The 72,089-nt window shown below is 43.3% G+C and overlaps 1 protein-coding gene and 1 non-coding gene across 2 annotated transcripts; both read right to left on the reverse strand.

Annotated features, from left to right (window-relative positions):
* Window positions 1-1,223: 1,223 nt before the first annotated feature.
* LOC126990138 (uncharacterized) lies at window positions 1,224-1,980 on the reverse strand. Its single transcript, XM_050848695.1, has one exon. The coding sequence runs from the start codon at window positions 1,941-1,943 to the stop codon at window positions 1,224-1,226; it is 720 nt and encodes a 239-aa protein (XP_050704652.1). The 5' UTR covers window positions 1,944-1,980.
* Window positions 1,981-41,066: 39,086 nt separating this feature from the next.
* Trnam-cau (transfer RNA methionine (anticodon CAU)) lies at window positions 41,067-41,138 on the reverse strand. The gene has a single exon. It is a non-coding gene; the product is annotated as a tRNA-Met (tRNA).
* Window positions 41,139-72,089: the final 30,951 nt, after the last annotated feature.

A 72,089-nucleotide genomic window follows, 5' to 3' on the forward strand; every position in this document is an offset into this window, starting at 1 on the left:
CAGCTTCTGCGAAAGCCTTGCTAAGTGTGTGTTTGGCCGCCGAAATGTTTGGCGAAACAGGATCACCTTTCTCGCGTCGCGCGTAAGCACTGGGGCTCGAATCTCCTCACCTCGGTTCTTTACATCCCCGTGTTGATGAGGTTCTCGCCACAAATATTTATTATGTAGCAACGACGCGCAGGAAAACACGTGAAAGATAACAATCCAATAATTCATCGTTGAAAAGAAAATAATACAACGATACATTAGAAAAGTACACGAGACTTACCTTAGGTCAGTTGAGGTGTACTTATAATTTTGCGAAGCAAATCGCCTCGGCTGGTTGGAAGCCTTCACATGAGAAAGCTTCACGCGCCGCCGCCAGATCAGACTTTGACATGTACGAACGCCCACATGAAATAAAGGGTATCTGGTCGTGTGATTAGTAGCGTAATTAGTAGTGTAATTAGTAGCGAAGGGTGGGAGAGGAGGGCATGTGAAGGCTTCCAACCAGCCGAGGCGATTTGCTTCGCAAAATTATAAGTACACCTCAACTGACCTAAGGTAAGTCTCGTGTACTTTTCTAATTTTACTTCATCAAATCGCCGTTCGGCTGGAGGAATCCTCCACATGAGGCTTTGAAGCCATGTGGGTGTCGTACCTTATGTGTATCGTGAATTTTGGGTAATAATAACCTTATTGGAAACAGATAACATCATATTGACCTTGCAAATACATGTATGAGCATGTACATATAACAAAATGACAACTTGACCTGTTGAAGACTATGCAATTGGAACAATTTGTAGTAATCCATCATCCCCAAATAAAACCTTAAAAATATTAATCCGCTGTCACTTATGACTCCCAGTAGTCTCTGTAACCCGGGCTCACCAGTACCTTGTGTAAACATAACATATTTATTAATGTATGTACATAAAGATTTGCATGTAACATGTAAACATAATCATAACCTAACTTTGAGGCCCACAAAAGCAGCTGCATTAGAGTCAAACATGGGCATCCAAGCTGCTGTCCGCTGATGTACTTATTCCAACACTGCCTCCTGAAATGCATCTGTCCCTGTGACAATGTGCTTGTCATAATAAGTTGCAAAGGTGGTTTCCCTTGACCATCCTGCTTTTGCCATTATGCATTCAATTGGTACAGCCATAGCTTTGGCTTTTGATGCGGCTGGCCTCACACTACCTGCTGTGAAAGTGTTGGTGTTTACCCCAGACATATTAAGCATAGTTCTGCCAACGTGCAATAGTGTCTTTAGACACTGCTTTATGTGGTTTGATGAAACTTATGAATAATTTAATGTCATTGAGTTGAGTGATTTGTCGGTGTTCTTGTGTGGCTTTAATGTAGCATTTCAAAGTTTCACACACGCATAAACTGGCGTCCTGTGGATAAGCCTGAAACTTAATTCTACGAATGTTGTAGCTAGGCCTACCCTGCTTAAGAATTCCCCCCAAAGGCACAGAAATGAAGTCATCTCCTATAGTAATGCCATTTAATACCAGCAAGTGTAACGTCTGTACTCTGGCAGCTTGTGTCAGTGCCATCAACATCACGAGTTTTAATGTGACTTCTTTAAGTGACAGGTTTTTCAGTGGGTACATCGTTCTCAGTTTCTGCAAAACGGGCTTAACATCCCAAGTTTCTGTGTACCTGGGTTTGGTTGGTCTCAAATTGAACACCCCTCTCATAAAGCGGATCACCAGAGGGTGGACCCCTGCCCTACAGCCATTGACTACAATGCCCAATGAAGATAGAGCACCTCTTGCTGTGTTGATACTGTCATAGCCCACGTTCCGGTGGAATGTTTCCGTTAAAAAGTTTATTATTTCTGGTGCAGTGGGATTAACGGGATCGATATCCCGTCTATGACAAAACTGGGCCCACCTTCTGATGTGTGGCCTGTACTGCTTCTCTGTGCCAGGTTTCCAGGATGCCATAATGATTTCTGCGCCCTCTGCAGATACGCCCTGTTCTCGTAGGGGATTCCCTGATAGAAGGCACGCCATGAGACTCGTGTGTTTCAATAGCGGGTGAGGTTCTGCCGTAGATGGGTGCGTCAGCACATCCTTCCCCATGATCAGACGAGGGTGATCGACCAGCAACTGGAGGAGAGTGCCCATCCAAGGCTGCGAAGTCCATAGTGGCACCACCATCCACCCTTTCGCTACCTCTGCTTTTAGCTTTTGCAGGCACCTAGTAATTAATGAAAACGGAGGAAAGATGTAACAAAGTTGAAACTGTGTCCATTTAAATGAGAACGCATCAAAATATTTTGCCTCTGGGTCTGGTTTCCACGAACAGAACGTGCTTACTTGCTTATTAATTCTAGAGGCAAACAGATCAATGGAAGGAGTACCAAACACTTGAGATAACTCCCTGAAGATGTTTTCACCCAGTTTCCATTCGTGTCTGTCATTAATTTTACGAGAAGCTATGTCTGCAATAACGTTGTCTTTGCCTGGTATGTGCGAACAGATGATCCACGAGTTGTTTCCCACACCAGTCCCAAATTTCAATAGATATGTTGTTGCAAGTTTGTGATTTAGAACCCCCCATTTCGTTGACATACGAAATGGCAGTGGTGTTGTCACAGAAAACCTTTATGTGCCTGTCTCTGAGTTCAAGTGTGAATGTTTGCAGTGTCAGGAGAATGGCTTTGAGCTCGAGCGCATTTATGTGTAAATGTTTTTCCTCCCTTGACCAATTACCACTCACTGTCTGTTGGTCTAGGTGACCACCCCAGCCTGAGCGAGATGCATCCGTGTACAATTCAATATCTGGTCCTGTTCTGAAAATTTGTCTGTCCTGAATTGAAACGTTATTTATCCACCAATTCAAATCTTCTCTCATGTCATTAGTGATAGTCATTTTCCTGTTAAAGTCACCTTTCTCTTCCTTTAAGGCAGCAATCTTTGCTGCTTCTAATTTCCTGTAATGAAGCTTACCGAGTTCCACTGCTGGGGTGGCAGCTACAAGCATGCCTATCACTCTAGCTACCCCTCTGATGGTGTGTCGTTCCTTGCTCAGAAGGGCCGTACAACCTTGTGTTACTTTATCCAGCCTGCGTTCAGGTAAGTAAATTTTCATACTCTCCGTGTCAATAACATTACCCAAGTACTCTATGCACTTCGTAGGAATCAGGACAGATTTCTCTTCATTAATGTAGAACCCCAAACTCCTCAACAAAGTGATTGTATCATTTATGCTTTCAAGACAACCTGACCTTGTACTGTGAATGATAAGCGTGTCATCAATAAAACTGGTGATCCTGTAACCCTTCTTTCTTAAGGTAGCAAAGACAGGTTTCATTAATTTGGTGAACAGTCTTGGCCCCTCTGAAATTCCATTTGGCAAACATGTAAATTTGTAAACAGTACCGTGCCAGGTGAAACAAAGAAATTTGTGTTGTTCCTCTGCAACCTTCACCGAGTAATAAGCATGCCTAAGGTCCACTGAAGCCAAATAGTCACCCGCATGAATAAGTTGGATTGCCTGCTCAAAATTCTCCATTTTGAAATGTTTGTATGGGATGTGTAAGTTTAATTCTTTCAAATTAAGCACAAGTCTGTATTCACCATTTGGCTTCTTCCTTAAGAATATGGGGGAAATAATTTGATCGTCAGTCCTTTGAGTAACCTGAATGACCTTGAGTTGCAAGAGCTTGCTAATTTCCTTAGAAATGCATTGTTGCTGTGCCTTATTAAATGGGTATTCAACCTCTTTAAAGTAAAGATGTTCTATGTCCTCTACACTGATATTAAGGTGGCAATGCTGAACAATGTCCAAAACAAATGGGTCTTGTGTAAATTTCTGCCACTCAGAAACAAAATAGTGCAGTCTACCTGCTTCAAAGTCCTTACTTGCCTCAATTACTGACGAGCCTTGTGCCCCCGGCCTTTCGCGTTTTTTGGATCCGTGTCCTGCCTCGCCTGTGCAGGTCGTTGATTGCCCCTGTAGCCTGTCCTCGGCAAACCATAAGGCTGGAACCTGGATGAGAAGCTCCTGTTTGGTGCTTTACTCCAAGAACTCCTCGTCCTCCCCCCAGGGAATCGCCAGGCCAAAGAAGACTTCTTGGTGGTAATCTTGTGCTTAAGCTTCTCCGCGTCTTCAATATTCTTGGCCGACTGTGACACGTCATCTCCAAAGAGGAAGCGGGTCATAGGCACCCTGTCTGAGCAAAGGCGCGAGTACTTACGGTTTATCTCCCGTTTCATGACCAGCCGCCTTGCTAGGTTGTTCCTGTGGTTTGCATGGCCCAACAAAGCCAGTGCGCCATTAATCATTCCGACCTCGCGAGCCACCACAGCGTTCTCCTCATCAGTAGCTACCTTGTCAAGTACCAAGAGGGATTTTGTAATAATGGTCGCCGCTCTCAGGATGTCCTTGTTGACTTCTTTTAGGCGACAGTCTGCCTTCCTAGCATCTACCCTAAGGGCTTCAAACACCTGCGTGTTACATTCCACAGGTGCGAGTGCGTGACAGTTGGCCGGCCTCTTCACAATGTCATCCTCACAGATGTCCTTGTAGTCCTCCTCCCTCATGCCGTTGTCGAACACGTAATTCACCATGTCCGCAACCTGTGTGTACTACTGCCTGGGGCAAACACTCTAATCTCACCATCCTCACTGCCTGAATCCATAAACCCTGAGAAAGAGCCAGGAGGAGGAGACAGAGGACGGCACGCATCATGTGATGTACCCGCACCCTCGTTCACTACAGGAGCCACACGAGGGGCAGGCTGCCTGTCTTCCTTTAGCTTGTTCACCTCACCTCGTAGCTCCGAAATGGCCTCCAAAACCATGTTCCAGGGGGCAGGTGGGGACGGGGGCGCAGCTGGCCGAGCACGCCTGTGGGGCCGAAGTGGTTTATGGGCCCCTATCAGCTGAAACGAGCGCCCGCTACCACCATGACTGTTACCAGGAGCATGTGGCCTCATCTCGTCCTGCGACGATCCCGAGCCCCCTGAGGCAAGGTATGGTTCACCTCGCCTCGACTCCAAACGTGGCCGTGGGGACACCTGTTGAGGGCCCCCAGCTACCCGGGACTGATCAGACATGGCGGGCGGCCGGCGCAGCCTGCCGAGACAACACAACACAAACAAGTCGCCTTGCAGCCCACACAGAATTGTAAAAACAGCCACTTGCAAGGCCCTGCCCGCTCCTAACATAGGATGACGGGCAGGAGGCTCTGTACCTGCGTAACAAGCACGTGGCCTATTGGTTGAGTTGAAAACCAGGACGGAGCCCTGCTGACGTCCTTCCGGCGTGGCAACTGTGAAGCAACTGATCTGGCGGCGGCGCGTGAAGCTTTCTCATGTGGAGGATTCCTCCAGCCGAACGGCGATTTGATGAAGTAAAATTGCACAGGGCAACAATATGTCCGATGAAAGAAACAGTAAATTATCGAAGAGAAAAATAATGAGACAATCTTGGTACAATAACATGTTATATGAAGAAAACGTAAATTATCATATAAAACAGTAAAGCGAGACAAACTTAGTTTGTGAATATGTAAAAAGAAACGTAACATCAACATCCAATTATCGTAGAAGAAACAATAAAATGTTAAATTTAATACCGGAACATGTAAGAAAATCTTACACTATATTCCCGTATATTTTAAGTTATAGACCCAGTAAGTGATCGTAGATTAATAAATGCATAACACTAAAACTATCGTAGAATAAAGAAACTATTAGGCTTTTAATATAATAAAACGAAACAAATAATACTATCTCATTAATCAAGGGTAATTTTCAGTACAAACACGTATAACGATATGGACAGGAACAACGCAAAAATAAAACCAATCAATCAATCAACGGAGGCATACGCCGGGGGGTGCGTCGCTACGCCCACCCTACGACGCCAGGTCCGGGGGTGTCCGTCCGGGCGAGTCTCCATGCCGGCTGTAAATTATGTCTTAAAAAGATATACAAAACAGATTACATTTCAAAAGACAAAACAAAAGACATTAAATGGGAAAAAAAAACAATGAACCGAACCAACATACACAACAACTGAATAAAGAAACAATAACGTGACGATTCACTGTACTGGAAGGCGGCGAGGCCAACACACGAACACACATTACACAAAGACAAAACGAACTGTTGCTAAATCCGTTAAAATGAAGAAGAAAAGTGATGAAAGAATAAAGAATTAACGACACCGAAATTACATAAAAGGTAATTAAATAAATCTAAACAGTAATGAAGAAAATAAAAAAAATTCAAAAGTAAAACCACAACTTGCACGAAAATAGGTTAAAGAAAGTAAAACATAATGATGTAAAATTAAGAAAGCGAAATACCACAACACGAACATCAATCCATCAATTAGGAAAAAACAACAACATTATTATAAAGTGTTTGTTGACCGAATTTCAGATGTCTTGAATCCAGCATCCATCCACGCCACTCGTTTGTCTGTCTGTTTACCTGTCTGTCTTATGCATCTCTCTCTCTCTCTCTCTCTCTCTCTCTCTCTCTCTCTCTCTCTCTCTCTTGTCCCTTCTTCCTCCTCACCTTCCATCTTCCCCATCCTTCTGTATCAATCCTCCCTCCTCCTTCCCTCCCTCATCGCCTCCCCTTCTTCCCTCCCCTTCTTCCCCCTTACCCGCAGGAAACACCTCAACCTTTCCCCCATAGTCTGTTTATAGCCTTGTGGTGTAGTGGTTAGCATAGCCGCCTCTAGAGCCGAAGACCCGGGTTCGAGTCCCGGCAAGGTCAAAATCGTGGTGTAACTTATTTTCCTATTATTATTTTTACTATTATTATTATTATTATTATTATTATTATTATTATTATTATTATTATTATTATTATTATTATTATTATTATTATTATTATTATTATTATTATTATTATTATTATTATTATTGTTATTATTGTTATTATTATTATTATTATTATTATTATTATTATTATTATTATTATTATTATTATTATTATTATTACTGTTATTATTGTTATTCCATTATTATTATTGTTGTTATTATTATTAAAAATATTATTGTTGTTAATATAATTTTTTTTTTTTATAAGTATCTTAAATTTCTTTTATATATTATTCATTATCAATTATTTAGAGAAAGAAAAAAGAAACGAAGATCTACCCGCCGAAATGTTTGGCAGGACAGGACCACCTTTCTCGCGTCACGCGGACAGTGAGCCATTAGTTTATCGCCGAAAAAAAAAGAAGTACATCGAAGCATTGCACAGGGCGGCAACATGTCTGATGAAAGAAAACAGTAAATTATATCGTTGGAAAATAATGACTGCGAGACAATCTTAATACAAGAACATGTTATATGAAGAGACACGTAAATAAAAGTAAAGTACCTTAGGAAAAAAGTAATCCGAGACAATCTTAGTACAAGAAAATGTTTTATAGAGAGAACGTAAAATACAGTTATTTATCATATAAAACAGCAAACGAGACAAACTTAGTGCGGGAATATGTAAGAAGAAAATGTAAAAACGACATTTAATAACCATGTAAAAACAGTAAAACGATAAATTTAATACGTGAATTTGTAAGAAAAAATCTTACAGTAAACTACCGTAGAGTTTATAATAAACACCAGTAAATGACCGTATATTAAAAAAAATGTATGACACTAAAACTATCGGAGAATAAAGGAAAAATCAGGCTATTAAAACAGTAGAGCGAAACAGAAGTAATACTAACTCATTAATCAAGGGTAACGTTTTACGCAAACACGTATAACGATACATCCTGAAAAAAAATATTATAAAATGTTTGTTGACCAAATTTCAAATGTGTTGTCGGGACCAACATATATCTACTCGTTTGTCTATGTTTAACTATCTATTGTATGCATCTCTCTCTCTCTCTCTCTCTCTCTCTCTCTCTCTCTCTCTCTCTCTCTCTCTCTCTCTCTCTCTCTCTCTCTCTCTCTCTCTCTCTCTCTCTCTCTCTCTCTCAGCCTCCCTTCCATCCATTCTTTTCGTTCTTCCCTCCTTCCCTCCGTTCCTTCCTTCCTCTCTCCCAGCTTCCATCTTCCCCATCCTTTAGTTTTAAATCCCCTCCCTCCCTCCCTCATCGCCTCCCCTTCCTCCATCCCTTCACTCCCCTTCTCTCCCCTTACCCGCAGGAAACACCCCAACCTTTTCCCCTTAGCCTGTCTCTGGCTTTGTGGTGTAGTGGTTAGCATGGACGCCTCTAGAGCGGAAGACTCGGGTTCGAATCCCAGGAAGGTCAAAATCGTGGTGAAACTTTTTATATTATTATTATTATTATTATTATTATTATTATTATTATTATTATTATTATTATTATTATTATATACTATTTATTTTTCGTTAGTAATCATTTAGATAGAGAAAAGGAAACGAATCTCTATAAGGTCCTTGTCTCGGCAGCTTCACACAACGCTCGTCAGAGGTCGCTGTTTTAAGGTCGTGGCTTTTCAAGGCTTGGCTCGGTGTCCTCAGACGCGTCCGCCTCACGTCCAATACTTCCAAAGGCCGGAAAGGAGTGTAATCGAACTCTTATGAGTGTTCTTTTTTCACGTACATGTTACAGAAGCTTCGTGAAACTACCTGCAGTGTCATCATAACCAGGATTTTTATTACTGAAGTTTTTTTTCTTTTGTTTTTGCCTCATGAGCTACTTCCCTTACTGTAAGAAACACAACCCTTGAAGGTGCCCTCAACTCCCGGGAAAGCCTCGCGAAGTGTGTCTGCCGCGGCGCCGATGTGTTTATTAACAAGACCGGATGCTCCTCCCTCCCTCCTTTCCTCCCTTCTCCTCCCTCATTCTTATTATCTATACTCTCTATCTATCCATCTATTTATCCATATATCCTTTCTATTTTTCCATATATTATTTATTCATTCATTTATCTTCGTTTCTTCCTTCCTGCCTTCTGCCCTCTAAAGTTTCCTCCATCCTCCTCATTGTCTCTCCTTTCTCTCCTCTTTTTCTCCTTGCTCTTCCTTCCCAAACTTTCATTTTCTCTTCTCCTCATTCCTTTCCTGATTTTCTTTTTTCTTTTTACGTTTTTCGTTTTCATCTCGTTTTATCGTTTATTCTTTCGTGTCGTTTTTTTTTATAATCAGTTTGTGTCTGCTACTTTCTTGATTTTGTTTTCTTTTCTGTACGTCTGGGTCACTTTGCTCTTCTTTAAGTTCATTTGCCTCATCTTACTCTGAATAATTTAAAGGAAGACAGTTTCAAACATTCCGCAGGTTTATCAATTTTAACAAGTTATCGTCTTTGTCTCCTGCACGTCAGCGTCACTCTGTTCCTTTCTCTAAGTTCATTCACCTCATCTTACTGTTGTGTAATGTGAGTGACCATTTCAAACATTTGCTCAGGTTTATCAGTATTCGCAAAGGCTTCCACAGTTTCAGAGTGTTCCGTTAATTGTACTGCCGTGATTGTAGTACTTTGTGTCCTCCTACGAGTGCTGATCCCATCACGTACAAACCATCTACCTACTAAAGGCCGCTCGTTTCAATTAAGCTTTTTGATGTTATTTTGTTTGACGTTGAATGCCGCATATCCCTTTAACCTTTGGTCGTTTAGCTGACAAAGTAGCTCAAGAGTTTCCTTACCGGAGAAAGACCAACGAGCAAATCTACTTTTTATTTCCTTTTTGATTGTAATGTTAAGAGCGATATTATGACTCGTCATATAACTGTAATCTTTTTTACTACATAACATTTATTGACATTTTTACGTGTTTAACATAACGTATTAAGTTACTAAATAACTCTGATATCTTTCTGGATAATGAAAACCTAACATTGTTTCTTTGTCGATAAATATTCGTAATTGTGACATTTTTTTCGTGTGTGTGTGTGTGTGTGTGTGTGTGTGTGTGTGAGAGAGAGAGAGAGAGAGAGAGAGAGAGAGAGAGAGAGAGAGAGGCGGAGGAGGAACAAGAAAACATCCACATCCCCTAACTCTTCCAAACTACTCCTTCCCTTTACCCTCCTTCCTTCCCTCTTTCCTCCTCCCCCTCCCCTTCTCCTTCCCCCTCCTCCCCCGTGAGTCCCATTGAATGGCAGCGTTCGGAGCCTAGCCAAGGGGCCTTTGAAGACTCGCTCGCCGCCCCGACACACCCCGCGGCTCGAGGCTATACTTGACGAGCTTCGAGGCGGCTTCGAGACTTTGGAAAACTTGTTTGCTCAAAAGATTCCTCCGGGAGTTGAAATATTAGGCTAAGCTTTTTTCATGATTGAGCTCTTTATGGTAGTAGTAGTCGCAGTGGTGGTGGTAGAGGTGGTTATAGTAGTAGTGGTAGTAGTAGTACTATTAATGATAACAGTAAATGTAGTTCCTGTAAAATCAGTGTAATAGTAATAGTAGTAGCAGTTGTTGAGGTGGATGTTGTTGTTTTGCTTAAAATTTTAGTGTATATCTGTAGTTTATAATAGAAGCAGTAGCAGTACTAGAAGTAATTGTGGTAGTAGTAGTAATACTGGTAGTAAAAGTAGCAGTATTAGTAGTAAAATCATCACCATTATCAACATTTTTTTATTAGATTCACTGATGTTTCTTATATTTTGCAACTTTTTTTCCACATCTCATTTTTTCCCTTTCCTCGCCGCCTTCCTCTCTGCCTTTGCATCTGCTTGGCTTTTGTTTCACTTTTTATCTTCTTCTTGCTGCTGTTTCTTTTCTTTCACTCTTTATGATCATTACTTTTTTTCCTTTCAAGTCTCTGCTTTTTGTGTTTGAGTATTTTCGAATGCTCGCCCACACACTCGAACGGGGAGAGAGAGAGAGAGAGAGAGAGAGAGAGAGAGAGAGAGAGAGAAGGTATGGCCGACTGGTCTGCGGAGTTTTTGAAAACTCATAAGTATGAAGAAAAAAATTATAATCACGTAAAAATGAAAATATCTTAACCAAAAGTAGCTAAAAATTAGACTGAATTTGACAATCTTCTTTTTCTCCTCTTCCTCCTCCATTTCTTTTTCATCTTCCTCCTCTCTTTTCATGCACCTTCTCCGCCTCAAGTCATGCTGCTAACTTCACCATATATAAACTACTAGACATTTTTATAGCTGAAGAGATGTCTGCGGTAATTACCAACCAAAGTGCAGGGAGGGGAGGAGCCTTCACCTTTGCTGTCCTGTCTCTGACTCGTAGATTAGAATAGATGGTAGCAACAACAAACCGCCTAGTTAGGACCAAGAGGTCTGTTGCTGTTTGTTTTTCCTTTGTGCTTTTTTGTACTCCTTTTCCTCCTCCTCCTCTTCTTCCTTTTCCTTCTTTACTTCTTTTACTTCCTATTCTTTTCTTTTCTCCTCCGTTACCTTCTCATTCTTCCTCCATTTTCTCCTCCTCTTTCTCCCGCTACTCTTTTAGCACAACTCTCTCTCTCTCTCTCTCTCTCTCTCTCTCTCTCTCTCTCTCTCTCTCTCTCTCTCTCTCTCTCTCTCTCTCTCTCTCTCTCTCTCTCTGTGTGTGTGTGTGGGTTTGTCTTTTTGTATTCATTTGGGACTTTATTTTCTTGTTTCTTTCCTTTTCCCTTTGTTCCCTTCCGTGACAACTTTCTCCTTGCCTTTATCTTCCCTTATAACTTTGTCTTACTCGGGGACTTCTTTTTGGCTCTTGTTTCCATTTTCTATATCATTTCTTCCCTCGTCTTTGTTTTATTACTTGCCTGGTTTCTCCATTAGCTTATTGTTCACTTTCTTTTCTAAATTTTCCTTTCCTTCGCTATTTTATTATTTTCCTGATTTCTTCTTATAGCTTAATGGCCATGTTCTTCATTTTCCTTTCGTATGTTTCTTTACTGTTTTTTTTTCTTTTACCATAAATCTGTTTTATTCTCTGTTATTCATAGCTGTCATTCTTTCATTTTTTTCTTTGTATCCTTTCTTATGTTGTTTATTTTGCCCTACTTTTTTATTCAGTCGTCACTTTCCTTCTGTTGTCTCCTATTATTCATTGATATCTTCTTTACATTTTTACTGCTTTATTTTTTTATCTTCGTAAGGTTTATATAATGATTTTTCTTCCTTTTTTTTCTCATTTCTATATTTTTCATCATATATAATTTTTCCTTGTTAATCGTTTTTTCTGTTATTTTTTGTCTTCCTACTTATATTTCTTTTTTTCATTTCCTGACTTTTTTTATTATATATTTGTCATCCAAATTATATTTACGGTGATACTCACTAAACGTTCAGGCTGACGAGGTTTTCATCATGGAGGGGCTGCCTTTTTTTGCTTTTTTTTTCGATGCACTTTGGTTCGTCCTTGATTGCTGTTTTATATATCTGGCAAAGTATTTTTCCAAACCTTTTCTTTTTCTTTTACTTGGACAAGTCAAGTAGTGGTATTTTTTTTATTTTCCCCTCCAGGTAAGGGCTTGGGGTTGGCCACTAACCAGGAGACAAGGACACAGGTAAAAATGTGAACCTCAAATCGTTTCTTTTTACTTTTGTTTTCTATTTTTTTTTTTTTTTATCCAGTCACATCTCCTGTATTCGACAATGTTTGGTCATTGATATATTTTTTTTTCTGGTTCTATTTCATTTTTTGTATTTATTTCCTAACTGATTATTATTATTATTTTTTTGTTTCTTTTATTTTCTCTTCAATGTCATATTTCAACTTTCCACCTAATTAGCTTCTTGAATTTGTCCATCTGTTCTTCTATTTTGCATTATGTTCTATTTTGTTAATATATATTTTTTCCATTCTTTTTTATCTTAGTTTCCTACTTCTTGAAATTCACCAGTTTTCTTCTCTTCTTACCTTTCCACTTTGTTTTTTTCTAATTCCATGTTCCTTTACTCCTCTGTTGTTTGTTATTTATTTATTTATTTATTTCCTTATTTTTGTTGTTGTTCTTTTTAACTTTTTTTTTTCTTCAAGTTCGTTCCCAGTTTTCTTCTTAACTGTCCACTTCGTTGGTTTTCTAATTTCATGTTCCTTCAGTCTTCTATTTCGTGTTTGCATTTTCCAATCTCTTTCGACATTTACTTCTAAGTGTTTTCGTTTTCTCTTTTCCTTCCATTTTTTTTCTTTTCTTTCCACTTTGTCACCCTTCTAACTTTATGATCCTATAGTGTATAATTTCGTATTGTTTCATTTTCATTGTCGTTTTCTTGTCTCTATCTTATTTTTTTATTTCATTTGATTTCCACATTGTTCACTTTCTATTTTTATATTTTGCTACATTTCTTATTTTGTATTATTTTCTTCCTTCCTGCATTAACTCCATGTTTGTGTGTGTGGGAGGATGGTTCTTATATTTCATTGTATGTCATCTGCGTTCCCATTTGTCATTTTCTTTCTCTGTCGATTTCTTTCTCTGTCGATTTCTCTCTCTCTCTCTCTCTCTCTCTCTCTCTCTCTCTCTCTCTCTCTCTCTCTCTCTCTCTCTCTCTCTCTCTCTCTCTCTCTCTCTCTCTCTCTCTCTCTCTCTCTCTCTCTCTCTCTCTCTCTCATTTTCTTTCCTTTCCCGCCTTGCCAGGTTTTAGTTTCAAGTTCTTTGACCTTCATTTCCAGTTCACGTCATGTTCTGTCCCTAGCACCATTTTCTCCTTTACTTTCATCTCAATTTTCTTCTTTTATCATGAATATTTTTTTCGCTCGAGTTCCGTCATTTCATTTATTTTATTTTCCACCTTGCCATTGCTTCTGTCTCTCATTGCCCAGTGCTGTCACTTTCCTCTCCCCCCCTCATTTTTTCTCGTTACATACCTTTCAAGTTATTCTTCTCCTGTATTTTCATCTCCACTCCTCTACTTTTATTTCAACTTTGTTAGCTTTATTATTTTATTTCCGTGTTATCTCTCATTGTGTATTGTTGAAATTTCTCTCCATTTCGGTCTTTCTTATTTTCTTCCTTTTAGATTTCGTTTGTAGTTCCGCTCTTATATATTCACTTCACTAGCTTCATTATATATTTGTATATTTGTTTATTAATTATAAAGATTTTTTTTTAATTAATTTATTTATTTATATAAGTTTGTCCTGTTGCACCGGCAGGCTATCTTGATGGGGCCTGCTGCTCGGCCCCATCCCGTTTGTGGTGCAGGCAAGCGTTTATATTGGCACCATGTTGTTTAGTTTTTCATTTTGTTCTTTTTTTCACATCCACAAATAGATTTCCCTATTATATTGATTATTTCGCTGCTTTCATACTTTCCTCTCTTGCCCGTCACTTTCTTTAAAAAAATCACCTTTTTGAAGCGTATTTGCACGTTTCTTTAGTCTTGTTTTTTTTTTGTGTGTGTGTGTCGTTTTCTCTCTTTTGCATCTGTTTCTCATATCCCTTTCTTTGTTTTTTTATTCCTTTTTTCTTTTATAGTTCTTAATTATTTCTTCACTATTTTACCTTCTCTTTAAATTTCATGTTCATTTAGTTCTAAAATCGTAGAGCTGTGATTTTCAGTTCCATAATTTTCTTCTCAATTCATGTTTCATTTATCCTTTTCTTTACCGTCTTTCGAAATTTCATTTTCGTATAATCCTGATTCTGCCATCTTTTTTTTTCATTTTCATCATTTTCTTCTCTCTTATTCTCCATTTCTACTTCCTCTGCCTTCCTCCCTCCGCATTCATTATTCTCTACATCCAAACTTTCCTTCATTCCGCCGCCCTTCTCTCGCTCTCCTCAGTCCATTCGTCACAATGAAGGAAAGGGGACACACACACACACACACACACACACACACACACACACACTCTCTCTCTCTCTCTCTCTCTCTCTCTCTCTCTCTCTCTCTCTCTTTTTGTGTGTTTAAATCAAGGGTACAGTACGAGGAGGAAGTGGGTTAGTGGTGAGGTACAGGTGGGGAATAGGAAAGACAGTAGGAGTGTACAGTTGTATGGTGTAGGTTCGTTAGTTGTTCTGGTGTAGTTATTGTTTATCGGGCGCCTTATTTGTATACCACCGGCGTGCTGGGGGGGGGGAGGGGGTTTGAATTGTTTGTTTGTAGAGAGCTAAGCTAAGCTATGGCGTCACTTGTGTGAAGTGATGTGTGGGCGGTTGTTCTCGTAGTGACTTCAAGCTGCGCGGAAACCAGGGATGGACCAAGTTCGTGCTGCCGTCAAGCTCCTTGACGTGGGTGTAGTTCACGTCGTCTTGCTGGTCTAGTTTCTCCCATATCTTTCCGGCGGCCTCCCGTAGCCTTGTGCTGACTAGTTGTACTCCAAGTCTGCGGTGTTGCGCTGCTGTGTTTTCCGTGTACGGGTATTTCTGTCCGGTGGCAAATCTCCAGCACGAGAACAAGCATGATTAAACCGAGGCTTTTTAGCTTGAGGAGTAGAGAAAGAACGTGGAATGTATGCTTCCATTCCTGAGACAATCACCTCTGAGATGTGCTGGGCACACACAGAGGGGTCTCTTTCCTGGAAGCAGTAATCATTCCACGGGATATCGGAAAAGTACATCCTCAGGTCGTCCCACCGAGCTGAAGCAAAATGCCAGAAGCATCGCCTCTTCGGTGGCTCTAGACTCTAGAGGGTGTACAGGAGCGATAGGACAGGATACAGAAATAAGGTTGTGATCATAGGAGCCCAACGGAGAGAACAGTTTGACAGAGTAAGCAGAAGGGTTAGAGGTAAGGAAGAGTTCTAGAATGTTGGACCGGTCTCCAAGACGGTCGGGAATACGTGTTGGGTGCTGAACCAACTGCTCTTGGTCATTGAGGAGAGCAAAGTTGTAGGCTTGTTCACTAGGCTGGTCAGTGAAAGAGGATGAAAACCAAAGCTGGTGATGAACATTGAAATCTCCCAAGATGTAGATTTCAGCGAAGGGAGAGTGGGTCAAGATGTGCTCCACTTTAGAGTTCAAGTAGTCAAAGAATTTTACATAGTTAGTAGAGTTAGGTGAGAGATAAACAGCACGTATGTATTTAGTAGTAGAATGACAATGAAGTCTTAGCCAGATGGTGGAAAATTCTGAAGAGTCAAGGTCGTGGGCACGAGAGCAAGTGATGTCGTTGCGCACGTGGACGCAACATCCAGCTTTTGATTGAAATTTAGTATAGAGATGTAGGAGGAACAGAGTAAAGATTGCTGTCAGTAGCTTCAGAAACCTGTGTTTCGGTGAGGAAGAGAAGGTGAGGTTTAGAGGAGGAGAGATGATGTTCCACAGAATGAAAATTAGAACGAAGACCGCGAATGTTGCAGATATTTATAAGAAAGAGGCTCGAAGAGTTATCAAGACACCTCTCAGGTCGGCAGCCAGAAGGGGAGTCCTCCTGGGGAATTTATGCCCCCAGGGGACCTGAGGCATGATTATTGAACGCCATTTTGAATTTTGAAATTTGGAAAAAGGTGTGTGTGTTGTGTGAATGTACGTAGTGTGGTGTGGATAGAAGAGGATTTGTCTTTAGAGAGCATGCTGAACTACTCTCTGGTGTAGATGAGACAATAGGGAAACGGTTGGTAAGGTAATGGGAAGGGTCTTTGGAGGGCTTCAGCACCCTCCTCACTTCCCATGTATACCTCATCGGGAGTGGCTTGTGCCCGTTCGGTAGATGTCTTCCTACCTACTCCAACTGTGTATGGATAGCTGATTAAATGTGTGTTATGTGTGTGTGTGTGTGTGTGTGTGTGTGTGTGTGTGTGTATATAGAGCGACTGAAGACTATCATAATCACTGTATACAGACCGCCAGGATGTTCACAACAGAGTTTTCTAAATTTTAATAATTGTATAACGGAGGAGATACGGAGATTGGGACCGCCAGAGCCAACAATAATTATAAACGGGGACTTCAACCTGCCAATTATAGAATGGGACACCATGACAATATATGGGGGAACAGCAGTGGACAGACTACACTCTACAACGTTGGTGAACTTGGCAAACGAATTTTTACTGAAACAACTAATAAACGAACCTACAAGAGGAGAGAACATACTGGACCTGGTATTTACTAATAATGAAGAATTGGTAAATACGGTTGACATTGAAGACACTATACTATCAGACCATAGATTAGTGATAGTGGAGACGATGCTGAGTGATATAGGGAAGGCAAATAATACCAGAAAACTTGAGTCTTTTGCAGCATTAAACTTCTTCCACTCTAAAGTCGATTGGAACGCAGTGAACAAGGAGATTGCAAACGTTAACTGGAATTCAGAATTAGAGAATAAATCGATTAACATGATTGTTGAATACATTCTCACTAAATTGCAAGATATATGCACTGCACTTATCCCCCAAAAGATAAAACGGCGACAAAAATCAATTCCTCGTGATCGGAGAATATTAATGAAAAAAAGGACAAGACTGGTTAAACAAATAAAACAGGAGAAATAACCAACGAAGTCTAAAGAATAAAATCAAGACGATTGAAAATAAACTGGCTGAATCTCACGAAAATGAATTGAAGACAGAAGAAAGAAGAGCAGTGGATGCCATAAAGAATAATCCAAAATATTTTTACTCCTATGCTAGGTCAAAGGCAGAAATAAGAAGTTCTGTAGGACCCATTTCATGGAAAGGGAGGCAAATCACGGACCCCAAAGAGATTGCAGATGCCTTGGATGAACAATATAACTCAGTTTACAGCAAACCACTATGTAACACAACTGCATACCAACCATCACAGAATAGAGAAGGCCCACAACTGGAAGACATAGAATTCAACAAGGAAGATATAGAGCAGGCCATTGCAGCAATAAATACATTCTCTGCTGCAGGACCAGATATGGTCCCAGCTATACTCCTGAAAAAGTGCTCACACACTCTTTCCACTCCGTTGTACATACTATGGCGTACTTCATTAGATGCAGGGCAGGTCCCGAGAGTGCTAAAACAAAGTCTAGTTACACCGATATTTAAAGGTGGAGATAAAGCGGCTGCCAAAAATTATAGACCTGTGGGAAAAACCTCGCATATTATAAAGATTTTTGAGAGGATCCTTGTAAAGCGAATTGCCGACTTCATGAAAAAAAACGAATTATATAATAAAGGCCAACACGGGTTTCGACAAGGACGATCCTGTTTGTCGCAACTTTTGCAGCATAGAACGGACATACTTGGTTACCTGGAAAAAGAAGTTGGAGTAGATGTCATATACTTGGACTTTTCGAAAGCGTTCGATAAAGTTGACCAGTCGATCCTCATGAAAAAAGTCAAACAAATCGGTATAAAACAGAAAATTGCAAACTGGATACAAAACTATTTCTCAGAAAGAACACAGTCAGTGGTCGTCCAAGGAACGCAATCAAGGAATTCTGAAGTTACAAGTGGAGTCATCCAGGGATCTGTTATCGGACCATTGTTATTTCTTATTTTTATTACGGATATAGACACCAAGCTAGAACACTGCAAGGCTACATCTTTCGCAGACGACACACGGATGATGGGAACAATAAGCACGAAAGAGGACCATAAACTAGTACAGAATGACCTGAACAAAATGTTTGCATGGACAAAAGATAACAATATGGAATTTAACCTATCAAAATTCGAACTAGTGAGTTACAGACATCCCAAAAGCAGCCACATCATAAACAATTATAAGACTCCAGATGGCGAAACTATTAAACAACAGAATAGTATACGGGACCTCGGCATCATTATTACTGATGATGCCACATTCACACAACACATAGTCAGTTCAACAGGAAAAGCAAGAAAACAGATGGGATGGATTCTGAGAACTTTCAAAACTAGGAATCCAGAAACAATGTTGACATTATATAAATCTCTGATAATACCACTCATTGAATACTGCTGTCAACTATGGTGCCCAACCAATATTGGCCAAATAAGAACAATAGAAGCAGTGCAGCGTACATTCACATCTAGAATAGACGGGCTAGAAAACACCAACTATTGGGAGAGATTACACCAGCTAAATCTGTACTCATTGGAAAGACGAAGAGAACGCTATATTATAATTTACATATGGAAAATCATCAACGGTTTGGTTCCCAATCTTGAGTCCAATGAAGCAATAAAAACCACCCATAACGCCAGACGTGGAGTATTATGTGCGATACCGCCTATTGCTGGCTCATGGAAAAAAAATCAAACATTGAAAGAAAGTTCCATTGCCGTGTACGGACCCAAACTATTCAATAGACTACCAAGACATATACGAGAACTTACAGGGACCCTGGAGTCATTCAAGAGTGAATTAGATAAGTTTCTGAGGACAGTCCCAGACCATCCAGTGCTTCCCCACTATTACGTAACTACGGAGGGGAACAGCTTGCTGCACCACCTCACCCGCACCACCTAGGGCGGCGCTCCGCGTGACCCTGGCTCAACAAGCGAGCCCAACTATATCTCAGGAAATCTCAGGAATCTCAGGTGTGTGTGTGTGTGTGTGTGTGTGTGTGTGTAAGGCTTTCACTCCTTAGTTCATTTTTCATTCTATTTTATTTCCTCGCGTGTGCTTTAGCTTTCACAAAGTTGTTGTTGTTATTTTCCTTTTCCTTTGTTGTATTTTTGGGGACATAACATTTCGCTCACATTTTTCATGTGATTTATATGTTGCTTGCCTTTCTTTACCTTTTTTTGTGTTTAATTTCGTTTAGGATCATTCTTTGTGTTTGTATTATATTTGTTTCTCTCTTCTCCTTCCTCATATATGATTTTAGCTTTTTGGTGTTTATTTTTTTTCTTTCAACTTCTGGAACCTTTCGATTCTTTCCATGTTTTTTTTTCTTTTCCCCACTTCCTCCTTGCTTAGTGTTCGCCTCCTTGATGTTTTTTTTCTTATCTTTGTGCCCAGCGTCATTCTTTTTATTTACTTTTTTCAGTGTCAGGAGTCATTTTTCTTTACATCATCATGCCAGCATCTTTCACTTAATTTTTGTCTTTGGTCATATTCATCTTTATTTTATTCATTTCCTCCATTACCTTTTTCCTGTACCAGCATCTGTCTGGAACTTTTTTATGAATTTGTTTTCGCTTTATTTTCTATATATCGACGTGGCAGCATCTTCCTCTAGCTTTTTGTGTGTTTACTTTGTTTTCTCCCCTCCTTTTTTTTCTTCATAACCGTTTTATTTACACACTAACATCACTCTGCAGTAATTTATATGTGAGTGTTTTCATCTTTCGTCTTTTTCTCTCTTTTTTTTATGTAACAGCATCATTCAGTTACTTTTATGTATGTCATTATTTTTCATCTTAACTTTTTTCTTTAACTTTCTGTAATTCGTTTTGCATGTGATTATTTTTCATCTCCGTTTTTCTTTATTACATTTTGCACTTTTTTTTTGTCTGTTTTCTTCAGTCTATTTATTTTCATTATCTTCATGTTCAGATTTCTATCTTCATTTTAACTCCTTTCCTTATTCAACTCGTATTTGTTTTCAGCGCCAGTTTCATCTTTTCTTTAGCTCATATCGACGCAGTGTTGGCAGTATTTCCTTTCTTTTTATTCGTCGCTTTGTATCCGATGGTGTGTTCGGCACCTCGTTCCCCAGCACAATAAGACAGCGAGAGGAATATGCATAATCGCAACGCCGAGCCCACTTTGCTCGTACAAATATATATTCCAGCAGAGCATTGCCTTGTGAGGGTGCCGGGGCGCCGCGTGCAGCCCCTTGTCGGCACACACACACACACACACACACACACACACACACACACACACACACACACACACACACCTGTACACGTGCCTCCAGGTGTCGACTCTACCTGGGAGTGTTACTGGCACTGCCGCTGGAATATTATTGTGGCTGTACTGCGCCGTGACGGACGCGACACGACGTTAAGTGGCCGGCGAGGGAGAGCTTGAAATGTGATATATGATATGATAAGATGTGGAAAGTCTGCAAGAAAGTGATGAATGATAAGTGAGGTGGGAAGACAATGGTGGGCGCGGCGACAGAACATGTACTATTGCAGGATTTGCCTAAGAGGAAGAGGAGTAGATGATAATAGTTAGTAGATAAGAGTAGATTGATAGATAAGAGTAAATGATAAGAGTAGGTGCGGCTGTACTGTAGAATGTACCTAAAAACTGGTGGAGTAATTGATATTGGTTGATAAGGTGGTAAAATAATCATAGATGCGCCAAGAGAACACGACTCGGTACTTTTGTTTTACAGTAGAGGAGACAGATCAAGGGTAAAGAAATTAAACAAAAAATATTGACATACAAATCTGTGGAGTCTCCACTCTTGTTACCTTGTCTGTCCTAAAATCAGTTATACGCATGACGAGCCGCCCAAGACGAAAACTAAGTAAAGTTCAGAAAGCACGAAAAGAAGTAAAGGAAAAGACGCAGCCTTGCAGACTTGAGCGCTCGGTCTTTTTTAGTCACCAAAGAAAATGCAGAGATAGAGAAAAAACTAGAAAATAAATAAATAAACAAAGATGAAAATGAAACAGAAGATACGAGAAGAGTGGAGAGAAAATATGTGTGCAAAGTTGAGCGCTTAGTCCTTTAACTTTTTTACTGTCATCGAAGAAAATACAGATATACAGAAAATGCAAACAAACACAGATTAATAAAAACAAATATAAATTAATAAAATACAAAAGGCACAAAAAAGACGCAAAGGAGAGCATAGAGTTATGCAGAGTTAAGCGCGCAGTCCTTCAACTTTTTTTTTCTTGCTGTCAGCAAAGAATTTTAAAACTCCTCGCCGCCCAGCCTCGTCCAGACTGGCGGGACAGCTCGGAAAGGAGTCATTGGGCGGCGCCTGTCGCGGGGACGTTAGGCGGCCAGTTAGTGTTGAGGCGTGGTAGCCGCGGCGCCGCTGGCCGAGGCGTTACCTGCCTGTTGTGATTCACCTGACTCATTTACCTGCCTTTTCTTACCTGCCCAACGTGTCTCATTTACTTACTTGTCATTCACCTGACTCATTTACCTACTCTTTTTGAACTCCCTTTCCTGTCTCCTTTCCTGCCTCATGGTCTGCCCCTTTCTCTTCCCTACCTATCTAATTCACCTTTTTTTTTATATAAACATACAGGTATGTTCGCACGCCCAAAGGTGCCCTGCCGTGTGCTGCCTATTCTAAGGGCATAAATGTTTATACAAAAACACAATATACATATACACTGGGCAGTCTTATGTGTCCATTACAGTGTTAGCGGAGTGGGGAGTGTGCCCTTCCAGCGGTGGGCTACTGTCTCATTACCTGCCCGTTTCTGACTGCCTTACCTGTCTCCTTCCCGTCTTTTCTGCCTCACCTGCCTGATTACGTACCCTACCTCGCTGCCCTACCTGTCTCCTTCACCTGTCTTACTACCTGCCCTTTTCATTGCCCTTTTCGTTGCCTTACCTGTCTTCACATCTCATTTACCTGGCCTGGTGTCATAGTTACCTGTAAGGACTAAAAACTTTTCCTATTACCTGTTTTCTTTCCCCTTTTTCCTCCTCTTTAACTGACCTTTTATTATAATTACCTGTAAGGGCCGATATTCAAGCTATGTTCTGCTTTAATAATATTAACCAAAGTTTTGTCGGGTAAAAATAGGAATAAATTAGCAGGGATATATTAGATGCAAATAAATCATGGCCTCATTAAGCAGAATAGTCCGGCAACATTTATATGCAGGTAATTAGTTAAATGAGTGAGCTTAGTTGCACAATTACTGTTTACGGAAATGTTAAAGTGCATGTGTCTCATTTAAGTTAACAAACCATTAAATAACACACTGGTCATCAAAGAACAGGTGAAGTAATTAGATGAGTACCTAATGAAGCGTGGCGTTAAGTACATTACTTCGGTTCGTCTAAAAATGTTAAAAATATAATGTAAGAAAATGTCACTGACAAACTGCTTTTATTATTGCAGTACTGCTCTTACGTTCCTTCCTGTAGTGTTTCTTTCTCCTTCGTGCGTTAGTGTAACACAACAGGTAAGGATGATCACACAGGTAGGTGATTCAATAAGTTGAATTAACTGCAACATCAAGATGGACCTTGTAATGAAACAGAACACTAAATTTGTCACATATTAGAAATAAGTCGTAAATAAGTAAGGAATTACGAGACAGAAAACAACTCAGACAGGCAAGGAATTACAGGACAGAAAGCAGGCGAAGGGACGAATGACAGATGAATCATAGACCAGGTGACCTTAATTAATGATGCCTCTTCCTGAAAATGTAGCCTTAGATTTTGTTTGGCCGTAATCAAGTATGGGATCATAATCAAGGCAGCGAAATTATACATGATTGCAACTGGTGTCTTGTTATACCCGATGAGCCTTTCCCAGCCCTTTCCCTCCTCCACCTCCCCCTCTCTTCCCTTCCCTTCCCTTCATTTCCTTTCCTTTTCCTTCATATTCCTCCCTTCCCATCTCTTCCTTTCCTTTCCTTTCCCTCCATTTACTTCCCTTCTTTCTCTTCCCTTCCCATCCCTTCCTTTCCCTTTCCTTCCTTGCCCTCCATTTCCTTCCCTTCCCTTCCCTTCCCTTCCCTTCCCTTGCCTTGCCTTGCCTTGCCTTGCCTTGCCTTGCCTTGCCCTGCCCTGCCTTGCCTTGCCTTGCCTTGCCTTGCCTTTCCTTCCCTTCCTTTCGTTCGCCTTGAAGTCTGAGACGGAATATCACCAGTGCTATCATCACTGCATCATTATCTCTTCAATTAACTCGCACTATTACTTTTTTTTCGATATCTTGATTTACCTGACGTTGTTGTCCTCACAGTACTGCTGATTCATAAGCGCCTGGGAGTATATTGGGCATCTTTATTTGTCATCTTGCATCACATGGCTTCGCTCTTATCACATTACTGCTGATTCATAAGCGCCTGGGAATAAAAGGTGAAGTATCATCAACGCCATCACCATCTTCATCTCTTGAAATATAGTGTGTCATTCTTTTATGTCGTCTTAAATTATTTGTCTTCGTTCTTATCCCATTCCTACCATTTCATACTCGCCTGGGAGTGTGAGGCGAAATATCATCAATGCATCGTCCCTTTTTTAGTCAAACTGCGTTATTCTTTATTTGTATTCGGTTTCACTTCGTTCTTATCACACTGTTATTACACCCTATTCGCCTCGGAGTAATAGGCTAAATAGCATCAATGCATCGTCCCTTCTTTTGATTGAACTGCATCATTTGTGTTCCTCATCTTTCTTTTTTTTCTTCGTTTCCATAATATTTTTGCTACTTTTTGTTAGCCTTGGAGTGTGAGGGAGAACATCGTCACGGCATGAGGCCACAACGAGGGCGAGATTAAGAGTCCTCGGCCTCTTCACCTCCTCACATCGGGAGCGAGAACGAGAGCCCACCCGTCCTCCTCCACCTCCAGTCTTCGCCCTCCACCTCGCGTCACAAACTTCAGGCTGACACACTGCAGTCACTTCGAGAGCGAGATCAAGAGCCCACACGTCCCCCTCCACCTCCTCATCCTCTTCCTCTTAACTTCTTCTCCGCGGCACTGGCTTGAGGGCAACACACTCAGGCCGCGCCAAAGAGGAAGACCGACACGCCAGCCATGCCAAGCCTCGCCCTCTCACGCCGCGCGGTGAGGGTGAGGGTCAGGATAACTTAATGCAGACCTCACTCGCGTCGGTCGTCACTGTTCCGTCAGCAGGCAAATCAAGGCCGTAAGGAGCGTGTTCAACCATTAGACGCTCGGGGCCTGCCATTACCCCGCCCGACGCCGCCTCTCTGGGACCTACATCACGGCGAGGGCCACTCAGCGCCTCCTCGAGGGCCTGGCGAGCCGTCGCGATGCCGGAGCGTGTCTGGGAACGGCCTGTGAAGAGTGGAGAATGGCTTGTGGGAGGGTGGAGTAGGGGAGTTAGAGGGGTATGGGGGGATGTTTGGGTGTTTGGGTGGGTGGGTGGTATTTGGATTGGTCAAGGATGTTTGGGGGATGGATGTGATGGTGGTGGTGGTGGTGGTGGTGTGTGTGGTGTGTGTGTGTGTGTGTGTGTGTGTGTGTGTGTGTGTGTTCGGATCACCTCGTAAGGGTTTGGGTGCAGCTTAAGACATTAAGGTGACAGCAAGACTCCTCTAGACTTTGGCCGTAAAAACTGAAGACTGCAAGCGCGATTTTTTTTTGTGTGTGTACTCTACATGAGCTCATAAAAGAATACAAACCATAAACACCGGGAAAGCAACAGTTACCAGCTGAACGAAGCGAATTTACAAATTGGAGACGCGGGAGTTCGTTTTCGGCTCGACAAATGGCGGCAAACTCATGAAACATTTACCAACTTACAACGAGTTTAGAGAAAGAATAAGGCGGACCAGCCAGTTGGGGGGGGGGGGGGGAGGTACCTTTCATTTATCATCTGCCCAAACAGTTTCCTGTCAGCCCTTGGGACCACTTCCTTGGTTTTGCTCCGGTTGATTGTCTTCTTTCTAATGTCAGAAAAAGTTTTCAATTTCTTCTTTGGTAATCTGTCGTGGAACTGTATAGCTGGGGCATTTGCTTCCAGTCTATCTTGCTTGAAAGTTTGGTATGCCTCTTCACCTATCCTGTAGGCATTCAGAAGGTCCTTTACAACGTCTGCTGGTACTGCGACAGCTGTTGATAGACTGACAAGCTCTTCATTGACAAAATTAAAAGGATTCAACCAGTTGATTTCCATCATGTGAACAAGAGACTGTACATCAGCCTCATCTCTCCTGATTCTTGACTGCTGAAGATCTGGATGCCTTAGGGCTGATTCATGCTGACCTACCATGTTTCTTAGTTGTCTCAGGTATTTACTGCGGTATTCGGAGGTTAGATAGTATCGAGCAACAGCACCACCTTTGAGGCTGAAACCTCGTGTGCCCCCTGATGTCTGAGTATCTTTGTTGATGGTCTCTTCAATTGTCTGGTCTACTGGGATCTTTCCAAATGGATTTTGTTTGCCAATTTGTACTGAAAAGCCACCTGCCATGAAGTGTGTATGCACTTCTGGGTGTTCCATTGGTAGCCGAGTCATGGATGCATAATAGTTTCACCTAAAACTTGAATGAAAGATAATCACTTCGTTTCCTATTGGAAAAATATAAATGTGCAGTTTTCTGCGATTTTCAAATATTTTCCACGTACAGTGCACTCTTGTAAGGCTTATTATGTAAATTATATCAAGATATGCATTTCTGTGACTATAAAGTTAATTTTGTTTTTAGCCTTTTAGATCACAATATATAACATCTGAAGATTAGAAAGAGTATCATTTAAAAGAAAAATTATCACTCTACAATCTCATCTCTATTGTATTTTATCGATTTTTGTTTTGTTTTGAAGTTATTAAATGAAATAGCTTAAGAAACGCAATTTTTTTCGATTTTGATGTAAGTGTGCCTTCAACCTACGGATTCATTTTCTCATAAACTATGACAGATACAGCAAAACTTTATAGAGACACAATTGTGTAGAATTCAATTTACTAAATTCTTGATCCCTATATCTTTATGCGTACTAGGCACCGTTTCTTTATAAAAACGAAAAATATGAAAAAAATACTCTATGAAATTGGGTTTTTCGCAAAAATAAACAGGAAAGCTACCAAACTGGAAAGGCTATCATACATTTATTTACTTATAATGACCCAATAAACACTTTAGTCCCGGTTAGGTTTGGTCACCTCAGATGGTACCGCTTTCGAGTCTGGCCCAAGTCCTTGGGCCAGGACCCTCAAATTCACGAATCGGTACCATCCGGGGTGACCAAATCTTATTGGTATTTTTCACTTGCTACATGTCTCTAGTTTATGTTCTGGTATGATAGCCCTGTCAATCTGGTAGCTTAATCGAGGTTATCACGCCTCGAAGGTGGCGACCCCTTTGGTCCAGTAATATTTTACAAAAAATTGCTGGTTGGTGTAAAGCAAAGCTACAATCTTTATAATTGGCAGAAAGATATCTCAAAGGGTATAGATTAAAGACATAAAATGTTCCTACCTCTGAGGGTGGCGCTTTTCCTGTTTAAGGCACATGACCCCCCTTAGAAAGGGGTTTCAAAATTTTGTTTTCATATTTGTTCATTTTTATCCGAAATGGTACATTGTATGAAAAAAGCTAAAGGAAGAAAAAAATAAGGAAATTAAATTCAGCACAAAATCATATCTATGCATTTTTTATCAAGCTCTTACAGTTTTAGTGCAAAATAAAAGCAAAGTTTGACGACCCGCGTTTCATGAAAATATAAGATAATTACATTTCACAGCCAGAGTTTGTTCAATAACAACAAAAGTACTAAGTTCTTTATAAATACCACAAAATGAATTTGTATAAAGATTATATTCCTCTTTCAAATGGTGCACTAGTCCTTCGGTCAAAACCCAAAAATCTCCACTTGGTATCATCTAGGGTAACTAACTTGTGTTCCCCAATAAATGTTATATTTTTTCGTATTAATTTCTCAAACACAGATGGGGTGCTTTGTATGAAAACTGCTAATTATCTTAATAATGTTTCTTAATGGAAATATGAGTTTTTGTATACCTACATTCAAAAGTTCATGGACGTTTGGCACAGGTATATGTTTCCACACAAGTCACAGACAAGCCACAGGTGGCACCTTACATCATTCCACAACTTTGAGATGGTAACTTCTACTTAATCCATGCACTTTTGCAGGTTTATGTGGACAAATGTCTGACGAACTTTTGATTGTGGGTGTTCATTCATAGTGAATCTGCATTATGGTGACTTCTGATTTCACTTAATCAACATCGTCGTCTTCGATATCAGAGTCTGTTATCTCTGCCTCTGGTTCTTCACTGGCCTGGTTGTTACAGCTTTGGAGTCTACACATGTCTGTACACTTTAAGCCATTGGTGAGGCAGGTGCATGTAGGTAGTTTGCAGGAACGCATACACTTGCAAGAGAGCAACTGTAGTACGGCGTCTGGTGCAGGAGAACTACCCAACCACAGTCATTGGGATGTGGAACGGAGGGCTGGGGCTCCAGACATCTCCTCCAGATGGCAGCTTGATAGTTTGCACGGAGTGAGTGCATATATAGGCAGTCCTCACAAGGGGGGAGATTACTGGATTCAACTTCTCCACGTCTGGCGCAAAAGAGTTGGTAACGAAGAATGTTCACACTGGTTGTATGAGTAGATGGTAAGTACATGTGGCATGTGATATCCTGCAGCATCTGAAAGAGTTCCACAGATAGCTCTCACGAACGCCCAAGCTCGCTGAAGGCTTCCTGGTATTTCTTGGTAGACTGCATCTGTTTCAAAGTTGTCACCTTCCCTCTGCCAGCAAATGCACTGACTGTATCACAGCCTGTGAATGCGTGCATGCCCATCAATGCATCACAGACACTGTCTCCCAGTGCATGACTTAGCTTGGTGATATCAAGGTATCTTGTCCTGTTCTTTGTTCCACATTTCTGATACATGTGGCACTGGATGTTGCTCCTGACCCCTAGGCACAGAACTGTGACATCTGTATCCTCAGCAGTGATGACTACAGACTTGTAGCCTAATTGTGCTGCATGTAGAGCATGCAAGAGCAGACGTGTGTCAGCTTCTTCCTGTGAGGATTTCAGCTCTGCCACCTCTTCCCACTTGTCTTTGGTGAGCTTGAAGCAGAGTTGTTCACAAGTAACATACATTACCTTTTCTTCAAGTTTATTTCTCAGATTTGACCCCTTCCATTCATTCACCAAGAACTTGATCAAGCTGGCTTTGTTAGAGGGGCTACAGAGCAACTTTTTCCATTGCTGAATAATTTGTCCAGCGGAAATGTTCCTGAACTGGGGTCCTGTGGATGCTCCTCTGTTGGCTCGTTCTACATCTTTGATAGAAGTCTCCTTATAAACATCAAAGATGACATCAATTCGATGACTCTGGGAACCTTCATGAAGAACATGGGTCAGAATTGAGTCTGCCAGCTGCGAAAAGGTCTTGTTATCCCCCTTCAATTTGTGGATCATGCTCATCCCATCAATGAGAGTTGCTGAACGCTCTCCAATGACTTCTGCTGGGCATACCTTGTTCTCCAGCTCTCTTGCCAAAGTAGCTTTGTTGGTTTTTCGAAGTGATCCATCAGCATTAGCGAGTGCCCAGGGCAAAGGCCCGAGGGGGTGAGACAATACCTCTCTCATTTGTAGCTGTCTGCTTTCTGCAGCAAGGAAATTCGTCCGACTCGTGTAGTAAAGATTTAAGAACATGTATTTGAGAGACAAGAGTTTGAGATTTAGAACAAAACGAGATGCTTTTGCTCAGACCAACTCGCGTGATGATTTATGGGCATCCCTTGAGGAACTTCGGAGGATAAGAGGGGGCAAGGGTGGGCACATAGGGTGGGCGAGTTTCGATATGTAGGGTGGCACGGGAGGGTAACGGTGGGTACCTAGGGTGGGTAGACAGGGTAGGGCAGGGTGTGCGAGGGTGGGTACAAGGACTGGGCATGTGGGGGTCATAGGTAGGCAATGGTAGATAAGGAAAGAACAGAGTGGGCATTGAAAGTTAAACAGGGTGGGCAGGGTAGGCTATGGTGGGCAAGGATGGGGAAAGGAGGGCGGTAACTTCCGTCCTGCATCAAGTCGTAAATCTGAGAACTTGTAAGAAACGCAGAAGCATGTGTTTGGGTACTCCAGAAGAGGAAGACGTGAGAAAACTGCCTTGAGCTTTCGGGTTAAAGAGGAGGTGCAAGAGACTCAAGTGTTGCCACTGGATTAGACTAGAGTCCCTTGATAGAGAGAGTACCAACAACCTAAGATTTGGACCCCATTATTGGCCCTGGTATTCCCCGCGCTTTTCAAACGCTCGCACAAGCGCTCTTGTATTTCTGTTTCACAGCCATACGGGTCGTTCACTGAAACTGAGCACACTTGTTTCAGACCTGCACACCCTCCGCTAACAGCCAGCAGGGAGCCAGCAGCCAACGAGCTCTGGGAAAATAAAAAAAAGAGACAGTTTGTGTCTACATCAACAGGGATCGCCAACCCACCATTACGCCCTTATACTCTACCATAATTTGGTCACCAGCCGTTGCAAAGTGCCGTAAGAAGGTGACAGGAGATTATTATTAGCCTTACGATCAGCCACTGTCTCAGTATAGGCACTCAGTAACCCACGCAGCCTGTGATATAGGCGCGTCACAGCGGGCTGCTGACGACCTTGAGAGGCGGCAGCGCTCAGAGAGTACTGAGATACTTCAAACAAGTATGGGTGCTTCTCTTTGAGTGTTGCTGCTGTGATGGATGGATTTAACATTCTTGTCGCTGTAAAACATTATCGGCAGCAGTTGGGGAAGTCTTTCTATCACCTACATATCCCTTCCTCGCGTGACCCTTGCCTGCAGGGAGGGACGCTGCCTCCTGAAAGTCGTAAACTCTGCCATGATATACTTGTCATAGGCCACGTGGCAGCAAGGCATTGGTACATTAAAAAGTAGCCGAATTCGCTTCCAAAATAAGTAAAATTATGTTTTTAATACCTCAGTTCAAAGTCGGCGCGGTGCTCGAGGGGCCAATAATGGCGCCCAGCAGCCTTATACATAGGGCCGCCTGTGTCGGTACTGTCTCTATCAAGGGACTCTAGATTAGACAGTGTGTGTGTGTGTGTGTGTGTGTGTGTGTGTGTGTGTGTGTGTGTGTACCCGGGTACTGAGTTTGAACTGAGATTATACAAAACAAGGGAAGGGAACAGAATGGAAAGGAAGGGAAGGGAAGAGAAGGGAAGATGAGGAGTGGAGGACTGGGAATACCTCGTCAGGTGTAACAATAAACTATTTGCTATCCAGGAAAAGAATGTTCCAGTTTAAGCTAACATCATACGGTGCAGTGACAGTATTCCTTCTCACACTCGAAGGGGAACAAGAAGTGGTGACAAAATGAAAGCGAAGTAAGAAAAATACAATATGAAGAAAGAATGGTCCAGTTCAGTCAAAGAGGTAACGGCGCAGTGACACTATTCCTTCACGTCCGACACCTTGGAGTAACAATGTGATTATCGTAAACACTGACTCCTCTGCTGTAAAAAAAAAAAATGTAAACTCAGCAAGGTCTCGGCACACGCAGAACACCGATTTAGTTCAACACACAAGCCGTTCAGGAGGAGTTTATGAGGTGTGTTTGCCGCTTAACAGGCTGATGAGTCCCCAGTTGGCGCACGCGTGACCCGAGAAACTTGAATGAAAATTGAAGCCTGTTCTTATTGAGCCTGAGAAAAGTTTGAATGTCTTTAGAATATCAATGATTTCCGATTCAGCGTACATGACCTCTCTTTTGGCCACTCTTCTCTGCTTCCTATTATAGGAGCAGTACTAACGAGCATTTTTGTTTTTGTTTTATTTATTTTATTCTATTTTATTTATTTTTATTTGTTTCATCAATTTTATTTTATTTATTTTATTTACTGTTAAAAAATGTCAGTTGTCATAATGTTCCTTTTTTTTGTTGTTGTTGCTGAGAACGTAACTCACTTACAGGTGTTTTATTAAGCCATAACTTCATGCTTCTTCAACCTGTTGGTGTCTAGACGAACACATCCCCACCTGTCTAACCCCACCATTTAGGAGTTACTAAGTCAACTCCCTTACTTTGCTTGTTTTTTTTGTTTTTTTTTATATTAACACAACCCTACTTGTCAAACCTGATCCATACAGGTGGATTATTATCTCAAACTCTCACTTTTATTTTTCATGTTTTTTGCTCAGTTGAACCCAACCACACCTCTGTAGCCTCTTGTATACAGGTGTGTAGTCAAGTCAAACTACATATGTTTGTTACCTGCTTGTTGCCTTAATTAATAACATAACCAACACAGCTCCATCCATTCAGGTGTGATATTACATAAGACCACCCCCTACACACACACAAACACACACTTGTTTTGCCTGCACTTAAATTCATTGCTAATAAAAAAAACACCACATGTTGAACCTTATCCGTGATTATCTCTTTCAGGTGTTTGTGTTATTAACTAAGAACTCCCCACTTCCTTTATGACCACTTAACATTGTTGTCACGCAGAAAATAGCTTCCTGGCCTGTCCCATCTCATCCATGAGTAACCCATCCAGGTGTCCTGGTGAAAGCCAGCAGAACCTCGCATGTATTGTAGGATCCAAACACCACCTTCACCCACTATCACCGCCACCACCGCCACCACGCCCAGAGATTTTCAACGCATTAACATTCAGTCTTCACTTCCTGTGCCTACCAACTGTTTAATTGTCCGAAAACATCACCTGGCGCCGGGACGAGAACTGTGGCCGTGTTTGCTTTAAGAGGGACAGATGAGTAGAAGGAAGAGGAGGACGAGGAGGAGGAGCAGGAGTATACTCATAAATAATTCGGCCTTAGCAACGGGAACAGAGGAACGCAAAGAGGCGGTGAAACATTAAGGGAACATCACCACTTAATTCCCGCCCAAAGTGTTGCGTTGGTGTGTTGCGACTCGTGTGTGTTGCGGTGAAGTACAGCCTACGTCACTAACCACTGACACCACCACTAACACTTCCCCTTTGGCTGCTACTTTCTTCCTCCTTTTTAATCCAACCTTGTTCTCTCTCCCTTCCTCTCTCCTTCCCTTACTCTTATCATCTTTCCTCCTCTTTCTTCCTCTTATCCTCCACTGTATGTCCTGCCTTACCTCTCCCTATCCCTCTCCGCTTTCCTCCTCTCTTCCCCTCTCCTCAACATAAGAACATAAGAACATAAGAACGCAGGAGTCTACAAGAGGTACTACATAAGGTTTACAGTTTACGAGAGCGAGACGCACGAAATCAGAGACAGCCACACCGCTGCAGGGCGCGGGGCGGCAGAGCACCGCTCGCCTGCCCGTCACCCGTCTTCTCTCCCTTCTCCGCGTTGTTCGCCCGTTTTATTTGCTTGTAGTTCGTCCGGAAGGGTGTGGGCTCCGGTTGATGACTTGATGAAAGTCATCATTTGCTGATCCTAGTGTCAGTTCATCACAGCTTCCCACGGCCAAAAGCACGACGTGTTGTTAGACATCCTGTTGTGCGACACCGACCGGGTGTCGCCACACGTACAGTCATACATACACATGTACATTATAATATACACATTTCATCGCTCGGTTCTCTAAAAGTCGCGACCTCGCGACTCACCCGACCTTTAAGAGCAGTGTACCTACCCATGTTACAGTCGCACAATGTGTACTAGTTAAACGAGGTCCTGTTATGGTTGCATTAAAAAAAATATATATATACAAGTCAGAGCCCGCCTAACGATACAACATCGGGAAATGCCAATGATAATAAAAATAATCATAGAAGTAACAAGAAATGGGCAAAGTACATACAGGGCGAGGTAAACTTGGCAAGAGTCGTGGACATGGAAGCTCAGTACTATTCCGAGAAAACAAAATAATAGCTCTAAAAATTATTTACATGATACATCCTAGAAAAATTAAATTGACTAAACTGTCATTAGGATACATGGTAATGGAGCTATTTGAATAGTAACAAGAAAAAGGAACAATCATTGAAGAAGATCTGCTACACACTGAATCTTCGATTCACACCTTGACACAAAACTGTCGCAGAGAAACACTCATCCGTTGCGTGACAATTAATTGCCAGTGTCGTTACCTCGGCACGCCTTTGAGACGGGTGGGGTTTACAACAATAGATAAGGTTGTGTGAAAAGAAGTAATGTTATCCGTAGAGTCTCCTAATAGTTACAATGTGATAACAAGGACAAGTCTGGAGAACCTTAGAAGCATCGGCAGTCAGCACCACTAACTCCTAATACTCCGTTTTACAGGTCTACAGTACTATAAAAGAAAATCCTGTCACCAAGTTGTGAAATCACTGTTGTAATAAATCTCACTGAAATATATAATTCCAGCATAATTGATTAAAGTAATTCCAGCATTAATAAGCATCAAATGAAAAAGACAAATTTCCACCTATCACTCGATCGTAACGAACGTGGATGACTGACATCTGTGACGCCAAAATAATTCCCGTAACGGGTAACAGTGGTATGTCAAGTAAGGGTAAAGACTTGTCTGCTTACTTCCAAAGCTTACAGATACTCACATGCTGGTTACGATAAAAGTTAGGGACAGCATCTGCTCCAGTTAAGTCTGTCAGTGCAGAGAAAAAGTATGTTTTAAGCAGAAGCACATGAGGTTCAAGGTTAAATTGTACCTACCCTATGTTAGTCTACACCCTCGGTTATTACAGCTCCAATTAAATTAAGAAGACTGACTGCCTTGCATCAACTCAGCAATAAAAGAAAATAGTGGGTTAGAGTGAAAAGTATTACTCAAGCACTCCCCTTCTCGCATGAAAAAGATGCAGGCAAAAGCTTAGGAACCAAACATAAATTAGTAGATGCGAGGATGCAGGTTATAGTCGTGCGGTGGAAAGATACACAAAGCAGCGTCAGGATGAACCTCAAGCCGGCGCTAGTCTTTGGAGACGATCACTATGCACCATTCTGTGCAAAAAAAAGATCGTAAAGCTCAAATTTCCAACCACCTATTTATCTGACTATTTCTGCCTAAACCACGGGTAAAAGAACACACCAAGGAATTTTTGATTACCGCTGGTGACACCCAAAAAGGTTTAGGTCAGGGTCGCGAGGGCCCCCCTCCCCGACGAACGTGTCGACGCAAACGAAGCTTCAAAAAGGACCCAAAATTACTTTAAATGTCATAAAAGTTGGCTGATAAAACCGTGTAGGTTTCCAGTGGGGCTGTAGTCAAGGGATACTGCACTCCTTCGAAAAGGAACTTTAAGGACAATCATGTACACAATGAACTCTAGTAATAATCCAGCATTAGCTACATAAATGGTTTCTCCATCTGTCTAGTTTCCCTGTTTAAAACACGAGATCAAATCAGTAGATAACCTATAGGCGTCCACTGGCCTATTAAAAAGACCACTCGTTTGCACAGTGTCCACAGCAAAATATACACCCGTTATGAGGCTGTGTTGCCCATCTTCCCAAATGTTTCAAGAAAAAGTGACCGAAACGCATCATGATCCTTCCGTCCTGTGAACGCGCTCCTGTTTATGAGGGCCGGCGTTCCCGTTCCCGGGACTGACCTTCGAGCGGCTGAAAGATATTTTATCTCCTGGATTTGACACGAATGAAATGTCCATGACAATCTCACTTTGAAACAAAAAGTCCCTGGGTGAACATTCTGCCTCCCTTGCTACCATGCGAAAGGCCTAACTGCTGTTGCTGTTAGCGGGTGATTAGGGGCAGAAGCCATTGTGGGATTAGTAAGGTAAATACCTCTTGGTTGCACATGCAGCGTAGGAGGAGCAAGCACCCTTTGAAGACTGCTACACTCCTTGCATGAGAACAGTTACCGTTATCCTTGACGGCACTGTTCTTTATCTCTACCCACCCCTCATAGTCCTCGGGTCAGGTGTCTCTGCCATTAAAAAGTTACTAGTAAAATGAGGAGTAAAATGGTAAAAGAAAAAAAATATTGCTGCAAAAATAAGTAAAGTAATAATCATTCACCGCTAAGTATGTGCTCCTCCCGATGCTTTTAAAATGCTTATCACTTATCTTGATATTATTATTTCTTCTTGTTCTATTTGATCTATCAATTGTAAAGTAATCTTCCGCATTAATATCACTGAATCCTTTAAACATATTAAACAACTATATTAGATCACCTCGCATTCTTCGTTTTGATAGGCTGAATAAATTTACTTCTTTAAGCCTTTGTTCAAAAGATAAATTTCTTAATATAGGAATCATTTTTGTTATTCTCCGTTCAACCCATTCTAACTTTTCTACGTCTTTTCTGTAATTGGGAGACCAAAACTATACACAGTACTCTAGACGGGGTCGAACCAGCGAATCATAGTTTTAATATTACTATTTTTCCGATTTATTATTAAAGACTCGTCCGATGAGGCCAACCAATTTGTTCGCGGTTTTAACTTAATATAGTGATTCCAAGATCTTTTTCTTTACTTACTGCAGAAAGTTGTCGGCCATTCATTACGTACTGTACGCGATTGTTATTGTTTCCGATGTGTAACACTTTACATTTGTCAACGTTAAATTTCATTTGGCCCAATGTGCAAGTCGATCTAAATCTGACTGTAATGCTTCTTCGTCGAGTGTCGTAGTTACCTTACTAGCGATTTTTGTGTCATCAACATATTTTGATACTTTGCATGTGAGCCCATCATCGATATCATTAACAAAAATTAAGAAGAGCATGGGGCCAAGCACTGATCCTTGAGGTACGCCGCTTCTGACATCGAGTCAGTTAGATGAAACACCGTTTAGATTTTAAACGGTGTAGTTCTAAACTTTAGAACTACTCTCTGTCTCCGCTCAGAGAGCCAGTCTACAAGCCAATTGTGAATGTTACCCGAGATACCGTGCGCCAATAGTTTACTGAGCAACCGTTTGTGGGGGACTCTATCAAATGCCTTTCGAAAATCCAGATAAATGATATCTACTGATCTGCCTTCATCGAACACCTCAAAAATAAAATGAAAAAAATTAAGTAAGTTAGTCAAACACGAACGTTTACTACGGAAGCCATGTTACGAATTATTTGTTATAATATTTTCTTCGAAGAATTTCACCATATTGTCGCGAATGATAGTCTCCATTAACTTACAAACAATAGATGTCAGGCTAATTGGTCGATAGTTTCTTGGATGAGACTTGTACCCCTTTTTGAAAATTGGTGTGACATTTGCTAGTTTCCAATCCGACGAAACTTTTCCAGCTGTTAAAGATTTTTTGAAAAAGATAGAGAGCGGTTTACAAATTTGATGTATGATTCCTTTTATAATTCAAGGTGTAATTTTGTTCGACCAGGAGCTTTGCTTACTTCAATCTTTTCAATTGTGCATTAAATGTCATTTTTTACGATGAGCACGCCATTCAAAATCTTTTCGGTCCTTCTAACCTCCGGCAGTTGAGGTGATGAACAATCTTCGTCGGTAAATACGGATGCGAAAAAATTATTTAGGATTGTAGCCATTTCATTTTCATCGTTCGTGGTTACCATTGTCATTACCAAGCGGTCCGATACTACAAGTGAGTGATTTTTATTATTTATTAGCAAAAAAATTCTTTAGGATTAGATTTACTTGTTTCCGTTATATATTCGTCAAGATTTTTCTTGCTACGTTCTATTAATTTCTTGGTTTCGCGGCGAATTCTGTCCAACTCTATTTTCTCAGCCTCACTCTGGATTGATATAAATCTACTGTATACGCGTTTTTTTAGAGAGAGGCTATTTTGAATTTCGTTATTCCACCATTTGGGTTTCTTCTAAAAAGATGAACATCAGTTACGATATTGTGGTGAAGGCCTCCCACGATTTATCAATATCTGTTTCCGTCGAAATTATAGTCCAGTCAATGTTTTTTAGAATTGATCGGAGTCTTACGAAATTCGCTCTCTGATAATCAGGCACCTTTTCTTTACTATGAGTTACCTGACTTTCTTTCATCTAGAACTACGTAGAACTAAAAACTGGACCAACATTTACTTCGTTGATTAGATCAGCTGTCGCTGAAATGATAAGGTCAAGTATATCATTTTCCCAAGTCGGCTATTGAACGTGTTGATGTAAATCACTCTCTAATAAATATGTGTACAGGTCGAGCCCTGTATGAGAATTCAACGGTTCGCCCCATCTTTTCACTGGCAAGTTAGTCCCCCACAATTACTGTCTCGCAACTGCTACTTGTTTCTAATATTAATTCACTTAACGCGTGGTCGATATCAAGAGTCTGCCCTGGCGGTCAATAGATTAGTCCAACTACTATTTTACGAGACTTAAATTTCAATGAGAATCATGTCCACATTGGTTATAACATCTGTTTTCACGAATACTGAATGGAGAGAGTTGTGGATATATAACATAACGCCCACACCCTGTCTGTTCTCTCTTTCATGACTAAAAGTCGTATAACCCGGTAATCTATATTCCGCAATGAAATCTCTATTTGAAGTGTCTATCCAAGATTCTGTGATTCCGATAATGTGATAACGATTTGTAGCTGCTAGTGCTTTTAAGTCTTCAAATTTGTCACGTAGGCTACGAGCGTTTATATAGCAAGTTTTAATGTGATTCGAGTCGGGAGTTGCGAGGGCTGAGTGCTCCCTCACGGTGGAGCTGCTGGTGTTCTCACCTTGGTGTTGTTGTTTTTTTACATTCAAAGAGCCACTTGGTCACAGAGCAGCCTCCCGAAACGGGCTGCTCCAACAGGATTTAAGTGGATGCCATCGGCAAGGAACAAGTCCGAATCGTAGTAAAAATTGTTCCAGAAGTTAACGAACTGGACGTTTTCTTGTGGGCAAAGGGACTGAAGTCTGTTGTTCGTGCTGAAGGCCTTACTGTAAAAGCAAGGTTCGGCACCGACCCTCGGGAGAATTCCTGAGATTATGATGTTACTGGCATCCGTTTTTCGTTTATACTGCTTGATCATGCGGCTGTATTTTTCAAGCAGTTCCTCAGAACGGGTTGTCCTTATGTCATTTGTGCCCGCGTGAATGACAAAGAGGGTGTTTCGGTCGGCATTACTCGTGACATCATCGCACGCTGCGGTGATGTCGTCCAGTCTGGCACCTGGATAGCAGTAGCGTTTTCTGCGGCCGTTTGATGAACGATCACAGAACTCAACCAGCTAGCCACGCACCATGGAGTCCCCAACTAGGCGAGTCTCAAACTCATCCTCCATGGTGTCTGTCAGCACCTGCAACCTATTGAAGGTAGTGGGGGTCAGTAAATGTTTGATTGCCTGCTTCGGTTTGGCTCCATTCCTTACAGGTTGGAACCCGTCATCCTGTGAAGCAGGAAGAGAACCGTTATGTGGGGCAGGCTGGGAGTTGGCCTGTAAGGCAGGCTGGGAGTTAGCCTGTCGCAGGCTGGGAGTTTGCTTGTGAGGCGGGCTGGGAGTTTGCCTGTGAGGCAGGCTGGGAGTTAGCCTGTGAGGCAGGTTGGGGGTTAGTCTGTGAGGCAGGTTGGGGGTTAGTCTGTGAGGCAAACTGGGGGTTAGCCTGTGAGGCAGGCTGGGAGTTAGCCTGTGAGGCAGGCTGGGAGTTAGCCTGTGAGGCAGGCTGGGGTTAGTCTGTGAGGCAGACTGGGGTTAGCCTGTGAGGCAGGCTGGGAGTTAACCTATGAGGCAGGTAACTGTCCTCTCGTGAAGCAGGATGGTCGTTTAGAGGGGGCACAGTCTCTATGGAGGGCCTCTCCACCATCGATGATGGAGTCACTGCCACATTGCTGGCAACAAATTCCTGAAGGGCTTCAAATATCTTTTCAAGAGCATGGTGTTTATTTTTTACACTCGGTCACAGCATGCGTAAGTCTTAATCTTTGAACACAGAGGCGACAAATTCTACTCAGCTGGAAGTACTGAGCTGCAAATCGTCCGGAACAGACGTCACAATTACGGAGTGTCGAAGGCATTGTAAAAAGATTAAGCAGGTTCACAATTCGGGCAAATATCAAAAAGCGCTTTCGAAATTACTTAAAGTGTGACCGTATACTGAAATGGATAAAGAATGTGCATGGAAGTTAGATACTGCTGTGTTAGATGCCTCCAATACTGGTAGTTCGTTCCCACAGTGTCTTGAAAACGCCTCAAAGATGAATCGCTTTTCCTGAGCCTCGGTCACGAGAGATCTTTCACAACCCGGCGCTTTTCAGCTATTGTTCTCTTAGTTTTGTCCCATAGAACGGGGTCGGAGTAGTCACCCAGAGCAAAGGTGGCAAGGGAGGAGAGGAACCAGCAACTCGTTCCCACTTTCCGAATCGTCTAACACAGCTCTGCGACCCTTTCGAGGCCTGGCCAGTGGCACCTGTCACCAGGTGTTCTCCATTCACTCTAGAGAGTATCAGACGCCCTTCCAGAAAGAGCAAAAAGCTGAAATATTCCTTGACTATAAGAAAACCCCTCAGAAACTCCACCTAGAAGCCAGGAGGTATAAATTAATAAGCCCCACGGAAGACATCTCTTTCAGGAGAAAAGAACAAGAACCAGCTGCTATGCAGAATAGGGATGGGACGAGGATCTCACACCGACAGCTGGTTCCCAGGGAAGCTTTTCAGTGTAGAGGTCGCCACATTCCTCTACACCACAGGCCTAAATAATTAGGCACGGTCCAGCTAACTAGGACCCTGGAACTCCAGCCATTGTCTCATAAAGAGATCCTCTGCCTGCAGTCCAATCCACCACTGCTGCTGCCTAGAGGCGTCACCATGACCCTGGCACGGGAGACAGATCGGGTATTACACCTTGTCCAAGGGTGACCTGAGATTATGCAAGGTAGGGGCATCTAGTTTCCTGAGCTGAAAACACTTCACCCGCATATCGGGAAAAGGGAGGAAGAGGGGGAGGAGGAGGAGGAATTACTAAGGGGATACAAGCGTTGTGGTTAGAGAAATAAGGAAAAAGAAAGTAAAAATAACATAAGAAATGTGACACGATGAAAGGGATACACGGAAAATGGGTAAAAAGAGGAATAAAATCAATGTAGAAACGTACAGGAAAAAAATAAATATGAAAGTCAGAGAGAGAGAGAGAGAGAGAGAGAGAGAGAGAGAGAGAGAGAGAGAGAGAGAGAGAGAGAGAGAGATTAAGTTTTATTTCAACGCGAAAAAGAACGGAGGCAAAGGAGAAAGGTGGTAGGAAGAAGAAGAGGGAGGGAAGAGGGAGAGACAGAAAAATGATGTGGAGAGAATGGCGAGATGGCAAAAGTTCGTAGGAGAGAGAGAGGAGGAGAAAGGAGGGAAAGACGAGGCGAAAAATACGAGCTCGCTGACACAGATGAAGGGGAAAACACAAGGACTCTGACACTGGCGGAGGGAAGTGATAAAGGTGAATGAAAGGTAACAATGTTACTTACTCAAGGAATACCAGCAAAAAATATACGATAAAATATCAGTAATAATTGTAGCAGCGGCAATAATAATAATAATAATAATAATAATAATAATAATAATAATAATAATAATAATAATAATCCTGCCAAGTGTTTGTATATTGTTTAGTTAACTTAGATTTAGTTTTCCAGCACAGAATAACGTTTTGAAATCGCTTTTATTATTCGACATCAGATTAAAAAACAATGAAAGATGAAAAGAAGCGATCCTCGCCAATCCCACTCTCAACTACAGCGAAGAAAGACAACCAAAGAACATAAGGTAGTTGCTGTAGAACATAATATTATAAAACGCAAATCTTGGCTCCAACAACAATTAAAAAACAACCTGTGACTGAGGAAGAAAGATGAAGAAAAATAATTGTTAGCAGAGCGTGGTTTCGATCCACGGACCTCTGGGTTATGGGCCCAGCACGCTTCCACTGCGCCACTCTGCTGATGTTTCGTTCAGAGGACCTGTTTACGTTTCCCGCGCTCTCTCTCTCTCCAAACAAGAATGCCACAAAAAAAACACAGAAAAAAGCAAACACAAACATGGAAACACAAACAGTTTGAAGGGGACAGACAGGAAAAGGAGAGAGAGAGAGAGAGAGAGAGAGAGAGAGAGAGAGAGAGAGAGAGAGAGAGAGAGAGAGAGAGAGAGAGAGAGAGAGAGAGAGAGAGAGAGAGAGAGAGAGAGAGAGAGAGTGTTTAATGGAAAATACATAAACGAACAGACGGATTCGGAGACAGTGAGAAATGATAGACAAAACGCGTCGTGTTCTCGTCCATAACAGAAACAAACGCTTCACACCTGGCGAGGCGTCTGAGCCTGGAAAGAGGTGAAATTATTCCCTCCTACCCAGGGATCATAAAAGTAGGAGGAAGTAGTGAAACTAAGGAAGGAAGGGAGGAAATAATAAGGGAAGGAGTGAGGTAGGAAGGCATGAAAAGACTGAAGTAAGAATGAGAGAATGAACGAAGGAGAATGGAATAAAGAGAAGGAAAGATGCTTGCATTACAGGAAAAAAGATATTAAGGAAGGAAGGAATAAGGAAACAAGGGGAGATTTTTGGATGCAGGAAATCTTGGAAGAAAAGAAGGAATGAAAATTAGAAATAGGAAAGGATTAATGTTGGTAGCAGGGCTGGTGGGTAATTGTAGGGGTTTGGGAGCTACCGGTTGATAAGATGAAGGAAATTGATCGTATTATTAGAAGGAAGGGAACCGCAATGAGTGGGGGAAGGAAGGAAGGAGCAAAGACAGACGGATGGAAATACTAGAAATAGGATTTTATTATAGAAGGACCGAACGAACTCTCGGAAAGCAAGAAGCGTTAAAATAAGCACTCAAGGTCTGGGTCGCCCCTCCTCCCCAGGCCCTGAGGCTACCAGCGTTAAGCATTCGTGGCCTGGGGCGGGCCACCTCCGAAACACTTCGGCCTCCCTATGGAAGCCCTCTCAGTTTTATTGGAATGTTCCCAAAAGTTAATGACACACGGTGTTAATTAGGCGTAGCGTGGATTTCATAGGCATGCATACATGGCTAGAGGCTTGGTGAGTGCCACCAGCTCTAGACTCGCCCCCGTGCAATGTCAACTCCAAGCTCCCTAAATTCACCCTTCCAAAACCGAGGTGATGTGTCTGGTCACACCCAAAGTAGGGTAACACTCTCAGAAGTGCCAACACCAGCGATGGCCAAGCAGACGCCTGACGTGAGCATACTCGGGGAATACTTCCCCGCGATGGAGCGCGTGCGGGTCATGTACTGCGAGGAGGTCCAAGAGCTGCTGGACTGCGGCCGGGGCCGCCTTGCCGGAAAGTTCCGCTACGTCCACTGCTCCCAGAAACACTCCTTCGAGCTGGCCCCCGGCCAGGGCGTGCAGCTGTGGATGAAGTCTCGGCCCCCCCACACCCTCTACTTCAATGGCGAGGCGTGCAGGGAGGCCATGGTGCACGCTGTGCTGCTCTACCGTGGCCTGGACGGCGAGTACTGCTTCTTTGACAGCAACTTTGCCATCGCCCCGACCCCCGAGGTGCTGGCGGCCGCGAACCGCTCCGGCGACGGTTCTGTGCACTACCGCACGCTGCAGCCTGGCCTGCAGGGCCTGGGCCTCAACACCTGCCTGTACTACTGCCTGGCCTTCATGAGCTTCGTCGTGCGGCACCGACACCTGCCCACCTGGCGGCTCATCGGCCAGTTCGCCGAGACCATGCGGCCGCAGGGAGACGAGAAGGCGGTGCGCATCACCCAGGAGATTTTTGACGAGGCGGGCATCATCAGGGACTTTGAGAGCGCCGGACGCCCGTTCACGCGTACCGGCCCAGCCGCGTCGCGAGGTGGAGGGCAGCAGAAGGCGGCCCGTGAAGAGGCTGCGTGTGCTAAGCAAGTATTTGAAGAGCTTAACGCGGGAACAGGCCAGGACACTGGTTAACAACAACGTGACTGTCTCTCGTTCAGGAGAGATTGGCTGGCTGTCACGGCCTGCCCTCACTGTATCACCATGACAGAAAAAGAAACAGTCCCAATCAAGATCCGGACAACCATCAAATATACGTCAACCATAGGTACTCCTGCAAACACAGGAACTGCCAAGTCCTATCATCTACCTATGGAGGTATGGCCACCACAGAGCCTGCCCGCCGCCCAAGAAGTCACACTTATACGGGGCCCCCAAGAACCACCACACCACAACACGGGGCTACACTCAAGGAAGAACAACTTATAGATTACGGAAACACGCGCCACCCACACTGCCGGCCGTTCTGGATGCTTTATGCACCAAAGAACTCAAGCCTACCGGCTTCTTTCAGACTCCTTATGTTCTTATGTTCTCTCTTTCTCTCTCTCTCTGTTATCTATCTATCTTTCTAAATCTCGCTCTCGTTCTCTTCGTCCCTTCCCACCCTCCTTTGCTCCTTCCCTCCTACAAAGCATCCCTGTCTACCTCTCCCATCACTGTCACGTTATTACCTGTCTATAGAAATGAAGATCCTCGAGACGGTAATATAAGTGGTGTTGATGGGAGTGACAGTGATATCACGCGCGCTCTTTCCCAAATATCTCGTCTCGCAAGGCTCCTTAAATCCCTGAAAGTGGCTCAGAGTGACGACTGAAAGGTGGTGGTGTGGGTGAGTGTGGGAGGATGAGGAGGCCGTTGTCGGAAGAGAAATATAAATGAGAAAAGGAGTCGATGGAGAGTGAGAGGTGAGGGTATGCTAAGGGTGGCAATGGAGCGAGAAGAAAAGGTAGATTGAGAAGGGTAAAGGAAATGTGTCTTTATAAGCTTTATTTTCCAAGCTAATTATCTGCACCTTCGGTACCGGAATGAGTCTCATTTTATGTCAAAGAAACTACACAAAATACTTGAGAAGATACAGTGATATTTCCAATAAGCTTAACGCTTACATTTTCAACATTATTCCTAGCATAAGGAGGCCCTCACGTGTTTTACTCATTCCAAGGATTTCTGTCATTCAACGAGCTCCAAGGAAGATGACACCCGCGTCGTGTCCCTCCCAGTGCCAGTGGGCGGAGCTTCGTCCAGCTACACAGAACATAGACCAAACCGTACGGAGGAGCGTCCTAGTATGGCCAAGGAATAGTTCTTGTAATAGTAAAAACAATTATGGCACAATAATAATAATTAAAATAATAATATTAATAAGAATAAGAACATGAATAAGTATAAACAATGAGTGAAGATACGGAAACTCTCTCTCTCTCCGCGTTTTCCATTTTTTTCATTATATTACGTTTTTTCTAGATTTTCAGGGGCAAGTGCCCCTCTGCCCTACGTGCGGGCGCCCATGTCGGGGACGCGTACAGTGGGCCTTCTGTTCGTGTAGACCAGGATCCATATGAGCGACTCTCGTATGGATCCTGGTGTAGACTGTACACAAGCGTGCCGTGCACACGCTCATAATTATATAATGTATATCGTTCGATTTCGTTCCCTTTCTTGTTTTTTTTTTTATATGCTGCTGTGCGAAATAAAGCTATTATTATTATTATTACCTCCGCCAACGAAGTTGGGAGGAGGTTATATTTTCGGTCCGATCAGTATGTTTATTTATTTATTTATTTATTTGTTTGTTCGTGAGCAGTCTCCTGTGCACAATTTTGCGAATGTCTCAACTAATTTTTCAGGGAAGCTTCGTGTCCATCCAGAATAGAACCCATTAAAACTTTGATGTCAAAGGTCAAGGTCGCACAAAACGTCAGATTGGCCTTAACTTCGGTTCTCGTCATCGTAGATACTTCAGACTTGGTTCATATTTTAGCTCATGGAAAGACGCACCTTGCATGGCCTTGACCGTGACCTTTGACCTTGACCTCGAAAAGTTCGCCCAAGGTCAAAGTTTAAAAAAAATAGAATTTCATCAAATTTCGAGACAAATGGTTCTATATGATGCACCTTGCATGGCCTTGACCTTGACCCTTGACCTTGGCCTCGAAAAGTTCGCCCAAGGTCAAAGTTTAAAAAAAAAAGAATTTCATCAAATTTCGAAACAATTGGTTCCATATGATGCACCTTGCATGGCCTTGACCTTAACCTTTGACCTTGATCTCGAAAAGTTCCCCCAAGGTCAAAGTTTCCCCCAAAAATAGAATTTCATCAAATTTCGAAACAAATGTTTCCATATGATGCATAGGATCGCAGTTGATGCTCATACCGATTTTCAGGACGATCTATGGCGGAGGTGTGTACTCTCCGAGTGCTATGCGTATAGTTATTAGTATTTGCAGTAGTAGTGAAAGTCGTCGTCGTAGTATTCATAGTAGGTAGTAGTAGTAGTAGTAGTAGTAGTAGTAATAGTAATAGTAGTAGTAGAATAGTAATAATAGAGAGAGGATATGTGGATGAGGTAGAGGAATTAGAGGCTGGAGAATGAAACAAGAGGAGGAGGAGGAGGAAAAGGAGGAATGAGAAGGTGGGACGAGTGCAGCAAGGAATAGAGGGTGAGATGAATAATGAGGAAGAGAGGAAAAGTGAAGGGAAGTAGTGGTGAAAGTTGGTTGCTCATGAATGATTTAAAGTGCAAGGAAAGGGGTTAGGAAGGAGTGGAGGGAGAGGTGTGTTAGGAGCACAAGGCGGTAGTGTGTAAGGAGGAAGATTAGGAGCAGTTGATTGCTGGTATGTAAGTGAAAGGGATGAAAATGTATGGACGATGAGGAAGAAAACGCAGAGGAGGCAGAAAAGAAGGAGGGGAAACAGGAAGGATGTGTTAAGGGGTTTGCGGAGGTACAAGCAAAAAAGCACAGGAAAGTGTTAAAGTGGCAAGTTGTGAGGTGGCTGTGTGTGTGTGTGCCCGGAGGAGGTGAATGAGTGGCGGTGACGGCGCGGAGAGTGGAGGTGACGGAAGGCTGATAAAGGGACGTGGAAGGAAATCATTTATCTCGAAGCAAGAAGGGAAGGGAAGCACCAGGGATAGAAGTAACAGAAGGAGGAGGAGAAGGAAGAGGAAAAGGTGGACGAGCAGCATCGGCAGTATTTAGAAACAAGAAAAAGGAAAAGCAACAGATATAGAGGCAGTAGTAGTAGGAGAAGGAAGAGTAGCAGCAGCAGTATTAAGTTGTATTTCATTAAAGGCCAGAAAAAAAGTAAACAAAATATTACTGCTCACAAACAAGGCAGCATCACCGGACCTCTCTCAACATCACCTGCCCCCAAAACGAACACCTTCAACACCGCAACACAAACACGCAACAGTCAGTCAGTCAGCGCGACCTTCCTCAGTCAGCGCGCGACCTTCCTCAGTCAGCGCGCCACCTTCCTCAGTCAGCGCGCGACTTTCCTCAGTCAGTGCGCGACCTTCCTAGAGTCAGCGCGCGACCTTCGACAGTCAGCGCGCGACCTTCCTCAGTCAGCGCGCGACCTTCAAAGTCAGCGCACGACCTTCCTTGGGTTCACACATGACTTTGCCCCGCTGCTGTGTGGAGCCAACTCGCTCTTTCCTCTGCTTTCCTCTGCTTTTGCGGTGTGAGGCGTTCTGTGCTTCTGTGTAACTGCTGCTGTACTGGAGGACTACAAAACCAGGAGGATTACCCTGCCTTCTACTACAGACCGCTAAGTGTTCTGATTTAGTATGTACTTAGTTAGATAGTGATCCACAGTTACTCCTAGGACAAGTGTATTAAGCTTCCCACATCTACACTAAATTCAACATTCTTTCACGCCAACCCAGTGCTACACGGTTTTATATTGCTTTTGTGTTTTTTTATATTGCTTTTGTGTTTTTTCTCCTTCTATTATTAAGATACTTTACTGTGCTGTGATAATAGGACTACGTGAATCAGGCGCCAAGCTACGTTAATTTCTAAGTCCACACAAAACACTAGATAATCCACTTTCCGCGCAAACCTAGTGAACACAGTTATTATCTTTTTTACGTAAGTGATTTCTCAGTATATTAATATTGACCCTTGTTTTGTCCTGGTGGGTAGAAATAACCGCGCCTTTCTACCCGAGACACCCTTTTCCCTGGGAATTGACCTGACTGCGACCTCACAGCAGCTGTTGGTTTGTTTTCCTAGTTACACATTTTTGCCCAGAGATTTGACCTGACGACCTCACCGCAGCTGCGTACTTTGTTATCGTCTTAACGCGCCTAATTGTTTCCGTCTTGCCTCGCCCATATCTTCACCATGACGTCCCTCAAGCGTTGTTCTGGGTGTGGCCTTCGCATGGCCAAGCAGTACTTTCTTTCCAAGGACGTTTGTAGGTTCTGCGTTAAGACTCAGAAGGATGATCAGAGGATCATAGAGTTAGAGAATAGGGTTACGACTCTCGCCGCCCAGGTAGACTTACTAGTTAGTGCTGCAGCAACAAGCCCCGCCTCCTCCTCTTCCCCTTCCCCTTCCTCTTCCTCTTCCTCTTCTTCCTCGTCCTCTTCCCCTCCAGTATTGTCTTCACCCACACAGCAGCCCCTCCCATCCTCCTCCTCCTCCTCCTCCTCGACCATCTCCGCTCTCCCCGCTTCCCACCCCTCCTTCTCCTCTTCTTCCTCCTTTTCCTCCTCCTCCTCCTCGCCTTCCTCTTCCGTCCCCCCTCTCCCCGCCCACCCTCCTCCTCCTCCTCCTCTCCCTCTTTCTCCTCCATGTCCTCCGCCACTTCGCTCGTCCCTCCCGCCCACCCCTGCCCTTCACCTTCCCTCTTCCTCCTCCTCTCCTCGTCCGTTCCTCCTCCCCCACCTCACTCTCCCTTTCACCTCCTCCTACTTCCTCCTCCTCCTCCTCCTCCCCCCCCACCTCGCCCTCCCCCTCCGTCCCCCTTCTCCCCTCTTCCCGCCCTCCCTCCTCCTCCTCCTCTCCCTCTTTCTCCTCCTTTTCCTCCGCCTCCTCGCTCGTCCCTCCCTCCAACACCTGTCCCTTACCTTCCCTTTCCCCCTCTTCCTCCTCCCTCTCCTCGTCCGTTCCTCCCTCCACCACCTCGCCCTCCCTTTCTCCTACTCCTTCTTCCTCCTCCTCCACCTCCACCTCCCCCTCCACCTCCTCCACCACCTCCTCCTCCTTTCCACCTTCCACCTCTTCCACAATTTCTCCTCGTTCTTCACAGCAGGTCCCTCCCCTCCCTTCCGCTCTCCCTCCCCTTCACCCACCCCTCCTGGCCCTCTTCCGACCGTCGGGTTCTTGTTGTTGGTGATAGTCAGGTTCGTTATGTTGACAGGTATTTTTGCCCCAAGGATAAGAACAGGACGAGGGTGTGTTTCCCAGGGGCAGGTGGGCCATATATCAGACAGGATTGAGGCGTGTATGGCAAGCGAGGGATCGAACCCCATTGTCTTTCTCAGCTGTGGCGGAAACGACGTTTCTCGTGTTCCAAGCGAGGACCTTCTCAGGCGTTTTAGAGAATTGTTAGGTAGGATACGTGACGCTGGTGGGTCGCCAGTAGTTTGTGGCGTCCTGCCAAGGAGGGGCGTTGGCGATGGATGGCTGTCCAGGGTGATAGCAGTGAACAGCAGACTTGCTGAGCACTACGAACGCAATGGGTGGCTTTTCGTCGACAATTGGGACCTCTTCTTTGGCAACGACGCCCTCTACGCCCGTGACAGGATACACTTGACGTTCAAGGGTGTTGAGGCTCTCTCAGACTCCCTTGAGCGAGCACTTGGTACCCTGAGGGATTATTTAGTATAGGCGAGGGGGGGAGGAGTAATGGGAGGGGACATCTAGCTCATAATATAACCAGGCAGCTTAGAAGTAATTCTAGGGGAGTAACAGAGGACGGGCTAAGAATCTTCTATACTAACAGCAGGAGCCTCAGAAACAAGATAGACTTACTAAGGGGTGAAGCTTGTTCAGAAAATTTTGACATAATAGCGATCACTGAGACATGGATAAACACTGCTAATAGAAATTTTAGATCAGAATTTGAAATAACGAGTTATCAGATGTTTCACAAAGACAGAAGGGCAGAAAGGGAGGTGGAGTTGCGCTATATGTTAAAGACTCACTTAAATGTTTAGTTAACCATTCAGTCAAATCTAACATGGATCCAGAATCAGTGTGGGTGGACGTTTACAAAGGAAAGAAAACTAACTCTAGGAGTTATGTACAGGCCACCCAACCTTAGCAGGCAGGACACGAGTATATTACTACAGGAGATTGGCAGGGCGAGTATGAGTAGAAATGTCTGCGTAATGGGGGACTTTAATTATAGGAATATAGACTGGGAAGACCTATTGGGTGACCTGGAAGCCGAGGACTTTCTTGAAGTTATACAAGATAATTTCCTTAAGAAGGTAGTTACTGACCCTACCAGAGGAGATAACATATTAGACTTAGTCCTAACCAATAATGGGAACTTGCTACGTGAGTTGGAGGTGGGCGGAGAGTTAGGAAATAGTGACCACAGAACGGTTCGTTTTAGCTTAGACTAGGCGGTAACCCGCGAACCAAACCCAGTGTTAGTGCCAGATTTCAGAAGAGCAAATTACGAGGGGCTTCGAAGACATCTTGAAGGGGTAAACTGGGATAATTTAGGGATTCATGAGGGCCAGAACTGCGGATTGGAGAGCCAGGAGAACCAGGTAGAAATGTCTTACAATAACTTGGTTAGAGTAATAGTAGAGGGGCAAGGACAGCATATACCACAGCGAACACTTAGAAAAGAAAACAATGATCCTAAGTGGATGACTCGTGGACTAAAACACGAGATTGGGTTACAGAAGGGAATTTATCAGAAAATAAAGAATGGTGAAACACATCTCAGGGGCCGATACGTCGAACTATCTAGATTAGTTAAGAAAAACACCAGGATAGCAAAAAGGAACTATGAGATCAAAGTAGCAAATGAGGCGAAAAGTAATCCTAAGGGCTTCTTTCAGATGTATAGAACAAAAACACGGAGAAAATTGGACCCTGAAAATAAACACAGGGGAGCTAGTAGAAAATTACGAAAATATGAGCACATTGTTGTACGACTTCCTTTCAGTATTCACACAGGAGGATCGAACGACTGTACCGGAAAGAGTTCAGGTGTACGAGGGCGGGGATGGCGACAAATTGAGGGATATAATCATTACCAGGCAAGTAATTCAGGATGACATAGATACGCTTAAGAAGAACAAGTCGCCAGGTCCTGACGGGATATTTCCGAGGGTACTAAAGGAATTAGTTGATGTACTAGTGATTTCACTAACCGACATCGTTAAGATGTCGGTAAATACTGGCGATGTGCCGAGCCTATGGAAAGTAGCTAATGTGACGCCGATTTGTAAAACGGAGGACAGGTCAGTTGCTTCAAACTATCGCCCAATTAGCTTAACATCGGTTATAGGCAAGATGCTGGAGTCTATAATAGCCAGGAACATTCGGAAGCATTTAGAGAAACATTGCTTAATTCACGACTCGCAGCATGGGTTCACAAAAGGTAGGCCATGCCTCACCAATCTCTTGTCCTTCTACAATAAAGTATTTGAGGCGGTTGACAGAGGTGAAAATTATGATGTAATCTATCTTGATTTTAGTAAAGCGTTTGATAAAGTTCCTCACCAACGACTGTTGCTTAAATTACAGGTTCACGGAGTAGAGGGTAAAGTTTTGAACTGGGTCAAGGCGTGGCTTAGCAATAGGAAGCAAAGAGTGCAAATCAACGGTAAAAGATCTGACTGGGGATGTGTTACGAGTGGGGTCCCACAAGGTTCGGTATTAGGTCCACTTTTATTTATTATTTATATCAATGACTTAGATACAGGAATTAGTAGTGATGTTAGTAAATTTGCAGATGATACCAAGATCGGTAGAGTAATTGAGTCGGATCGGGACGCTAGTATTCTCCAAGGTGAACTCAACAAATTGTATGACTGGGCGGATAAATGGCAGATGGAGTTCAATGTAGGGAAGTGCAGTATTCTGAGTGTAGATAGGAACAACCCTTCACATAACTATTGCTTAAATGACACTCTCATAAGCAGGTCTGGGTGCGAGAGGGATTTAGGGGTCTTAGTGAGCTCTGATCTCCGTCCAAGGGCACAATGCATTCAAGCTAGAAATCGAGCTAATAGGGTATTGGGATTTATTTCAAGGAGCGTAAGCAACAGAAGCCCCGAAGTCTTCCTCAAACTATATTTAGCATTAGTTAGACCTCATCTTGACTATGCGGTTCAGTTCTGGTCACCTTACTATAGAATAGATATCAAAATGTTAGAATCGGTGCAGATGAGGATGACTAAGATGATTCAGGGGTAGAGAAACTTGCCATACGAGGAAAGACTCAAACAGTTAAACTTGCATTCTCTAGAAAGGCGAAGGGTGCGTGGAGACATGATCGAGGTTTATAAATGAATGAAGGGCTTTGATAAGGGAGACATTCATAAGGTTTTGTTGGTAAGAGAACCGGGTAGGACACGAAGTAATGGGTTTAAACTGGATAAATTCAGAGTCAACAGGAACATAGGCAAAAATTGGTTTACTAACAGGGTGGTGGATGAGTGGAATAGGCTTAGCAGTCATGTAGTGAGTGCCAATACAATTGTCCCATTCAAAAATAGACTAGATAAATTCATGGACAGCGATATTAGGTGGGGTTAGATACACGGGAGCTTAGGGTCAAAGGAGCTGCCTCGTACAGGCCTACCGGCCTCTTGTAGACTCCTGCGTTCTTATGTTCTTATGTAAAACTTAATAAAATAAAACTCCCGTAATTGACCCCCTTTCGGCCACCTCTTCGGATTCTTTACAGGAGCAGCGAGTAGCGGGCTTTTTTTTATTAGTTTCCTTTTTTTGTGCCTTTGTGCTGTCTCCTTTGCTGTAAAAAAAAATGCCTTACAAACACATTCATTCACGCAAACAAGGCAGCATCACCCGACTTATTTCAAAACCATCTGACCCAAAAGCCCCAAACAACTTCAACACTGTAACACAAACACGCAACGCAACACTAGGCCAATTAATTTCCTCACGCCCATTAAGCAGCGACACTCGAATCCCTTTGGTGTTAACGAGCTTGACCTGCTGAGCCAATCACCCTTAACGTGCATCAGCCTGGCGTGACGTGACCTCCTTGACCTCCAGCGACCTGACCTGCACACGGCGAGCGAGGGTGGAGGTTGGGGAAAATTGGTCAAGTATGTGTGTGTGTGTCTCTCTCTCTTCTTCTTCTCTCTCTCTCTCGAAATTCTCTTTATATCCATTTTTGTCATATCCTATATCCGTTCATCATTTCACTGCCTTTCAGTCTTTCCTTCATTCCCTCCCTCTCTCCCTCTTTCCCCCTGTTCCTACCTCTCTCCATCCCAGGTTACCGACAGCCTTACCTTCTCCAATAACCTGTCGGACCCTGTGAACCCCCACAAGAGCCCTTTCCTTCTATTGGTTTCAGCTTCAAGAGTCCTTCAGGTAGGCCTCAAGAGGGTGCCACATACCTCGTCCTGGGCTCGACATCATAACAATACCTTTAACGGGAACGAGGGGAAAAGAGGCGGGGACGTTTTTATATTTGGGCAGCTAGCTGGCACCATGTTGGTCACGATGGAGCGCCAATTATCAGATTAGCACCCACTACCTACCTACCCATCAACAACCCGGGGGAGGAACCTAAGGGGACACGGGGGAGGGGGGGGGAGGACTAAGGGGACACACACACACCACGACCACCACCACCAGAGAGAGAGAGAGAGAGAGAGAGAGAGAGAGAGAGAGAGAGAGAGAGAGAGAGAGAGAGAGAGAGAGAGAGAGAGAGAGAGAGAGAGAGAGAGAGAGAGAGAGAGAGAGAGAGAGAGAGAGAGACGTGACTAGGAACCATCCCGGGAGTCACATCTTCGCCTGGCTGAAAGAACTGCCTGAAGGAGAGACACGAAAGAGAATAAAGCATAAAAATTGAACGTCTCTCTTCGTCATGTACCATATTTATTTTTCCTTTTATTTGCCATTCCTGTTTTCACCTTCCTTAAGTTGGTATGTTTTCACTGTCGTATCTTTCTATTTTGTATATCATGTGCGAAAGTAACGTGATTTAATAATCTAAAACAAACCTTTCATTATTTTCACTGAAGTTGCTAAATTCACTTTTTTTTGTTCTTTCATTAGGTTTTTTTCTTCCTTCATAATTTCTGATTTGTGTAATTTATTTTTACATTTTTTCCTATTGTGGTTATTCTCGTATCTTAATTTTCTTTTTTAATCCTCTCCTGAAATTTCTTTTGAACTTTGTCTTTGTTAAATAATTACTTAGCAAGTTTTCCACCTTTCACATTTCCTTTCCTGCTTTTACATTTCCCTCCCTTCATTTTTTTCTTTTGGTTTTCCCTTTCAATAATTTTCCCATTGTGCATCCAATATTTCTCCCTTTCAGAGCACTTCCTCTTCCTACATCATCATCGTCAGCAGCAGCATTGTCTCATTTAGCTTACTTACAGGCTCCTCGTTCTTGTACAGTTCATTCAGCGCCTCCTCTCATCCCACTGTTCATTGACTCATTCGTACATTTCATCCATTCATTCTGGGTAATACACAAAGCATCACTGTAGCGCTGAGTCCATTATGCGGTACAAGTCCTTGTTCGCCTTATACACGCCGACTCCTTAGTAGATAAGATACGCACTTTACTGCTGGAGAAAAGGAATTCAAGGAGGAGATAACATCGCTTAGGATATGATTATCCCAGTTTTCATATATACTCTTGAAGAAATTCAGTACGTTGGTTAAGCATGAGCACTTATTCCTGAAACCGTGCTGAGCATCGGAAATGATATTGTTGACTTCAAGAAACTTGACGAGTTTGTCTCTGATAATCTTCTCAAGAACTTTTCCCGACACTGAAATCAAGCTAATTGGCCTGTAATTCAAGGCCTCGTTCTCGTCTCCCTTTTTGTAGATCGGTGTTACGTTCGCTTGCTTCCAGTCTTCGGGAACTTTATTTTGTTGTACTGTCAAATTATAGATGGCGGTGAGTGACTTGAGTAATTGCTGCTTGGGCCTGGGTGACAAATCGTCGAGTTCAACGGAGAATAACAAAAATGATTCCTAGGTTGAGAAATTTATCTTATGAACAAAGGCTTAAAGAAGTAAATTTATTCAGCCTATCAAAACGAAGAATGCGAGACGATCTAATAGAAGTGTTTAGAATGTTTAAAGGATTCAGTGATATTAATGCGGAAGATTACTTTGCAATTGATCGATCAAATAGAACAAGAAGAAATCACGATTTCGAAAAAAGTGGTAAAATATTCTCGTCGCACGAAGCTAAACACTTCTTCTTCAGTCGAGTCGTTAATGTTTGGAATCCTCTTCCCTGTGATGTCGTTGATAGTACAACAGTTACGGCCTTCAAGAATAGATTAGACAAGTATTTTGAATCCAACCAGCAGCTAATATATTACTCATTGTCGTAATAACGTTAAGTTTTTTCGAATACTGGTGTCCTTGTCCGTTTTTATCGCCCGGTTAGTGGTAGCAGTAATGGTAGTTCTTTCCTCTTTCCTACATAATTTCCATGCAGTTTTCCAAACTGCATGGTTCTTTTTCATTTCCTGCCAGCTTTGGCTGAAGGGGTTGGGGGGGGGAGCCTTCGTCTTTGCTGTCCTTCATGTTCCACCTTTGATTATATAGTTAGTGTAGCTTGTCACAAACAGCCTCGCAAGGACCATCAGGTCTGCTGTTGTTTGTTCTTACTTTTTGTTCTCTTTGCTCCTCCTCTTCCTCCTCCTCTTCCTCCTCCTCCTCCTCCTCCTCCTCCTCCTCCTCCTCCTCCTCTTCCTCTTCCTAATCCTCCTCCTCTTACTCCTCCTCTTCCTACTCCTACTCCTACTCCTCCTCCTCCTCCTCCACCTACTCAGAAAAATGGCAGATGTCCTTCAACACTACCAAATGTAAAGTAATGCATATTGGATCCAGAAACAGCAACCACACATACCACATGGGTGGCGAACCACTACATGTTGTGCAAGAGGAAAGAGACCTCGGGGTCACCATCAGCAGTGACTTGAAACAAACAAAACACTGCAAGTCCGCCTGTAAGAAAGCCAATACAATGCTTGGGTTCATAGCGAGGAACTTCGAATACAAGACGCCAGGAGTTATGTTATCCTTGTATAATTCGCTGGTAAGGCCCCACCTGGAATACGCCGTGCAATTCTGGTCTCCTAATTACAGGAAAGACATTGAATTACTTGAGAGAGTACAGCGCCGCGCCACGAAGATGATACCATCACTGAGGACGAAGCCCTATGAAGAGCGACTCGAGCGACTCAACCTCTTCACGTTGGAGAAGTGACGCCTGCGGGGAGACATGATACAAGTCTTTAAGTACCTGAACAAGCTCAGCAACGTTGATCACTACAAACTCTTCACGCTACAAACCAACCTGAGAACAAGAAACAACGGAAAAACAATTCAAGCAAAGCGATGCAACACCGACATCGGCAGAAGTTATTTCTCGAATAGAGTTGTTCGCCACTGGAACAGCCTTCCTGCAGAAGTGGTTAGCGCAGAGACCATCAACTCCTTCAAGAAACGCATTGATCGCCACTTTGCTGCATCGGGAGTGAACTGAACGTTCCCAAGAGTAGATACACAAGTGCTTTAATCCTTCCCTGCAAGCCACTCCTATGGCAAATGGATTGCTTAAATCACTGAACGCAGGCAGCCTAGTCAAGAGCCAACAGGCTTTCTGCTGCCTGCTAGTCCATGTTTCCATGTTTTACCTCCTACTCCTCCTACTCCTACTCCTCCTCCTCTCCGGGCCCCGACAATTTATCTCCTCGCGTGTTGAGAGAATGTAGTCAACAGCTAGAATTACCCATAACATTAATATTCAACAAGTCATTAGCACAGGCCAGTGTGCCTCTCGAGTGGAAAAAGGCCAATATTACCCGATCTTTAAAAAAGGAGATAAAAAACAAGCCAGTAATTATCGTCCTTTCAACCTTACGTCTGTCCTAATTAAACTATTCGAAAAAATAATCACGGATAAAATGATCACTTTCCTTGAATCAAATGATTTGATAACTGATAGTCAGCATGGATTTCGTAGTAATCGGTCTTGCCTTACCAGCCTATTAACTTTTTTCAACGATGTTTATACATGTTGGGACGCCCGAAGCCCGTATGACGTAATTTACCTAGATTTTCAGAAAGCGTTTGATAAAGTTACTCACGTTAGGCTTATTTCTAAACTGCGTTCCCAGGGTATTAACGACCATCTATGTGCGTGGATTCATGACTGGCTCACCGACAGAGAACAACGTGTAGTTCTTAATGGTGAAGCATCGGATTGGCAACCCGTCACCAGTGGCGTGTTCGGTCCTGGGGCCAACACTATTCATAATTTACGTGAACGATTTTGAAACTGATATCCTATCAAAAGTAGCCAAATTCGCCGACGACACCAAATTAGAGGTACGGTAAAGAACAGTCAAAGCTGCGAGAATATTCAATCAGACTTAATACGACTTGCCGACTGGAGCGAAAAATGGCAAATGAGTTTTAACGCAGATAAATGTAAAGTAATGCACATAGGTGAAAAAAATCCTAACTTTAAATGTCATATTCAAGGCCATGAGCTTAGCGAAGTAAAACAAGAAAAAGATCTTGGTGTCATTATCAGTAACACTCTTAAAATGAGTGATCAATGTTCTGCAGCGAGTAAAAAAGCCAATATGATGTTAGGATTAATATCAAGAAACTCTGATTATAAATCACCCGAACTTATGAAGAGATTATATTTAGCATTTGTAAGACCACACCTAGAATACGCCGTTCAGTTCTGGTCACCGAACTATATCAAAGATCAAGTTTTGCTAGAAAGGATACAGCGACGAGCAACCAAACAAATTCCAGCGCTCCGAAACTTGCCATATGACGAGCGTTCAAAGCGTTTAGATATGTTTTTCCTAAAAAAGCGAAGGATAAGAGGGGACTTAATTGAAGTGTTCAAAATCCTTAATGGATTCGACAACATTAAACCAGATAGTCTATTTCAGAGAGACACCAACACAATAACACGCAGCAACGGTATGAAGTTAAAGGGAAACCGATGTAACACATTGGTGCGCAAAAGTTTTTTCAATAATAGAGTCGTCGATCACTGGAATAGACTCCCACCGTCATTAGTTAGCGCGCAAAGTATCAATAGCTTCAAGTCTTCATTGGATAAGTACTTCAGGGATATAAGATTATACTGACCCTTCTTCGCATGTTTTCAGCCAGATTGCAGCAAGACGTCAACCTAAATCCATATTATTCTCCCCCATAACCTAGATTGCAAGTAGCGTAAGTTAACAATAGAGTAAAGCAACTGTTAATGTCCGCATGACAGGTGGAGTGAGGTGTGGGTGCAGTAAGGTGACAGGTTACTGGTGCGTGCCTAGTACCGCCGGTAAAACGAGGATCAAGGCTCCACCTGTGCCCCTGAAACTACACCTCACCCATCGTGAGTATTAGGGGGGATCCTGAGGCTGCCCTGTGTAGGCCACTCGGCCTCTTACAGTCTCCTTGTGTTTCTGTGTTCTTATGTTCTTATGTAATGAAGTCATTTTCCCCCACAGCTTAGGTTACCAGTAGTGTAAGTTAAGGATAGTAATTTCCTCTTATTTCTCTCTTTACTGTAAAATTTCCATGTCCCTTTCTTCCTTAAAGGTACATGGTGTTCTCTTCTAACTATTTCCTGCCGGCACGTTGCCGGAGGGAGAGGTGGGTGGGGAGGAGCCTTCATCTATTCTGTCCAGTCCTACCACACGTAGATTACTAGTAGTAGCGGTAGTAAACAGACACCCTCGTCATAGACCGATAGGTCTTCTGGTGTCTGTTCTTCCTATGTCGTCCTCCTCCTCCTCCTCCTCCTCCTCCTCTTAGACAAAAATAATAGTCACTTACCTCGCTGAGGTCAAGGGGACGAAGTTCTGCAGACACACTTTTCTTCAGACGCTTCATTAAACATTTTTTTTCTTTTTTTTTTCCTTCATTTAATCGCCCCACCTCCGCCTTCACCCTTCACCCTGCCAAAAGAAAAAGGGAGAAGAAAATGGTTGGCTGTGTTTGTGTAGGGACGAGGAAATGGTCGCTTGGTGTTGTACACGGGGGTAAGGTGTTGGTGCATGGTTTTATGTAAGTAGCATGGAAATGGTCGCTTGGTGTTGTGCACGGGGGTAAGGTGTTGGTGCATGGTTTTATGTAAGTAGCATGGAAATGGTCGCTTGGTGTTGTGCATGGGGGTAAGGTGTTGGTGCATGGTTTTATGTGAGTAGCATGGATATGATTAATTGGTGTTGTGCATGGGTATGATAATAATTTTGTGTAAGGGTTGTGTAAGGGTGCTTTAATTCTTATTTGCAGTTTCACGACGCGGGGCTTCAATGTCACTGCTCTTTTTCTCGCTGGCGTCATTACTGTTCCTGCTGCTGTTGTTGTTGTTACTGTTTCTTTGAAAGGCAGTTTGTAGTTCCTGTCACCGCTGTTTTCATTCTTTTTGTTTGCTGTTAAGTAGAGTTACTGGGCACTCGGTTTCTCTCTGCTGCTGTTTTCCTTGCTGTTTGTTGTTTGAGATATGGAGTTTTAATATGACATTTTTTTCGTTCCTGTTTTTTGTTGATACTACTATTTTTTATTATCTCTATCAATTGTTGTTGTTGTTTTTATTCCTGCCATTGCCGCTTTTAGTCTCATTGCTGTTCGCCGTTTCAAGACAAGGGGTTTCAGTATCACTGTTTTTGTCGCTTTTTTTTTGGTGGTTTTATTTTCCTCTTTTTTGTTGTTGTTGCTTTATTTTCCTTCACCTGTTGTTTCCTATTATTGTCACTGCTGCTTTAATTTTATTTGCAGTTTCACGACGCGGGGCTTCAATGTCACTGCTCTTTTTCGCTGGCGTCATTACTGTTCCTGCTGCTGTTGTTGTTGTTACTGTTTCTTTGAAAGGCAGTTTGTAGTTCCTGTCACCGCTGTTTTCATTCTTTTGTTTGCTGTTAAGTAGAGTTTCAGTATCGCTTTATTTCCTGTTGTTGTTGTTGTTGTTGTTGTTGTTGTTGTTTTCTTGACACTGTGTTGCTAACATTTCTTTCCACTGCTGGTTCCTATTCCTGTCACTACTGCTTTTACTCCTATTGTTATTTTATACTTGCTTGCTGTTTCACAACACAAGGTTTTAATATGACTTTCTCGCTGCCATTATTACTATTACCGCTCCTGTTGTTGTCGTTGCCGCTGATCCTCGCCGCCGGGCTACTGGTTTAATATCCTGCCACTTACTGATGGCGCATCGCGGCCGCCCGTGGTTTATTTGGTCATTACTCGCCGGGTTTAATCTCTCGTGGGAGGCGGCGGCGACTTGATTAGTTCCATATTTTGTCTCCGCTAAACCGCGGCGGCGTGGTGGGCTGAGGTGTGGGTTTGTTGGCGTTGGGTTAGAGCTGGTTTCTTGGGAGGGGGGGTTGTTGGCGTTGGGTTAGAGCTGGTTTCTTGGGAGGGGGGGTTGTTGGCGTTGGGTTAGAGCTGGTTTCTTGGGAGGGGGGTTGCTGGCGTTGGGTTAGAGCTGGTTTCTTGGGAGGGGGGTTGGCGTTGGGTTAGAGCTGGTTTCTTGGGAGGGGGGGTTGTTGGCGTTGGGTTAGAGCTGGTTTCTTGGGGGGGTTGTTGGCGTTGGGTTAGAGCTGGTTTCTTGGGAGGGGGGGGGGGTTGTTGGCGTTGGGTTAGAGCTGGTTTCTTGGGAGGGGGGGGGGGGTTTTTTGCGTTGGGTTAGAGATGGTTTCTTGGGAGGGGGGTTGTTGGCGTTGGGTTAGAGCTGGTTTCTTGGGAGGGGATTGGGGGGTGGGTTGCATCCTAACCACTACAATCGCATTTACTGATACAATAAAATAAGGAGTCAATGAAAAAAAAGGTGTCCTGAGTAGCCTTGACGTCCCTCTACTGCTTCTGGGGTGAGGCGCGGCGGCAGGTGGCCGGCTGACACAGGTGGGAAGAGGGAACAGGTGTGGGGAGGGGAAGGTGACGGGATCATGCTTGAATTATCTGGGGAGGAGGAGACGAGGGACGAAAAGGGCGAACCAGAATAAGGAAGTGAGAGAGGGAGACGAAGAAAAAGGGAAATAAAAATAGATGTTTAAGGGTATTCCCTTTTCCTTCTTTTAATACCTCTCAACTTCTCAGTCTACTTTATGTCCTCCTTATCTATATGTTTTCCTTTTTCCCCTTCTTCGATTCTCGTTATTGTTTTCTTCTTACTCTTTTTTTATGTTTATGTTCTTTCACCTCCTCCTCCTCCTTTCTTATCCTTTTTCTCTTCCTGCTCCTGTTTTTAAACTTTCCTTCCTAATATTTTTCCTTTATTTACTCTTTCTTCTTTCCCCTCCTCTTCTTCTTTTCAGTCTCCTACTTAACCGTCACTTCCTCCTCCTGCTCTTTCCTCACCACCCTATCTCCTCTTCACCTTCCCTCATCCTCCTTTTAGCACCACCACAACCACCACCACTATCAACACTATAGTCCGGCAAATCTTAAGTGGCGGCTCTGACGTAGACAGCCCGCTAGACACTGGTGCTATGTCTCCAACTGACCTCGCACACCGTGCCTCTCACACCCTTCTCTCTCTTTCTCTCCCCATGTCTCTCTCTTTCTCTCTTACTCTAGTATAAAAACAAATATGTTTTTTTTATTGACTGATTCTCTATCTGTGAGTGAATACAAAGAAATTTGAACAACACTTGGCAGCGTTGCCACCGCGGCGGTGTCAGCTCAACTCAACCCAACACACCGCAGTTGCCAGTTGCTCTGCCTGCTTTAATTATCGCATTTCTGCTATTTTTTATGTGTGTCTGCCATCTGCCATACAATGTCAGCTATATGGCATAATTATGATAAAATATGGAGACTGTACCTATATATGGAATGCCAGGACCGTCAAGCAAATTCTGATGTGAGTCATCCAGGTGAATGGTGAGGTTCCGCTGGGGATGGCCAGGGAGTGGGGAAGGAGTGGTCGCTAAGAACATTAAAATATTACACTTTGACCTTATTTCCACACCACCTAAGGGGTAAAGAGTCTTGGTGCGTTGTTTTTAAAGAGGTTTATTATTATTATTATTATTATTAGTATTAGTATTAGTATGCATTGTCGTGCACCATACTCCCCGAATCGAGTATACCCCCACTTTTCTCGCACACACACACACACACACACACACACACACACACACACACACACACACACACACACAGAGAGAGAGAGAGAGAGAGAGAGAGAGAGAGAGAGAGAGAGAGAGAGAGAGAGAGAGAGAGAGAGAGAGAGAGAGAGAGAGAGAGAGAGAGAGAGAGAGAGAGAGAGAGAGAGAGAGAGAGAGAGAGAGAGAGAGAGAGAGAGAGAGAGAGAGAGAGAGAGAGAGAGAGAGAGAGAGAGAGAGAGAGAGAGAGAGAGAGAGAGAGAGAGAGAGAGAGAAGGAAGGGTGTGAGAGACACGGTGTGCGAGGTCAGTTGGAGATGCGGCAACAGGGTCCGCCACTTAAGATTTGCCGGACTATACCACCTTCACCTCACCTTACTCCTCTACCTACTTTTCCTCCTCTTGTACCCACCACCTCCCCACCACCACCACAATCTTACCCTTTCTACTCCCTCCCTTTTCCTTCCCCTCACCCCCATTATTTCCCCTTTCCGTCCCCGCCCCAAGAAGATCAACATTTCAAGGGAACACAAGAGGCCATTACATTCCCGCCCCCTCTCCTGGGCACGAGGCAAAGCGGGGAACCGAACCCGGGCCCGCACCCACCGCCGAGCCATGACATGACGCCGGATGGAGGCTGCAAAAAGGCGATCGTGGGAAGCTTAGGAAAGGCAATACACTTCTTTTTTATATTGAAGGAGTTTTGTATTTATTATTCACGCACTGACTTGAAGCGGCGGCGTGGGACAAAAAGGGTGACTGGGTAAAAGTTATTGGTGCTTAGAGATTTAAGTTTTTTTTTTCTCACATGGCGTTGCAATGTTGGAAATAAAGAGAGATGATAGGAAACGTATTGGTTGGTATAGATTTTTTTCGTATGGACTCGGGGCGTGGAGGGAAAAAAAGTGATATAATTGGAAACCTTTTGGTGGATGTAAAATTTAGTTTATTTGTTAGTGTTTTATTGTAGTTTAATGAGAGTGAGTTTTTTTGTGTTTGATTATGTTTTTCCTTCGATTTATGATGTGTTTATAGATTAAGTATTTCTGGCGGCAATATTTTCTCCCTTGTATTGAATCCTGATTGTTGTTTTGTTGTAATTATTGTATTATTTATGTATTGTTCCTTGATTTATTGCTTTATGAACATATAATGCAAATAAGGCACATTCAAGGAAGGTTACTTCTCTCTCTCTCTCTCTCTCTCTCTTACAACTAACAATAAGAAAAGCAATAATCTCATTCCTATTTATGCTAGATCCCCTTTTCCATCCCCACCTTCTCTCCCTTCCCTCTCCCCTTCCTTCTCTCTCTTTCCCTATCCTCAACCTTCCCCTCTCTTTCCCTTCTCTTTCCGTTCTACCTCAAATTGGTCACGCAATCCACCCTGGGAGGGAATGGGGAAGAAGAGGGGGAGGGGAGGTAGGAAGGAATATATTACGAGAAACAAATGAAATCAGAGAGAGAAAAAACTGCAAGGAACGAGAGAAAGTTAAAGAAAAAAAATAAGAAATGAAGAAAGTGAGGAGTGAGGGAAAGGGAACGAAGGAAGGGAAATGAAATAAGGAAGAAATAAAGGAATAAAGTTGGGTAAAAAAGGAAAGAAAGAAGGGAGATCAAGAAATTGGGAAGGATTTAAGAAAAGCGTTAAAAAGGAAATAGTCCATGAACCTGGTCTCCAAATTTTAGCCATCGGTACCATATTTGGTCAGGAAATCTCAGTGATTAACTGAAAGACAAATGTCTATAGTCTTCAACAATGCATGAGAGCATTCTATATCTCTCAGCCCTCCTGTGATATCAGCCATTTCTTAGGTATCACTTGTGACTCTTCGTCGCGTGACTTAGAGGTTTTTTCTTTCCTGTAGCACAATACATTGCCTTTGGAAGGGCATGTTCTATATCGAAATGAAGCCTTACGAAAAGAAGTTTCAGAATAATATAGCATGTTTGTATATCTGCGTAATGGCTGACTTTAATTATAGGAATATAGACTGGGAAGACCTAGTGGGTGACCTGGAAGCCGAGGATTTTCTTGAAGTTATACAAGATAATTTCCTTAAGCAAGTAGTTACTGAGCCTACCAGAGGAGATAACATATTAGACTTAGTCCTAACCAATAATGGGAACTTGCTACGTGAGTTGGAGGTGGGCGGAGAGTTAGCAAATAGTAACCACAGAACGGTTCGTTTTATTTTAGATCAAGGTAACCCGCGAGCCAAACCCAGTGTTAGTGCCAGATTTTAGAAGAGCAAATTACGAGGGGATTCGAAGACATCTTGAAGGGGTAAACTGGGATAATTTAGGGATTCATGAGGGCCAGAACTGCGGATTGGAGAGCCAGGAGAACCAGGTAGAAATGTCTTACAATAATTTAGTTAGAGTAATAATAGAGGGGCAAGGACAGCATATACCACAGCGAACACTTAGAAAAGAAAACAATGACCCTATGGATGACTCGTGGACTAAAACACGAGATAGGGTTAAAGAAGGAATTTATCAGAAAATAAAGAATGGTGAAACACATCCCAGGGGCCGGTACGTCGAACTATCTAGATTAGTTAAAAACACCAGGATAGCAAAAGGAACTATGAGATCAAAGTAGCAAATGAGGCGAAAAGTAATCCTAAGGGCTTCTTTCAGATGTATAGAACAAAAACACGGGAGAAAATTAGACCGCTGAAAACAAACACAGGGGAGCTAGTAGAAAATTACGAAAATATTAGCACATTGTTGAACGACTACTTCCTTTCAGTATTCACACAGGAGGATCGAACGACTATACCGGAAAGGGTTCAGGTGTACGAGGGCATGGATGGCGATAAATTGAGGGATATAATCATTACCAGGCAAGTAGTTCAGGATGACATAGATAAGCTTAAGAAGAACAAGTCGTCAGGTCCTGACGGGATATTTCTGAGGGTGTTAAGGGAATTAGGTGAGGTACTCAGTAACCCACTAACTGACATCTTTAAGATGTCGGTATATACTGTCGGTATATGTGCCAAGCCTATGGAAAGTAGCTAATTTGTAGCTGATTTTCAAAAAGGGGGACAGGTCAGTTGTTTCAAACAATCGCCCAATTAGCTTAAAATCGGTTACAGGCAAGATGCTGGAGTCCATAATAGGCAGGAACATTCGGGAGCATCTAGAGAAACATAGCTTAATTCACGACTCGCAGCATGGGTTCACAAAAGGTAGGTCATGCCTCACCAATCTCTTGTCCTTCTACAATAAAGTATTTGAGGCAGTTGACAGAGATGAAAATTATGATGTAATCTATCTTGATTTTAGTAAAGCGTTTGACAAAGTTCCTCACCAACGACTGTTGCTTAAATTACAGGCTCACGGAGTAGAGGGTAAAGTTTTGAACTGGGTCAAGGCGTGGCTTAGCAATAGGAAGCAAAGAGTGAAAATCAACGGTAAAATATCTGACTGGGGATATGTTACGAGTGGGGTCCCACAAGGTTCGGTATTAGGTCCACTTTTGTTTATTATTTATATCAGTGACTTAGATACAGGAATTAGTAATGATGTTAGTAAGTTTGCAGATGATACCAAGATCGGTAGAGTAATTGAGTCGGATCTGGACGCTAGTGTTCTCCAGGCTGACCTAAAGAGATTTTATGACTGGGCGGATAAATGGCAAATGGAGTTCAATGTAGGGAAGTGCAGTATTCTGAGTGTAGGTAGGAACAACCCCTCACATAACTATTGCTTAAATGACACGCTCATAAGTAGGTCTGGGTGCGAGAGGGATTTAGGGGTATTAGTGAGCTCTGATGTCCGTCCAAGGGCACAATGCATTCAAGCTAGAAATCGAGCTAATAGGGTACTGGGATTTATTTCAAGGAGCGTAAGTAACAGAAGCCCCAAAGTCTTCCTCAAACTATATTTAGCATTAGTTAGACCTCATCTTGACTATGCGGTTCAGTTCTGGTCACCTTACTATAGAATGGATATCAAAATGTTAGAATCGGTGCAAAGGAGGATGACTAAGATGATTCAGGGGTTGAGAAACTTGCCATACGAGGGAAGACTCAAACAGTTAAACTTGCATTCTCTAGAAAGGCGAAGGGTACGTGGAGACATGATCGAGGTTTATAAATGGATGAAGGGCTTTAATAAGGGAGACATTCATAAGGTTTTGTTGGTAAGAGAACCGGGTAGGACACGAAGTAATGGGTTTAAACTGGATAAATTCAGATTCAACAGGGACATAGGCAAAAATTGGTTTACTAACAGGGTGGTGGATGAGTGGAATAGGCTTAGCAGTCATGTGGTGAGTGCCAATACAATTGTCACATTCAAAAATAGAGTAGATAAATTCATGGACAGCGATATTAGGTGGGGTTAGATACTTGGGAGCTTAGGGTCAAAGGAGCTGCCTCGTATAGGCCTACCGGCCTCTTGTAGACTCCTGCGTTCTTATGTTCTTATGTTCTTATGCTGTGTCACGCCATCAACATACACAAGTCACTGGACGCCCCCGGACACTCCGAGATGCCCGTGTCAGCTGACCATCACCGGAGCGACGAAGGGCGCAACGAGCACACACACCTGCGGGCTCCATCGCGCTGCCTCGCCTCACACTGTAAAATGGCCGCCCCAAACACTGCCCCGCCACGGCCGGAGCTCTCACATGCTTACCGCTGCTACGTCATCTTCATACTGATTTTTTTTTTAAACACAACGTCCACTAGGAGGAGTGCCAACAGCCCGCAGACACAGGAAAGCCGCCTACGCTAGTGTAATACGTGTGAATGAGTCACAGCGTAACGGCCATCACGTCACGGGCTGCCGCCGCCACCGCCGCCACACCGCCCCGGCCCGCCGCTGCCCTGCCCATCCCCTGCTGCCGCCCGGCGGGGTGCCTCCATTGACCTGAAGCTCACATTACCTCGTCTCGGTGTGAGAGGCGCCAGTACCGGCACAGTATAGGGCGACAGATACAGCACAAAGTGGCCTCTGGTGACGTGCCCGCCGCCTGGCGACACCCGTCCTTCTCTCTCGCCCCGCGCCCCCCTCCCTGCCTCTCATTCTGCGGCCCTGGCCTCTCCTTCCCCTCGTCACCGCACTGTGGGCATGGTAACAGTCACTTACGGCTGCTGGCGGCTCGTCTGTACATGAAGGGTGGCAGGAACAGTGACGCTGAGGGGAGAACACAATGCCGGGGTTGGCCGCGAGCTGACCAATCACATCACACGGGCCGCACTCACGTGGGCGCCGCCGCCCATTCCACCAAGCCCTCTTCTCTGCCTCCCGCCCGCTGTGCCCCACGCCCCCGCTGCCTCATGGCACTATATCATTTACTCAATCCTCTCGTCACCTCATCTCCGCGTGAAGGGCGCCAGTAACAGCTGCGTATCCCTTAGAGCAGAGATTGGGAGGAGGGAGGAGGGACTGGGCGCGCGCGGAACATGGCCGCCACGCGCTGGGACCCATATCATGGAGGTACACCCATATAGCCTAGTCAAGCCCCGTTATCCTGTCCTAGCGACTCCACGCCCCATCTTCCTCGTGTCCAAATGAAAGGGTTAACCAGAATCTCCACTCTTTCGTCCCTTCCAGTAGTAAAGTAAACAGCAGCCTCCTTTGAACGGCGTATTCTTAATTAAACTTTTTGCTACAACTGTCGGCTTCATACTCTGTCAAGATAGTCGAGTCGGGAGATGGGTCCCCATGCACCATGGTGACATATTTTTCTCACTTACATGTTTGTAATCCTCGAGGTGTCTAGTAAACAGATTTTTATGTTCCCGTCATGAAACTTGTCCCAAGGTGTTCTTTAGCGGCCATCTTGGATTTCCGACGATAATCAATAATCGCATAACTTTTGAGCTAGTCATCATGCAGAGACAAATGAACAATTTTTTCTGGGTAAAGTTGAATTTTTAAATTTATTTATGGGGTTATCTTTGTGAAAAGTTTAAGTTGAACACATTAAAACTCGTTAAATTTGAAAAAAAAAAAAAAAGATCAACACTCATACACTTGCAAATGAGTTATTTGCATATATACAAAACTATAATAATCCGATGAGTTCTGCAATCACCGATAATTGCTAGTAATTAGGAAAAGAAATAAGATAAGCAGGTAGTTACTGAGCCTACCTGCCTACATATTAGACTTAGTCCTAACCAATAATGGGAACTTGCTACGTGAGTTGGAGGTGGGCGGAGAGTTAGGAAATAGTGACCACAGAACGGTTCGTTTTAGCTTAGACTGGCGGTAACCCGCGAACCAAACCCAGGGTTAGTGCCAGATTTCAGAAGAGCAAATTACTAGGGGCTTCGAAGACATCTTGAAGGGGTAAACTGGGATAATCTAGGGCAGGGGTATTCAATTAAAAGTCACTGAGGTCCAGTTCTTAAAATTTCCCCCAAGTAAAAGGTCCGAACGGAAGTCCAGCTTGTGTCTTATAGCTGTTCCCTATGTCGACATTTTCATATGGATTCAACAGTATTTATTGTCTATTTTCAATGCAGGAAATGTTTAACGGAGTGCACAGCTAGCTCTTTTGCCCTAAATAAATGTAGTCCCAGGCAAATAAATTTAAGGCCTTTATTTCAGATTAAAGAAAACAGAAATCTCAGAATAAAATAAATTGCGAGCAGAGCCAAAAAACCCTTTTTTCTCTCAAATTAATGAGGTCCCAGCCTAAAGAATTAAAGGCCTACACTTCAAGTAAAACAGTCAACATCATCAGGAGAAAATGAATAAAAAGTGGCTCTTTTAGGAAAAAGAATATGTGCAAACATAGCATTGATTAAAGTTTTATTTTTTTTCTTGAAGATGTCCCACCCCCACACTATACACTGCCCGCGTGTCGCCTGCTGGCTGCCACCGTCCACCACCTCGTCACCATGGTGAAAGGTGCATGCCACCCAGATACCCACCACGCCCTTTGGTCATACCTGCCACCCTGCATATTAGCTTGACCTTCCTACTGCAGGAAATTGAGAGTGTTCACGCTCTCACTGGCCTGTTGACACCCGCCAGCGTTGCACGGCGCCCTGCCACCGCCACACCCTCCCTCCCTGCTGTCACCCGGCCGCAGATTGGTCACGGGTCCGACAGAACCATCGCTCGGACTGGATCAGGACCGGGGTACGCCATTTGTTGATGCCTTATCTAGGGATTCATGAGGGCCAGAACTGCGGATTGTAGAGCCAGGAGAACCAGGTAGAAATGTCTTACAATAATTTAGTTAGAGTAATAGTAGAGGGCAAGGACAGCATATACCACAGCGAACACTTAGAAAAGAAAACAATGATCCTATGGATGACTCGTGGACTAAAACACGATATTGGGTTAACGACGGGAATGTATCAGAAAATAAAGAATGGGGAAACACATCTCAGGGGCCGGTACGTCGAACTATCTAGATTAGTTAAGAAAAACACCAGGATAGCAAAAAGGAACTATGAGATCAAAGTAGCAAATGAGGCGAAAAGTAATCCTAAGGGCTTCTTTCAGATGTATAGAACAACAACACGGGAGAAAATTGGGCCGCTGAAAACAAACACAGGGGAGCTAGTAGAAAATTACGAAAATATGAGCACATTGTTGAACGACTACTTCCTTTCAGTATTCACACAGGAGGATCGAACGACTATACCGGAAAGAGTTCAGGTGTACGAGGGCGGGGATGACGATAAATTGAGGGATATAATCATTACCAGGCAAGTAGTTCAGGATGAGATAGATAAGCTTAAGAAGAACAAGTCGCCAGGTCCTGACGGGATATTTCCGAGGGTATTAAAGGAATTAGGTGATGTACTCAGTGATTCCACTAACCGACATCTTTAAGATGTCGGTAAATACTGGCTATGTGCCGAGCCTATGGAAAGTAGCTAATGTGACGCCGATTTTAAAAAGGGGACAGGTCAGTTGCTTCAAACTATCGCCCAATTAGCTTAACATCGGTTATAGGCAAGATGCTGGAGTCCATAATAGCCAGGAACATTCGGGAGCATTTAGAGAAACATAGCTTATTTCACGACTCGCAGCATGGGTTCACAAAAGGTAGGTCATGCCTCACCAATCTCTTGTCCTTCTACAATAAAGTATTTGAGGCGGTTGACAGAGATGAAAATTATGATGTAATCTATCTTGATTTTAGTAGAGCGTTTGACAAAGTTCTTCACCAACGAATGTTGCTTAAATTACAGGCTCACGGAGTAGAGGGTAAAGTTTTGAACTGGGTCAAGGCGTGGCTTAGCAATAGGAAGCAAAGAGTGCAAATCAATGGTAAAAGATCTGACTGGGGATGTGTTACGAGTGGGGTCCCACAAGGTTCGGTATTAGGTCCACTTTTGTTTATTATTTATATCAATGACTTAGATGCAGGAATTAGTAGTGATGTTAGTAAATTTGCAGATGATACCAAGATCGGTAGAGTAATTGAGTCGGATCAGGACGCTAGTATTCTCCAAGGTGAACTCAACAGATTGTATGACTGGGCGGATAAATGGCAGATGGAGTTCAATGTAGGGAAGTGCAGTATTCTGAGTGTAGGTAGGAACAACAACTCACATAACTATCGCTTAAATGACACTCTCATAAGCAGGTTTGGGTGAGAGGATTTAGGGTCTTAGTGAGCTCTGATCTCCGTCCAAGGGCACAATGCATTCAAGCTAGAAATCGAGCTAATAGGGTACTGGGATTTATTTCAAGGAGCGTAAGCAACAGAAGCCCCGAAATCTTCCTCAAACTATATTTAGCATTAGTTAGACCTCATCTTGACTATGCGGCTCAGTTCTGGTCACCTTACTATAGGACGGGTATCAAATGTTAGAATCGGTGCAGAGGAGGATGACTAAGATGATTCAGGGGTTGAGAAACTTGCCATACGAGGAAAGACTCAAACAGTTAAACTTGCATTCTCTAGAAAGGCGAAGGGTGCGTGGAGACATGATCGAGGTTTATAAATGGATGAAGGGCTTTAATAAGGGAGATATTCATAAGGTTTTGTTGGTAAGAGAACCGGGTAGGACACGAAGTAATGGGTTTAAGCTGGATATATTCACATTCAACAGGGACATACGCAAATATTGGTTTACTAACAGGGTGGTGGATGAGTGGAATAGGCTTAGCAGTCATGTGGTGAGTGCCAATACAATTGTCACATTAAAAAATAGAGTAGATAAATTCATGGACAGCGATATTAGGTGAGGTTAGATACACGGGAGCTTAGGGTCAAAGGAGTTTCGTACAGGCCTACCGGCCTCTTGTAGACTCCTGCGTTCTTATGTTCTTATGTTCTTATCTTATATACTTTCACTGCCAGATAAATGCTACTCTTGTAATAATATACTTTGACTCATGAATTCGAGCCTTAATAGAACAGTCGAGGAACTGAAATCTATTTTAAAAGGAGTGAAGGTTATGCAAGAGGCAATTATCGAAGCGTCTCGTTCTCGTGCACAGTTCCTTTTAGTCACATCCACTTCATACCTTTTCTTGATTTTATGAGCTCGAAAAGGAGGTTGCAGGTCAAAGGGGCGGGAGCAAGGAACGGAGTGAGAAGGGCGTTAGTAGAGGAAAAAAGGTGAAGTGCAAAAGGAAGAAAGGAGAGAGACAGGAGGAGAAAATTGGAGGGATTTTGACAAGGAGAAAGGTGTTGGTAGAGGAAGAAAAGGTGAAGGTTAATAGGAAAAGAGGAAAGAGACAGGGGGAGAAGATAAGAGGGGTGCAGACAAGCAGAAGGGTATTAGAAGCGTAAGGGAATGATGATAATGGGAAAAATAAGACGATAGAAGGAGGAGGAGGAGGAGAAGGAGGAAGAAAAGAAACAGAAAGAAAAAGAAAACAAAGAGAATGAAAGAAAAACAGAGAGGAGAAAGAGAAAGAAAAAGAAAGTGAGGAAGAGAAAAAAAGAAAAAGTGAGAGTAAGAGGAAGAGGAAGAGGAGGAAGTGGAGATGGAGGTGACGGTGGTGGTTGAGGGAGAAGAGGAAGGGATGCGAGACAGTACGGCAGACGCAAACGAGATAATTAGAGAGATACAGGTGCGCCCGGTTGTTAGCTGAGATTAGGAGAAGCCTCGGAAGATACGGGGAGAGAGTGAGAGGTGAAGGGTGCGATGAGGGTCGATAACAGGTGCGAAGGACGGTAGGGAAGGCCGGGAGGGACATGCAGTTAGGGAATAAAGGAGAAAGAGGAGGCGGGGCAGGAGGTGAAACACGAGAGGGAAAAGGGTGTGATACAGAGCGATAATGTTTCAAAAGGCAGAGAGGAGGCGGGTGAAAGAGGAGGCATGGAAAGGTTAAGGATCTGTCAGAGGGTGAGATAAAGAGAATGGAGAAAGAGCAGAAGGTGGAAATTGATATATAGAGGCCTGTAGGAGCTAAGTAGAAAGGCGTGCAGTCCCGGGGAAGTGAAGAAGGCTGAGGGGCGTGCAACTTGTGCGGGTGAAGAGATGGAGAAGGAGCAGGAGGAAGAGGAGGCGGCAGGAAGAAGTGCATGCAACTATTATTTGGCAGATGAAGAGATGGAGGAGGAACAGGAAGAGGAGGAGACGGTACAAAGCAGGTGGAGTCAGAAAGTGATAGAAGCGTGTTGGGAGCTGATGTAGAAAGGCGTACGGTGAAGAGAAGGAGAAGGAGCAGGAGGAAGACGAGGCGGCAGAAAGAGGGAGCAGGACACAGAAGTACATGCAACTATTTTTTGGCAGATGAAGAGATGGAGGAGGAAGAGGAAGAGGAGGAGAAGGTACAAAGCAGGTGGAGTCAGAAAGTGATAGAGGCGTGTTGGGAGCTGATGTAGAAAGGCGTACAGTATAATTATCATCGTAGGTTTTTAGTTAGACATTCTCAAGTCA

This window comes from Eriocheir sinensis, unplaced genomic scaffold (assembly GCF_024679095.1).
Source record: "Eriocheir sinensis breed Jianghai 21 unplaced genomic scaffold, ASM2467909v1 Scaffold146, whole genome shotgun sequence".
NCBI classification, from domain to species: Eukaryota; Metazoa; Arthropoda; class Malacostraca; order Decapoda; family Varunidae; genus Eriocheir; species Eriocheir sinensis.

What these genes read in the sequence shown, in the direction of transcription:
- LOC126990138 (XM_050848695.1), bottom strand. Translation starts at nt 1,943, where the DNA reads ATGGCATCCTGGAAACCTGGCACAGAGAAGCAGTACAGGCCACACATC.